Source organism: Nicotiana sylvestris, chromosome 7, assembly GCF_000393655.2.
Source record: "Nicotiana sylvestris chromosome 7, ASM39365v2, whole genome shotgun sequence".
In the NCBI taxonomy this organism is placed as follows: domain Eukaryota; kingdom Viridiplantae; phylum Streptophyta; class Magnoliopsida; order Solanales; family Solanaceae; genus Nicotiana; species Nicotiana sylvestris.
Window position 1 is genome coordinate 152,339,767 of NC_091063.1, and position 72,089 is coordinate 152,411,855.

The 72,089-nt window shown below is 38.1% G+C and overlaps 3 protein-coding genes and 1 non-coding gene across 5 annotated transcripts; all 4 read left to right on the forward strand.

Annotated features, from left to right (window-relative positions):
• The first annotated feature begins 28,127 nt into the window (after nt 1–28,127).
• On the forward strand, nt 28,128–28,589 carry LOC138873968 (serine/threonine-protein phosphatase 7 long form homolog). The gene has a single exon (XM_070152463.1). The coding sequence runs from the start codon at nt 28,128–28,130 to the stop codon at nt 28,587–28,589; it is 462 nt and encodes a 153-aa protein (XP_070008564.1).
• Nucleotides 28,590–35,980: 7,391 nt separating this feature from the next.
• LOC104235860 (5-oxoprolinase 1) lies at nt 35,981–44,885 on the forward strand. Its single transcript, XM_009789690.2, has 2 exons — nt 35,981–36,135; nt 40,820–44,885. The coding sequence occupies exon 2, from the start codon at nt 40,887–40,889 to the stop codon at nt 44,694–44,696; it is 3,810 nt and encodes a 1,269-aa protein (XP_009787992.1). The 5' UTR covers nt 35,981–36,135; nt 40,820–40,886; the 3' UTR covers nt 44,697–44,885.
• Nucleotides 44,886–46,742: 1,857 nt separating this feature from the next.
• LOC104235859 (uncharacterized) lies at nt 46,743–53,402 on the forward strand. Of its 2 annotated transcripts, none has more exons than XM_009789688.2 (10): nt 46,743–46,885; nt 46,972–47,057; nt 47,778–47,922; nt 50,072–50,207; nt 50,770–51,041; nt 51,451–51,526; nt 51,646–51,704; nt 52,178–52,235; nt 52,415–52,494; nt 53,110–53,402. In XM_009789688.2, exons 1-9 carry the CDS (start codon nt 46,766–46,768, stop codon nt 52,456–52,458), a joined length of 996 nt encoding a protein of 331 aa, XP_009787990.1. In that variant the 5' UTR covers nt 46,743–46,765; the 3' UTR covers nt 52,459–52,494; nt 53,110–53,402. The 2 variants fall into 2 exon arrangements, with proteins under 2 accessions (XP_009787990.1, XP_009787991.1); XM_009789689.2 differs by having other exon boundaries at nt 50,072–50,150.
• A 912-nt stretch (nt 53,403–54,314) lies between these two features.
• TRNAV-AAC (transfer RNA valine (anticodon AAC)) lies at nt 54,315–54,388 on the forward strand. The gene has a single exon. It is a non-coding gene; the product is annotated as a tRNA-Val (tRNA).
• The last annotated feature ends 17,701 nt before the right edge of the window (nt 54,389–72,089 follow it).

The window sequence follows — 72,089 nt, forward strand, 5'->3', positions numbered from 1 at the left end:
TTGATGCATCGGGTATTGTATCAGCCATTGGACAAATAAAGGATACTAGGTGGCCTAGATCCCAACAGACCGATCCAGCCCAAAGGAACCCTAATCAAATGTGCAAATACCATGGAACCCGTGGTCACAGAACTCAAGACTGCAGGTAGTCAAGGGAGGAGGTGGCACGTTTATTCAATGAAGTTCATCTTCGAGATTTCCTGAGTGATCGAGCTAAAAATCATTTTAGAGACAAGGATGCAAATAGGAAAAACGAACAGGAAGAACCGCAGCACGTGATCCATATGATCGTTGTGGGGTCGATATTCCTCAAGGCCCGATTGTGAATACCTAATTTTTGCATTATTTTAACACCTCCTAAATTTATTAGTGTTTTTTATTATTTAATAATTTTTTCAATTTTGTGTGTTTAATTGCGTATTTCCGATCATAAAAATACCAAAAATAATTTTTTCTTCATTTGCGCATTTTAGAAATTAACTAAATGTTCAATAGGTGAATTAATCTAGTTAATTGATCATTTGAATAAGTTATTTAATTATTTTATTTGTTTGTATAAAATTTAGTTTAGTAAGTTTGAATAAGGAAGAAATTGGGCTAAATTTGAAAGAAAAATTGTCCAAGAGTGCAAGATAAGGGGCTGCCATTGAAAGGGTCTGAAACTATGTAGTTTTGCCTCAAAACTACGTCGTTTCACTAAATGAAACAAGATCAAATCTTACCCATCCATTCCATCTTGATCCAATGGATCTCATTCACTCTTGGCCTAGGTATTTAAAGCCTCAAAAATCTGAAAAATGGCCCCCATTTCTCCCATAATTATTTTCTCCTCCCTCTCTCTTCTCTCTCTCTTTCTCCATAACCGCCGCCCCTCCACCGCCGCCGAAAATCGCCCACCGGTGGCGGACCACCTCCAAACCATCTTAAAATTTCACCATGTAATCTCCAACACCTCCTCTTTCCATATCTCAAAACCAAATTCTTCAAAAAACTCATCAAACTCCTTGAATCATAGATCTAGAAAACTTTTCCGTCACTTTTTTGCCCAAATTCTTGAAGCTCCAACCACTACCACCCTACAATACCTACATCAACGGATAGAGCTCCTCGAGACCTAGCTATTGATGCCAATTGCACCTTGAAAATCAGGCAATCAAAATCCGACCAAATTCGGCGGCCTCCCCGAACACCCTCTTTTGGCATACCACCATTTTTTCGGCCACTTGAATTGTAGAATGGTAAAAATCCTATTCTTTTCATGGGTGATTTTTTATTTTGTTTTATTTTTTAGATTTTATTTTTTCTATTATTAATTATTTTAGCATTAGTTTTTGAAGTTTAAAATGTTAAATTTTCTGTTTTTGCACTTGTTGAAGTAGTAAAGTAGCTTTGTATTGATTAAAGTGAGGTAGTGAGGAAATACTTGAGAGTATATGGTAAAATCGTAATCCTGCCCCGTTATTAATTTTCTGATTTTTTGGGTTAGAATTAGTTTCTGTCTTGTTTCTTTTTTTAATCTATTTCTGATTATGTTTGTCTAGTTGGTTTATTAAATTGCTACAGCGATAGCGTGTGTCCTATATGTTAAATGTTTCAGAACTAACAAGGTTGTTGGATGTGCATATTAGCCAGGTTTTGGTGGTTGGTTTTGTTGGTAGTCTAGCCTCCCCTCCTTCACAAGATCCAAAGGCACATATGGCCTCCGCAAGCAATTTACCAATCATCGGTCCTGATGATAGCCCGCCATCGGCTATTCTGCAGCTAGAATCAGCAGTTGCTGAAGACAATAAGATGTTGCGTCTCCGCATATTGGAAATGTGGGACGCCTGGTCTAATGGTAGGGAACCGCCAAGTGCAATGGGTTCCTTGAGTTGATCCTCAGGTCAGGTGAGGTTACCAACGCCCATGTGCCCAACCCGCTCATCCCATGCGGGCACCCTCCAATGCCCTCCAATGATCCTAGCATGCCTTCTGTGGTTCGCCCCCAGGCACCAGCTTCAAGGGCACTGCCTCCAACGTTCATCTTTCAGGGTCCACGGCTTCAACCAGAAATAACATATGTGACCCCATACTCTTTCGTTCAACCTCCGCAATATGATCTCTCGGGGGAGCAAGAAACGATTTTTAAAAATCCCGAGCAAGAGGAAATGGCTCGAAAAATGAAGAGCCTGGAACAAAGCCTGAAAAACATGCAAGGTCTGAGTGGTCAAAAAAGTGTCTCATACTCCGACCTCTGTATGTTTCCCCATATCCACTTGCCAGTTGGCTTCAAGATGCTAAAATTTGAAAAGTACAGCGGGCACGGAGACCCGGTTGCTCATCTAAAACGATACTGTAACCAATTGAGGGGTGCTGGTGGAAAAGAGGAGCTGCTAATGGCCTATTTTGGGGAAAGTCTCACCGGAATCGCTTCTGAGTGGTATACGGATCAAGAAATTACCCATTGTCACATGTGGGATGATATGGCCCGAGATTTTGTTCGCCAGTTCTAGTATAATGTGGACATCGCTCCCAACAAAAACTCTTTGTCTAATTTGAAAAAGAAAATCACGGAAAGCTTCCGCGAATATGCTGTCAAATGGCGTGACCAAGCTGTCAGGGTAAAGCCTCCAATGGACGAAATTGAAATGATCACGGTCTTTCTACAGGCCCAAGAGGCGGACTACTTCCAGAACATGATGTCCGCTATGGGAAAGCCGTTTACTGAGGCTATCAAAATTGGGGAGATGGTAGAAAGTGGGATAAAAATGGGTCGAATCTTGAGTCATACTGCTTTTAGAGCCACATCACCAGATGTCCAAAATGGTTCGGATGGTTTGATGAACAAAAATGGGAGTGAGGAGGGAGCCATGATGGTTTCAAGCTCGATAGGGGCCCGCATGTCATTCAGCCAGTCATGTGTGCCTCTTATGGTCCCACCACACTATTATCCCCTTCAAGATGATGCTTATGTTGTGGCACCGCCTCCCTATGCGGTGATGAGCGTGCAATCTTACACGCAACCACAACATCATACACAAAATCGAGCTCCACCTCCTAGAAATGTCCATCCTTACCAAGCTCCATATAATCCTCAACAAAATGATCCCCAAGACAATCCTCGCCCAAAGAGAGCCTTTCAGAAAGAATCAGTTCACCCCTATTGGTGAATCGTATTCAAGCTTGTTCCAAAAGCTAATCATGCTAGATCTATTGCAGCCAGTGGCCCCGAACCGGCTGAACCCCGAGTCCCTCTCGCACCGAGCTGACGCTAGATATGAATACCACTCTGGAGCAGTGGGACACAGTACGGAGGACTGTTGGACCCTCAAAAGGGCACAGTTAAAGATTTGATTGAAGCTGAAAGAATTGTTTTTCGGGATGAAGAAGCTACTGATGTGATGAACAATCTGTTGCCTGCCCACAATATCGGGCCAATGGTTGGAAAGATCTGTGAAGCTGAGGAATTTAATCGGGCACTAAAATCCATTGCATCCATTGCCGAGACAGAAGAAAAGCCAAAAAATAGTCTCCAAGCATGAAAGTTCCCCATCAGACGGGAGTCTTAGTGGCCAGTCTTGCTATCCTTTCTGCATCCGGATTATCTCAGGGTGTTATCTGGATATTTTACCTTATTATCTTACTTTCTAATGCAAACCCTTCTATCTTCAAAAAATTGAAAAAAAAATCAAAAATCAAAAATCAAAAATCAAATGAAATTAATATTTCATTTTCCAAGAATATCTCTTTTCTTAATCTTGTCATTTTTCTTTCTTATTCTCTTTTTAGTTCTGTTAAATGCAGATTTCAATAACGCGACATGCTTGCGGACTTCATGACCAGATTCTGAAACTGTCAGGCCTCAAAATAATGAATCAAGGATTAGATCGCAATGAAGATAAAGTTTAAGGAAATAAAATAAAGAGTTGGAACAACTGAAGGAAAATTGGTTCCCAGATTGGAAAGGTCCATACATTGCAACAAGAGTATTGCCAAAAGAGTGTGTTGCACTTGGGACACATCGAAGGAAATGTCCCTGAAATAACTGTCAATACAAATACAGTCAAAAGGTACTATGTTGGATCCTCCATATAGTACTAATATTCTCCAATTGGGATGACGAAGGCTTTCATTATCGCTACCCAAACACTATCAACCCTTTGCAAACCCTTTGAGTCGGATCCCATTCTTTGATCACCCTCTTTGGAACCTGAAAGTGTTATTGAAAAATGAAATGAAAAAAAAAATATACAAAAAAGAGAGGAAGAAAAGACAAATAAAAAGAAAAACAAAAGAGGAAAAGGAAAGGAAAAAGAAAGAGAAAACAAAACAAAACAGAAAAACGAAAGAAAAAAATAGTTCCCTGAACTACGTTCGACTTGATTCCGAAAGGATACGTAGGAAGCCTCTCTCTGGGGTTCAGTCACACCAAAATAAGAATCCAAATTCCCCAAAAGTAAAACTGGGGCAAATGTTGTAATGGTCTGGCGATGATCCCGCCAGAATGGTTCCAAAGTTGTAATTCGATCCAAATCATTTTTACCCAAATCCTTTCAAGTCCTTTCGATCAATTGGTGAGAATGTTCAAGGATCAGAGAATAAGGCTACTTGGATCCGATGCAATAAAAATGAGAAAAATAAAATGAGAGAGTCTTATTGGTGAAAACTCACACGGGCACCGTGAGGCGATAATAAGCAAAGAAATCAAAATGAGAGAGGCTTGTTAGTGAAAATTCGCAAAGAGCACTATAAGGCGATGGTGAATAGAGAAATAAGAGAGGTCAGCTCATGAAAACCCGCAAAGGGCGCCCCTAATCGAAAAGAGGATCCTCACAGCCATCGGCACCGACAGAGTCCTGGCAAGGTTTCTCGATTTTGAGGCAAAAAATTGTGATGAATTTCTGAGAGTCGGACGGTTTACACAGATCAGGCATCCAGTCCAAAAGGCATGTCATGTTCATTGAAGTCCGCATGTACTCCAGATAAGTCCTTCTTTCCTTTCCTCGAAAGGGACACTTCTTGTTTTAAATTCATTCTCCATTCTATTGTTTGTTTTCTTTTAATCCCTTTCAGCCTAACACTGTTCCGAAACTAAGACAAAGAAAGGATGGCAAGACTGATTTACAGGATTCTCATTTGGCGCGAGCTAATCTGTAGAAAGGCACCCAGCCTCGTCACGGGCATCAAGTCAATCCCAACTAGCCATGGCGGCCGATGCTTCAAAATCAAAACTCTTGGAAAGAGAAAATCAAATGGAGCGCCTATAAAGGCAAATGAAGTTGAAAAGGTTGAGTACCACGTGGCTAACCATCTCGGCAAAGAGTTGAAAAAGCCAAGGTACCCCAAATGCTCTGAATTTGAAGTTGGGAGAAAGAAGCCAGAAAAGAAAGGCCTACGAAGGCGAAATAAAGTTGAAAAAGGTTAAGTCCCATGCGACTAGCCATTGCAGCAAAGTCTAAGGAGCCAAAAGTTCCCCAATGCTCCAAAGAAAAGAAAAAAAATGATGAAAAAAAAGAATATAAAAAAAAGAAAAAAAAGAAGTTAGAAAGGAAAAGCCTACGAAGGCAAGATAAAGTCGAAAAGATTGAGTTCCACCGACCAATCATCATGACAAAGTCTGGAAAAGCCAGAGTTTTTCTAGAGTTAGAAAGGCAATTGGTATTCAGGAAGCAACCAGTTGCAATTGAAAGGGCCGAGATCAAGTGATCAAAACAACCAAGGCCACAAAACCAGCCACCGTTTCAAACTAACAATTATTCTTTGTTTAAAAACATGAAACAGGTACAATCCAAAGCAACCTTATGAGAAGCAGATGCAACCAAAGAGAAACTGCACAAGGGCTAGAAACAGCTTTGCAGCAATAGTCAATCGAATAGGGAAGTCCCCTCCAAATTCTTTCCCGCATTCCATGAAATAAAGAACCAAAAAAAAAGAACGTCACCAAACGTAAGATCCTTAAAATCTCCATTTTTCTGTTTCCAGCATGCATCACTATTGTTCACACCTCCCATTTTTGTAGCTTAACTCAGGTATAACCATTTCTCCTTGGGCGATCCAGCTCATAGTTCCGGGTAGAAGTACTCTTTGCTCAGGTTGTTTTTATGCAACTTAACCCAGGTAGAACCTTTTTGCCTAGGGGGATCCAGCTCATGTAGAAGTACTCTTCGCACAGGTTGTTTTTACACAGCTTAACCTAGGTAGAACCTTTTCGCCTAGGGGGATCCAACTCATATTCCAGGTAGAAGTACTCTTCGCTCAGGGTGTTTTACGTAGCTTAACTCAGGTAGAACCGTTTCACCTAGGGGGATCCAGCTCATATTCCGGGTAGAAGTACTCTTCGCTCAGGGTGTTTTACGCAGCTTAACTCAGGTAGAACTGTTTCACCTAGGGGGATCCAGCTTATAGTTCCGGGTAGAAGTACTCTTTCGCTTAGGTTGTTTTTACGCAGCTTAACCCAGTAGAACCTTTTCACCTAGGGGGATCCAGCTCATATTTCTGGGTAGAAGTACTCTTCGCCTAGGCTTAGTTTTACATAGCTTAACCCAGGTAGAACCTTTTCGCCTAGGGGGATTCAGCTCATAGTTCCGAGTAGAAGTACTCTTCGCTCAGGTTGTTTTTACGCAGCTTAACCCAGGTAGAACCTTTTCACCTAGGGGGATCCAGCTCATAGTTCTGGGTAGAAGTCCTCTTCGCTGAGATTGTTTTTACGTAGCTTAACTCGGGTGGAACCTTGTCGCCTAGAGGGATCCAGCTCATAGTTACGAGTAGAAGCACTCTTCGCTCAAGTTATTTTTACATAGTTTAACTCGGGTAGAACCTTTTCGCCTAGAGGGATTTCAACACTTTATCAATAATATAGGGCACCAACCCTTGGTTACATTTTCTTTAAGTATTATAGGGTACCAACCCCCGATTACATTCCCTATCAGTAATACATGGCATCAACCCCTGGTTACATCTTTTCAATAATACAGGGCACCAACCCTTGGTTACATTTCCTTTTTCGGTATATTGTTGTATTTTTCTTCCTGTCAATAAGTTAGAAAGGTGTATAACTTTCTATAATAAGTCATAAAAATTTTCTAGTGCAAACTGGGGCAGAAAAATTTTGTTCGTTTTGTTCGTCTTTGATATCTTTGCAGGCCCCGTCGTAAAGCACAAGTGACGATTAAAGCTTGAAGTTTCAGTTTTCTTACTAGAAGAAAGAAGTCTTTTGTTCACAAGATAGTTGGAGTTAGCTTTGATAAGGTGTCAGCAACCTAGCTTCTCAAGTTTTACTTTGCCAAATTCTGAGCAACAAATCAAGCAATCGAGAATGAGCCATAATCTTTTCTTCAAAGAGCATCAAGATCCAATCTAAGGTCAATACATGCAAGCAAGTCAAGAATCAAGATTTGACTCCAGAAGACACAAAGATAGGAATTTTGTAATTCTTAGTTTGCAGACATATGTAGTTTCTCTTCTCTTTTCCTTTTGATCTAAGCAACATGTAATAGTAACGACAACAACAACAACAATAACAGTTTTAAATCCAGTGTTCGGTAGTCCCAGCTACCAAAGTTTCCAGAACTACACTGACCTGATTCCTTCATAGCCAAGGATATGTAGGCAACCTCGGAAGTAAGGTTCGGTCACCCTTGTCAAAAACGCTTTCATTGGAGTGAAATGTGAGCAAATATTAGCCATGACATTCACTTTTCTTTGCACGAAAACTCTTCATGTTCTCGAGCAAAGAGGGGCAGCTGTGAATACCTAATTTTTGTGCTATTTTAACACCTCCTAAATTTATTGGTGTTTTTTAATTATTTTATAGTTTTTTTCATTTTTTGTGTTTAATTGCGTATTTCCGATCATAAAAATACCAAAAATAATTTTTTCTTCATTTGCACATTTTAGAAATTAACTAAATGTTCAATAGGTGAATTAATCTAGTTAATTGATCATTCGAATAAGTTATTTAATTATTTTATTTGTTTGTATAAAATTTAGTTTAGTAAGTTTGAATAAGGAAGAAATTGGGATAAATTTGAAAGAAAAAATGTCCAAGAGTGCAAGATAAGGGGCTGCCATTGAAAGGGTCCGAAACTATGTAGTTTTGCCTCAAAACTACATCGTTTCACTAAATAAAACAAGATCGAATCTTACACATCCATTCCATCTTGATCCAATGGATCTCATTCACTCTTGGCCTAGGTATTTAAAGCCTCAAAAATCTGAAAAATGGCCCCCATTTCTCCCATAATTATTTTCTCCTCCCTCTCTCTTCTCTCTCTCTTTCTCCATAACCGCCGCCCCTCCACCGCCGCCGAAAATCGCCCACCGGCGGCGGACCACCTCCAAACCATCTTAAAATTTCACCATGTAATCTCCAACACCTCCTCTTTCCATATCTCAAAACCAAATCCTTCAAAAAACTCATCAAACTCCTTCAATCTTAGATCTAGAAAACTTTTCCATCACTTTTTTGCCCAAATTCTTGAAGCTCCAACCACTACCACCCTACAATACCTACATCAACGGATAGAGCTCCTCGAGACCTAGCTATTGATGCCAATTTCACCTTGAAAATCCGGCAATCAAAATCCGACCAAATTCCGGCGGCCTCCCCGAACACCCTCTTTTGGCATACCACCATTTTTTCGGCCACTTGAATTGTAGAATGGTAAAAATCCTATTCTTTTCATGGGTGATTTTTTATTTTGTTTTATTTTTTAGATTTTATTTTTCTATTATTAATTATTTTAGCATTAGTTTTTGAAGTTTAAAATGTTAAATTTTCTGTTTTTGCACTTGTTGAAGTAGTAAAGTAGCTTTGTATTGATTAAAGTGAGGTAGTGAGGAAATACTTGAGAGTATATGGTAAAATCGTAATCCTGCCCCGTTATTAATTTTCTGATTTTTTGGGTTAGAATTAGTTTCTGTCTTGTTTCTTTTTTTAATCCATTTCTGATTATGTTTGTCTAGTTGGTTTGTTAAATCGCTTCAGCGATAGTGTGTGTTCTGTTTGGCTTTAATAGTTAATTTTTGTTTGCTCATGTTGGTTCATAGTACATGTGTTGAAGTTTAATTACATGTTTTAATACTTAGTTTAATTTGAATCAATAGGGTGATATTGGTGTTGTTAAAATCTGAAATTTAGATATTTTTATCACAAAATAGGGTGCTAGTAGTCTACTTTTACTAGTAGGGTGGCTGAAATGACATTTTTTCTCCTTGCTTCTGACATAGTAGATGTTGGACAGTGTTTAGCACACAATGTCAGTCCTTATTGGGTAGACTTTTGGTGAACCAAAATCTGTCCAAAAAGTTGGCTTTTCTTTGCCTATTTAAGGGGTTGCCCTTTCCTCATTATAGGGGGGACTCCATCACACTTCCATAGAGCTTTTATAATTGCTTTGAACACACAAAAAAAGTAAAAAAATAATTCAGCAGTTGAACACATGAAAAGTAAGTTGAAATGGTGAGCTTTGGGAGTGAATCTTAGTGTGCAAACTTTTAGAAAAGTATAAGTCCTCTTTAGAGTTCATTTCTGGGTTTCCTCTCTAAGTTTTCGGGCTGCTTTAACACAGATTTGCTACTGGATTTGTTGCTATTTTGCTGCTGTTTTTATGCTGCTTTAGTTGTTGAACTATTGTTTATTCTTTTTCCATTCAGGTAATCCTTTAAGACTCATAATGTACGTATTTTCAGCAATGGGAACAACTTGAACATGCTGCACCATTTAAATGTGTTTGATGTGATGAATAGTTTGACAACAAAAGAGCTTGTATGTTATTGTTATGTATCAAACATGTGATAATGTGAATATAGTCCTTCATAATACTTGAATATTGAGTTGTAAGTTTTTGAATGTGATATGTAAGTCGTTTATGGATTTCTAAGCATGTTTTCAAGCTATTGTATCTGAGTAACAATGCTAAGTATGCCATGAATGACTTTAGGTGTATAACACATAGCATGAGTTCGTTTTATTTGCTGAAATTTCACTGCCAACATATGCTTCTAGGAATGCTGTGATAATATCTTTGGGAATCTGGCCATTTTTTCGGATTTGCAAAAATGGCTATTTTTGTAAAGTGGGCGTTTATACAATTGTGACTATGAAGTTAATGGTCATGAATGCAAACTAAGTAAAGAGCTAAGATTGTATCAACATTGGACCTTATTGAATCAAAGATAAAAGCTGGCCGATTTACCTTTAAACAACAAAATTACTCCTTTTCTTCTATATAGCATTGGGCCAATTGAAATCCATTTCTTGGCCCATTTTAATAATAAATTCCAGCAACCAAAAGCTCTATACAAGCTAGCCCATTTTTTTCTTTTAACAAGAAGTTGGCTCATTTCTTTTAAAATAGATAAAAATGGTCCAATATTTATTTGCATAATGTTTCCCAACTATAAAGCTCGAAAATAATAATAATAATAATAATAATAATAATAATAATAATAATAATAATAATAATAATAATAATAATAATAATATCAGATTTTTCTACTACTTTAATTAACTCATTTCCTTTTAATTAATTTAAACGCTAGGCAAATAGTAGGTGCGCTTTAACTTCACGGACTCACTTGTGTAGCGTGACGCTTAACTTTTAATAAGTTAATTCATCAATTTCATGTCATATTCAATAGTTTTAATTAATTTATAAATCTTTTGTCATAATCACGGATTCGCTTGCGTAGCGTGGTAGTGACATTTAATAAATTTTCTGAAAAAAAGAGGGTTAATGTTTCCTCCAACACAATTGTAGCAATTTTTCAAAAGTAAATAGCGTGCTAACAATCGTCTGTCATGACTGCTGATTCGTTTGCGTAGCGCCGTTATGACTAAATAATAAATTTCGTCGATCACGCATTCGCTTGCGTAGTGTGGTTATGACATCTTATTATTCAAAATTATTCTTTAACTTTTCTAATAATCAAGAGATAAAAGAGGATAGGTAAAACATGAAAATAATATAAATCACAGTTTGTCCAAAATTAATTCAAGCCAAGTTTAAGTTAATAAAGTGACCGTGCTAGAACCACGGGACTTGGAGAATGCCTTATACCTTCTCCCCGGTCAACAGAATTCCTTACCCGAACTTTATTTTCGCGGACCGATTAAAATAGAGTCAAATCTTCCTTTGACTAGGGATCCAAATAAATGGTGACTTGGAACACCGAAAAAATCTATTCCAAGTGGCGACTCTGAACAATAAAATAATCCCTATTCAAATTTTGTCACTTTAATTGGAAAAACTCTTTGACCCATACACATATTATTATTCTTTGGAGGGGTAAAAAAAGGGTGTGACACCGATATTCCAATGCACCAAAGTGACGATCATAAGGGAGAAGCATACCAGGGACTACTTACTAGAGGATACCTTATCTTTCAACGATGAGGATGCAGAAAGGATTGAAGAACCTCACAACGACGCACTGGAAATATCTATACTTATGAATAAAATTCAAGTTAAATGTGTGTTGGTTGATACAGGTAGCTCCAAAAATATTATCCGATCGAGATTCGTAGAGCAACTCGGCCTCCGGGATCAAATTGTGCATGCAGCTCGGGTGCTCAATAGTTTCAACATGGCAAGTGAAACCACCAAAGGGGAAATCATGTTGCCAGTAAACGTGGCCGGAACTATCCAGGAAACAAAGTTCTATGTAATCGAAGGTGATATGAGATACAACGCTCTGCTCGAGAGACCTTGGATCCATTATATAAGGGCGGTACCTTCAACGCTTCATCAAGTCTTGAAATTCCCAACACTGGAAGGAATCAAAATGGTGTACGGTGAACAACCAGCATCCAAAGAGATGTTTGCAATTGATGAGGTAATACTAGTATCGGCACTAACATCAGCAAAGGGACCAGAATCAAAGGAAATGCAGGAAGTCAAATAGCAACCACAGTCGCCAGTCTCGGCCAGATCGGAACAGCAGGAAACCTTCAAGGATGATGATTATGTGATACCTCAAACCTTCATAATTCCCGATGATTCCGATGCCACGAAGTCAATGGTCGAAGAGCTGGAACAAGTCATACTGATCGAGCATCTACCCGGTCAAAAGGTATACGTGGGCACGGGGTTAACTCTTGAGCTCAGGAAAAAACTCATTAAATTCCTTATTAAAAATATGGATTATTTTGCTTGGTCTCACCTTAACATGACAGGGATCCCACCGGAGATTACTACCCATCGTTTGAGTTTGGACCCAAAGTTCAGACTGGTAAAGCAAAAGAGAAGGCCAAAGTCCAAGGTAAAACATGCATTCATCAAGGACGAGGTAACCAAACTTCTCAAAATAGGATCCATCCGGGAAGTAAATTATCCCGAATGGTTAGCAAACGTAGTCGTAGTCCCCAAGAAGGGGAATAAACTTAGAATGTGAATAGACTACAAAGACTTAAACAAAGCATGCCCTAAGGACTCTTTTCCTCTATCGAATATCGATCGCATTATTGATGATATGGCCGGCCACGAGATCCTTAGTTTTGTCGATGCCTACTCCGGGTACAACCAAATACAAATAAACCCGGAGGATCAGGAAATGACTTCGTTTATTACTACGTACCGTACTTATTACTATAATGTAATGCCATTTGGGCTAAAAAAAATGCTAGTGTTACTTATCAACACATAGTAAACCGAATGTTTGAAGAAAAAATAAGTAAATTAATGGAGGTTTATATTAATGACATGCTAGTTAAGTCCCTGCACGCAGAGGACCATTTGACACATTTACAGGGAACCTTCAACATATTGAGAAAGTACAACATAAAGCTCAACCCCGAGAAATGTACATTCGGAGTCGGTTCAGGCAAGTTCCTCGGCTTTATGGTGTCAAATCGGGGAATCGAGATCAACTCTGATAAAATCAAGGCAATCGAAGACATCACAGTCGTGGACAATGTTAAGGCCGTACAAAGATTAATAGGGCGAATAGCCGCTTTAGGCCGGTTTATCTCGAGGTCTTCGGATCGAAGTCACAGGTTCTTCTCACTGCTCAAAAAGAAGAACAATTTCACTTGGACCCCGGAATGCCAACAAGCATTGAAAGAACTAAAGCGGTATCTTTCGAGCCCGACATTGCTTCATAATCCAAAAGCAGACGAGCAGCTCTACTTATATTTGGCAGTCTCGAAAGTTGTGGTAAGTGGTGTCCTAGTTCGAGAAGAGTAAGGTACGTAGTTTTCTGTTTACTATATTAGCCGAACTTTAGGTGAAGCCGGGACCCGGTACCTACACTTAGAAAATTAGCGCTTGCTCTAATAAGCACCTCTAGAAAAATAAAATCACATTATAAGTTTAATTGTTATCCAAATTTTAGGGTATACACTTTTCAATGTCACCCAATTTGTGTCGTAACCACTTACCCCCTTCGTAACATTTTTCACAAGCCCGAACTCTATGGCCGATTGGCCAAATGGGCCGTAGAAATTAGTGGGTGCGATATCAAACATCAACCCCGAACGACCATTAAGTCTCAAATCTTTGTAGACTTCGTGGCCGACTTTACGCCAGCCTTCGTACCGAGGTCGAAAAGGAACTTTTGATTAAAGCGAGTACGTTTTCGGGGGTGTGGAACCTTTTCACAGATGGTGCTTCAAATGTGAAGGGGTCCGGTCTAGGCATTATTTTGAAGCCTCCCACAGGAAATACAATTAGACAATCTATCAAAACCCCTAAGTTGACTAACAATGAGGCCATGATTATAGGTCTCGATCTGGCCAAAAGCCTAGGAGCAGAGGTCATCGAGGCCAAGTGAGATTCCCTACTTGTGGTTAACCAAGCCAACAAGACCTTCGAGGTTCGAGAGGATCGAATGCATAGGTACTTGGACAAATTGCAGGTAAACCTACACCGGTTCAAAGTATGGACCCTACAGCATGTACCTCGAGAGAAGAACAATGAGTCCGATGCCCTTGCAAATTTGGGGTCATCAATCGAAGACGATGAAATTAGCTCAGGGATCATTGTACAACTTTCAAAGTCAGTAGTCACAGAAGGCCACACCAAAATTAACTCCACAAGTTAACTTGTGATTGGAGGAACAAATACATCGAGTATTTAAAGAACATGAAGCTTTCATCGGACCCTAAGAAATTATGGACTCTGCGAACGAAAGCTGCACGATTCACATTGCCGAGGATGGAACGTTGTACAAAAGAATGTTTGATGGGCCGTTGGTAGTATTTTTGGGTCCGGGAGAAACCGACTACGTCCTACGAGAAATTTAAGAGAGTACTTGCGGGAACCATTCCGGTACCGAATCATTGGTTCACAAGGTCATCCAAGCAGGGTACTATTGGGTAAATATGGAAAAAGATACTAAGGAGTTCGTTCGAAAATGCGACAAATGCTAAAGACATACATCGATGATCCACCAGTCAGGGGAATAACTTCATTCAATCCTATCCTCGTGGTTGTTCATAAAATAGGGAATGGACATCGACAACCCTTTTCCATCAGCCCCAGGTAAAGCTAAATTCATTTTATTTATGACTGACTATTTCTCTAAGTGGGTTGAAGCACATGCCTTTGAGAAAGTCAGAGAAAAAGAATTCATAGACTTTATTTGGGATCACATCATATGCCGATTCTGAATACCCGCCGAGATCGGATGCGACAATGGAAAACAATTTGTCGGCAGCAAAATAATAAAGTTCCTCGAAGATCACAAGATAAAAAGGATCTTGTCGACGCCATATCATCCTAGTAGGAACGAACATGCCGAATCAACAAACAAGACCATCATTCAAAACCTAAAGAAAAGGTTGAATGACGCTAAGGGGAAATGGGAGAAATGCCCGAAGTCCTTTGGGCATATCGGACAATGACAAAATCCAATACGAGGGCAACGCCGTTCTACTTAGTATATGGCGCCGAATCTCTGATCTCGGTCGAAGTCGAGGAACCAAGTGTCAGGTTTTGATACACAACGGAAGAATCAAATCACGAAGCTATGAACACAAGCCTCGAATTGTTAGATGAAAAATGAGAAGCGGCCTTCGTTCGAATGGCTGCCCATAAACAGCGAATCGAAAGATATTACAATCGAAGAGCAAATCTTCAACACTTCAAAATTGGGGACTTATTTCTAAGGAAGGTCACCATCAATGCTCGAGACCCAAACGAGGGAAAGCTAGGTCCAAACTGGGAGGGACCGTATCAGATCCTTGGCATCATTGGAAAAGGATCTTACAAACTTGGCACGATGAATGGTGAACAATTACCAAATAATTGGAACATATCACTCCTCAAACGATATTATTGCTAAGGTATGATTTTCTCCTTTTTCATTCGTGTTTTATACTAACTTATTGCAAGTGTTTGGTTGAAGATGTCGAAGTTCTCTCCAAAAACGAAGTCCTAGGGTCTAAAAGCACGCGTTGTATTCTTTTTCCCTTCGATCGTTTTTTATCCCAAATGGGTTTTCCGGTAAGGTTTTTAACGAGACAACCATTGTTTGTGCTAACTTAGAGCAATTCAATAGTATCCGAGGCTTCTTTACAATCAACCTCGAATACTAGGGGGCATCACCCTTCAATGTTATATTTTCAGGGAAAATGCTTCGTGTCAACGGGATCTCAATAGATAAATTTTGTAAAGGGACAAACGGTCAAATGAGTCGTGCCCATGTAGATTGCCTGAGCCCTAATGACAAAACATGTACACATGAATGATCTATTGAAAGAAGTATTTTTTCCTTATCGGATGTTCCATGCCTTAGTGAAATTTCTACTTTACAATTTCATACTTACGATCTATCGCGGAAACCGGCTCAAGAGCCAATCATAACTAAAGCTCGAGCAATTAACCCCGTACTCGGGGACCGCCGTTCGAAAATCGACATGCTCGAATTATTAAACTTCGAAATCATAAGACCTTAAAAGGGCAATCCTCGATTTTATAGGCCACGGCCACCCCATTCGGGGACTGACACTTCGAACAAGTTCGAAGTATAATCAAGAAACAAGCCCAAAGGGTAAATCTCAAGTTAAATGCCACGACCAAACTAACACGGTTCGGAGACGTCCGAATTCCGTAATCAAACAGGACTTCAAATATTTTCATAAAATCTGTTAGAAAAGGCTACCCTCGGCAAAGTTACAAAGGGTTTCGATAACATCAACCTTCAAAAACCTTAAGAGGTACCAAATTGTTCGAACTCTGGAACAAACTTATGCTAAGGCGTAACAAATTTTTTTGATAACACTGAATCCTAATGGGTACAAATTTATCTTATGCTAAGGCATAACAACTTTTAATATGATTAAAACTTTTTAAGTTGAAAAAGCGAAAACGACACTCTTTTAAGACCATCTCGGCTCGATTCAAGAGCCTAAGGGCCATAATATTGTTGAGTTTGAGAATCCACCCTCGCTCAACCGAAACCTAAGTTTTTTTTCTACTCCGAGTTCGAGCAAGTACTCACTCTTTTATAAAGACTATACCAATCTGATTTCGACAAAATTTTTGCAAGGCAACGAAGTGAGTCAAATTATCACAAGATCTAAAGTATATCAGAATTATGATAAGGTGAAAGAAAAGGGATCTTTCATATATGAAAAAATATTTACAAAGACCACTCAAGGTCTTACATAAAAAATCCATAAAAGAAGAAAAATATTCTAAGTGATTATTCTTCCCCGGGAGCCTCATCTTCATCTTCTCCGCTCTCGGATCCGCTCACACTCCTAGAGTCATCATCATCGGAAGAAAGCAGCGCTCTAGCATCAGCCTCAAGTATTTTTACGTTCTCGATATCGGCGACAAGGTCGAAACCACGAGCATGAATTTCCTCGAGAGTCTCTCTTCGAGATTGAAACTTGGCATGCTCAACGGCCCAGTTTTGGGCTGCGTCAGCCGCTGCCTATGCTCGAACTTGAGCAGCTTCAGCATCATCTCGATAGACGGCCACCATCGCCTCAGCTTCAACCTTTATTCTTCCTGCCTCAGATGTGGCCTTTGCAAGCTCAACGATCAACCGAGTCTTGAGCTCCTCAATTTTCTTAGCTCGGTCCAGTCGAAGATAGTTGGGCTCGAGCAGTATCTTTCTCCGAGGCGAGGTGGTCCATGTTCTTCTTACACTCCAAAGTCTGTGCCTCCTTCATCTTGACCTCCTTACGAAGCTGCTCGATCTTTTCGGCCTTTTATTGAACCTGCAGGATCAAAGTATTAGTCGTCATCACCGAATCAATACATCGAATTTCTAAGAAAACACTTCATTACTTGTTCGATCAGGTCGGTCTGCTCTTTGTGGGCTTTGGCCAGTTCAGCTCGGAGGTCCTTGATCTCCTTTTCTTTTTGCCCACTGAGGAGTCTGAGATCATCTCTCTCCTCTGTGAGACTTTTGAGATCAGCTTCACACGGATTCAGCTCGGACCGGGATTTGGAAAACGCTTCCCGATGAAGTGTCATGGCCTATGGAGAAAGAAAGGAAATCATGCAAAAGGAAATAAACGCAAATATAAAACTAATAACGGGAGCTAAAGTCTACCTGACTCAGGAGTCGCTAAGCCTCATAAAAAATGATCGATGCATCCAGATCAAAAATATCTTTGACCCCCATGAAACAGCCGCGGAATAAGTCCTCCCCTTCGTGGGCCATTCCTACATCGGGGGTCTCCATAGCCTGGGCCTCCTGAATTTGCCCCTCAGAAAAGGTGGGGAGGGGCGGCGAATCATCAATATTGATTTCCCCAAGCAAGGCGCTTGGGGTGTTCTCTCCTTTTCGGAGGACCTCAGAACCAGACCCTTTAAGCACACCCGCCGATTGTTCGTCACGGCGGGAGACATCTTCAGCCTCCGATGACTTGGGGAATTTTCTCGGACCATCTTCCGAGATCTCCTCAGTCCGAAGTTGAGCCTCCTCGACCATCACCGACTCAACTGCTTTTGAGGCTTTGGTGCTCCCCCACTTTCGAGCCACCAACTCATAGTCAACATCTTCTTTCTCCTTTTCTTCATCTCGTAGTTGCTAGGCTACGTCGCAGGCACAACGGCGGTGTCATTCTTCGACTTACGAGCCTTGCTCTTTTTAGGCTTCAAAGTCTTGGAGGGCGAGACCCTTTTTTCTTTTCTTCTCTTTCGATGGATTCGAGACCGGGGCGGAACCTCATTCTTCCCGGACGGGGGCCTCATGACTGAATCTTTCCCAAGGCTTATATGAAAAGAAACCAAGTAAGCATAAGAGGGAAAAACATTTTAAAGCCATCAGATACTTGAAGAAAAGGCTTACCATGATTTTTGGCCTCCCATCAACCCTTTTCTAAATCGTGCCATGAGCTCTCAGCATACGAAGAGGTCGAAGCTAGGGTCCGAACCCAGCTCGTGAGGTCCAAAATCGCACCAGGCATCCAAGCGACCACTACATCATAAAAAAGGAGGTCAGTAAAAAGAAGTAAAGGAAACAAAACAGTGAATAAAAGCCAAAGGAAGGATCGAACTTATGCTCCATATTCCACTTCTCAAGAAATGACATCTTCTCGGTCGGAATTAGGTTAGAAGTTTTCATTCGAACAAACCGACCCATCCACCCTCAATCATTGTCCTCGTCTATGCTCGAGAACAACACCTTGGTGGCCCGACGCTGAAGCTTTATCAACCCACCTCGAAAAAAAGGGACCTATATAACCTGATGAGGTGGTCGAGGGTGAAAGGCGTCCCTTCTTTTTTGCTCGCGAAAAATCGAAGCAAAATGACAATCTGCCAAAAGGAAGGGTGGATCTAGCCTAGGGTTATTTAGTATTGGCGGAAGAAGTCGATGATAACGGGATCGACAGGCCCAACGTGAAAGGATAAGTGTAAACACTCAGAAACCCTTCCACGTGGGTAGTAATGTCTTCCTCGGGAGACGGAATCACCACCTCTTTCTTCTCCCAATGGCAGTCTTCCTTGACCTGCTCGAGGTCGCTCTCAGTTATCGAGCACATGTACCTAGATACCAGCTCACACCGGCCAGGGACAGAAGAAGTTTTCTCGACTTTGAAGTCGAAAGAAAGATCGTACCCCATATCAAAACGCATTCCTCAGGGAGCGGCTCCACCGATGTTTTATTACCGGCCGACCGCAATGAAGAAGCCTTTTCCTTTTGAGGAACAGTTTTGGATGTTTTTGCCATTTTTATATGGATTCAGAAAAAGAAGAAGATGTGATTTATAGTTTTGAAGAAAGGTTGGTAACGAGGCCTAGAAACTATGCATGAATAGAGAGGCTTAATTGGATATGAAGAACTTTGAAGAATTGCAGAAAGACTTGAAAAACTCAGAGGGGTTTTGAAGATTGGGGCAAGAAAAATTCAAAGTAAAAGTTTAAAAAAGTGAGAGGGAGACCTATTTAAGGATTCACGACGATCTTGGGAACTGTACCGACCATCAACTGTCATTCATTAATGATCTTGGGAACTGTACCGACGGGACGTTTCGGTCGCTTACGTCACAAGGATGACGTCAGGATGGATCGAGGTACAAAATCGAAGACTCAATTCATTTCTTCTCATTACATTCTAAGAAATGAGGGGACTATCCGTATACGGTTAAAACCAGGCCTACCCCATTATGCTATTTGACCGAGACAAGGGAACTGCATCGAGGGATTGCCTCGTAATGAATAGGATTAGAGCACGAAGATGAGGCATCGAGTCCGAGGATCGAGGTGCCTACCAAGATCGAGGCCAATATCGACCAACACCAAACGTGATAGACTTCGAGCAAGGAATAGTAACGGAAAGGCGAGATATCCATGATTGGCCGGAGATCATGGCGTAAATCTCGGAACAGATCATATCAAGGACGGTTATCTAGTTAATCATGGGATTTACTTCCATAGTTAGAATTGTATCTTAAATAGGATTCCTCTACTATATAAAGGGGGTCTTAATCATCTTGTAAATACCTTACATTCACGAATATCAAAGCAATATAATATTTCTCAGCTTACTTTCTTGTTCATCAGCTTATTGTGCCTTTAACTGTTCTTGCTTAACTAGCTCGAGGGTGTTCGAGCTCGAGGCCCTGTCCAAATGCTGGTTTGCTTTATATTATTGTCAATTTGCATCACTTATATTTACGTTTATTAATTGGTATTAGGTGAAATCACATATCCTTAAAACCACATTATAAGTTTAATTGTTATCCAAATGTTAGGGTAAACACAAACTTTTTAGATACTCGATGTCACACCTCCCTTTTCACTACACCCGTAAGAGCGTAAAGGAGTTTTTCCATTTAAAGGACAATCGGAACGGGATTTAATTATTAATTATTCAGAGTCGCCACTTGGGAGATTAATGGTGTCCCAAGTCACCGGTTGAATCCCGAACCGAGGAAATTTATGACTCTGTTAACAGTCCGCGAACCAGAAATCCGAGTAAGGAATTCTGTTAACCTGGGAGAAGGTGTTAGGCATTCCCGGGCTCCGTGGTTCTAGCACGGTCGCTTAACTGTTGTATTTAATTGTATCTAATCTTAATACATGCTAGCTTATGTGCCTTTTACTTGTGAAACCGCTTATTATCATTATTTATTTTAAAAGAATTGCGACGTCGTGAAAATGCATTTCGATCCACGTCGCAATCAATGCACCCGTGGTTATCAACACATTTCGACTTCGTCGAGAGTTGGATTTAAGTCGCATCAATGCGCACCCGAGTTTAAGAAGGTCATTTAATTAAAATTGCGCCTAAAGATTCTAATGTAATATTATTTTGGGGAAAAGCCGTGAAGTTCGCTAAATGGCCCTCCCAAATTCTAATAAATTTTAATAACCATTTATTGAGGGCCCCGCATTTTGTGTTTTCTTGAGCGAGGCTCGTCTCATTTCATTTCAAAGGGTAAGCCTAAGAGCGACTATATTTTCTATTTTTGTTTTTATTTCTAAAAGAAAAAGGAAAGATCCTAATTGGTTAACATCAAAGTCCGGGTCTCGAGTTCAAGTCCGGGTCCAAACAAAAGGACACACATTTTAGCTTGAAACAACTACCTAACTCAAAACCCAGATTTTATCATTCGAACCTTGAATTGCTATTTTTGAAACGGGCTCAAATTGATAAACCCCATGGGCCAAAGGTTGGCCCAGACGGAAAACGGCCACTTAAGCAGAACCACGAGCCTGCTTTTAATCAAGGGCTTAGGTTCGAGTCCCCAGCCGGAGTAGATAGCCCATACCATTGTGATGCTCAGAATAGCATCGGATCCCAAACACCGTCTGCAGAGCGTCTCATTTGAATTTAACACAGACAGATTATCAAAGACATTTCCTTCAGGTTGCTCAACATGATTGCAATAGGGCATTGACCACTCAACCTCCAATTTGACACTAAATTATCTTACTAAATTCATTAAGTAATTGAAAGCACTGAATTTGTTATGTACAAATAAACAATTGAATTAAGTTTTCTATGACACTACGAATAACAAAAGGTGACAGTCACAAGTCTGAGTGTATTGAAAAAGTTTAAACTAATACCAATGACTCGAACATTCATACAGTCCAAACACTAGTTCACCTATAATTAACAGAACATGGATACAGTCCAACTAGGCATAACGAACACACCCAAAGCAAAATTAAATGATATTAAACAAGTACTGACTACTTTTGCTAAAATAATCGAGCATATAAACTTCTGATAGCAAATGGAAGGCCAATTCTATTTCAATATCTCAATTTCCAAGCTGGTCCAATACAATGATCGAGTGTGTACCTGAGAATGGAGTTTCAACAAAGGAAATGAAGGTCAGCAATGGCAGTTACAATACCAAACCAACAAATATGCAATGCACAACCCCAGAGATGTAAGTTTCACCCAGAGTAGTTTGAAATCAAACAAAAATGAAAGAGCAATACTCAAATCAATCTCAAAGCCAGACCAAAATCTCTAACAATTAACCAATAGATGTTTACTAATTTTCAAGCAACATTCGAAATCCAATCCAACTGGAGAAAACCATTCAGATCAGTAGGGGTAGCTAACAGACTTGGAACTTAAGAATTATTGGAAAATAGGCTAGTGGCAGGGAACTGTTTTTGAGTCCAAAAATGGCTGGCCAAAAGAAGACCCCCCCCCCTCAAGGCACTTGATGCCCTTTTTATAGGTGACACCAGAAGGGGAATCAGATTTTTTGGGTTTCTTTTTTAGTCCCTCCCTTATTTTCAGTTTGGTCCTCTTATTTCTAACTTGTTACTCAAGTAAGCATCTCTATTGTGCTGAAAGGTGCACTAAAATCCTACTCTAGAAGGCCCTAGGGTATTCTTCTACCCATGCAATACCTATACTACCCTTTCATTACTTTGAAATTACTATTCCTATCAGAATTACCCTTTTCCATGCCCAAACTACCCCTGAAAGCTTCTCAAAGTTACCGATTCTACCCATATCCTCAACAGCTATAACCAATCCCCTAAATTAATTCAAAACCAACTAGGACTGATTAATTAGCACTCAGAAGTTAACTAATCGAGCTAACCAATCCCAATTGTTCAATCACACAAACTCAAAAAAACTAGGGAAACCAGAGACCAGGATCAATCAAAGCGAAGCTTAAGCTAATAGTCAACATTAAAGGAAATTAAACTAACTCTTAACCAATAAGCTCACAATCGACCATTCGAATATCAAATTCAGAACTAAAAAGAAATTGACAGAACTATACTAATACACAAAAATAAATCGTAAAATTAACAGAACACTTAAGGAAATCAAGACTGTAACTAAAACTTCAAACATGCAAGTAAAAAGAAACAGGAAAACTCACTGACGCACGAGAAACTCCTGCCAGTCACTGACGTCCGAATCTTTTCAGATTTTTGACACGCAACATCCCTAACCATGTGTTCTTACAAGAGAACACATGGTTAAGGATATTATGGTTCGAAATCATAAAGATTTTGGTTTAGGGTTTTGGCCAGAAATTCTTGGATCTGAAATTCGAACCGCTTCACAGAGATTTGAAGGAAAAGAGTCATGGATTTGGGTTGAGGGAAGTCCGGGGATTGTGTGGTATGATTTTGGGCTGGTTTGGATGAACTTGCGACTTGGCCGGAAAACTTCAAACTGAGATTCGACGAACTCCGGCAATATTCGAAGGAAACCAATAACGGGAATGGAAAGAGGGATTCATGGGGGATATATGGTGTTAATTTGGGTTTGAACGGTGTAAGTGACGTTCACCGCCGGTGAGGGATTTAGGGGCGGCGCGGATTAGGGTTCATGAGGATGAAGGATAAGGTACGCATGGGGGTGGGGTGGGGTGGGGAGGGGGGGAATTCAGACACTTATATATCAAACATCCTAGTTAGATCCGGACCGTTGGATTGATGAGATCCAACGGTCGTGATTGAAGGCTAGGGAAACGACGTCGTTTGGACTTGTTAGGAACCAGACCGGGTTGGGGAGTTTGGGCTGGACTGCATAGTTGTTTGGACCAACGGATTAGGTGCAAAAGTGGTCCAAATTTGGCCTTTAATTAGCCACTCCCTTTGTAGTTTTACTTCCTTTTTTAATAAATTTTTTTCCATTTTTTCATTTTGCAATCTTGTGTTTTTGTATTTATTTTTTCTAATTTTTACAAAGATGCAAAATTAAACTAACAATTAAACTAAAACCAATTAATGCCTAAAATTTACTTAATAACTATTTGCGACCGTTTCACAATTAAAATAATAAAAATGCTAAAGTGAACTATTTTTGTCATTTTCTTCATATCCTATTCTAAAACAAATTAATCCCTAATTAATACTAAAGTATGAAATTAAATCCTAAATGCAAATGCATATTTTTATGTATTTGTGCACAAATAAAAATGCAATAATTATCAGAAAATGACACCAAAATGCACAAAAATGAAGAAAAATCATTTTGCTTGAATTTTTGGGAATAATTCATATATAGGGCAAAAATCACGTGCTCACACTCGATATGTCGCTAACAATTCTTATACCAAGCTAAATTAACCTCTTGAAATCAAAGTGTTTTAGTTCATGGTACGGCCGTACAATATCCAAATTTTTTTTATCAATATCTTCCAAAGATATTCATTTCTTATTTTCACATGTAATTTTAGAGGTTTCATTTGTCATATGAAGTTGGAAACAAGCAAATAAAAGAACATGATAGTAGGAAATTGCATCTATTGGTTTCAAATCAAAAGGCTAAATACATAAACAATCTATTTAATTGTCCTCAACGATCAACCAAACACCTCAACTAAGCCCTTTATCATTTTCGCACTTCTAGTGGCTATCAAATGTATCAAGTAAATACTCGGCCTAGTCAGCATACCTTGATGTGACACACGATCTGAAACCCACGTTACCCATCAAGATAATTAAGCTTTTATTTTTTTAGAATTAATTTGAAATGGGCCCCAAAATTCCAACATCTTGTTCCAAATCCAACCATTACAGAACCAATTATGCTAATATCAATGGCATTATCGCCGCCTTTGCCACCACTGTGGCTGTCAAAACTTTGTAAGATGCACGTTAGAAAAATAAATTTTTCCAACAAATTAAAGCAAATCATCAACCAAAAAATTGTTAAACTCATAACTCATGAAATCTCAACAGAAGTACTTCATCCATTCACTTTATAAACAATTGAAACCCAGTTGCTTGAGTCAAGTAATTAACTAGACACCACGAGAGAAAGAAGGTTGCCGGAAAAGGGTGAGAAGAGGTCCGGTTGTTACGGAGAAAGGATGGAAAAAAGAGAATTGAGGGTATTTATTTGGTTATTTGTAGAAGAAGGAAAAAATAGGGACGAAAGAAGGGGAATCAGAAAGGTAATGAACAATAATTATTGGGGGTGGGAGGGGGAAGGTACAAGGAAGAAGATGAATGGGAGGGGGGCAGTAGTCCCGAAACTTTTTTGATGCTTTTTTGGACAAAAAACACGTTTCTAATGCTAAAAAAAGTTACATAACTAGGTAAAATGCAGTATTATACTGCGTTTTACTTTAACGGAAAGTTAGTCGTTAAAGTAAAACGCAGTATAGTACTGCGTTTTACTTAAAAATTATTTTTTCAACTAATTCGCAGTACTATACTGCGTTTTACATAAAATCTTGGTTTTATTAAAGCAATTCGCAGTACTATATTGCGTTTTAACTAAAACGCAGTATAATACTGCGAATTGCTTTAATAAAATAAAGCCCCTTCTTCTTCCTTGGACCACAGAACCGACGAACCCCATTAAAAAATTTCGGATTATGCTGGTCCCCCATCTCCCCCCCCCCACTCTCGCGTCAAACTTTTAAAAAAAAATTTGGGCCCCACCCGTCACCTAAAGAGCAAGGAGTGTAGGTCTCACACACAAGACAGGCTTTGGATTCCTTCTTTCGGGTGCAAAAATTCGATTTCAATCAAATCCAAAAAACTTAAATCAAGGTATTTCGATTTTGTTTATGTCGAAACTCGTATAGTACATGCATATTTGTATTGTTTAATGTGTTTCCATGTTAATTTGTGTTATGTTTGTGTTTAAATTTGTATCTTATTTATACCCGGATTGATTTATTAGCTTTGGTACAAAAAATTGTTAAAATTTGATAAATTATTTGTATTGTTAAAAAATTAATATTATTTATTTTGTTTGTTGTTCATATTTGTATTTTATGTTAGTTGTTTTTATATGTAATAGTGACCTTTTAGTATAGTAAAATAAATAGCCTTTTAGCATAGTAAAATATAGAGCCTTTTAGTGTAGTAAAATATAGAGCCTTTTAGCATAGTAAAATATAGAGCCTTTTAGCGTAGTAAAATATAGAGCCTTTTAGCGTAGTAAAATGTATAACCTTTTAGCGTAGAGTCTATGTAGTTTAAGTATGTAGTAACTGCAAACTCTATCCAATTACACTTTACAAAATTAATTATTTAATTTATAACAATAAACTTACAAAAGTAACAAATTAATATATGTTGTAAAATTAACTCCAATATCGAGCCTGGAACCCATACATAATTATTCAGTCCAATTTTAAACATAATTAATTATTTAATTTTTTAAGCTAACAAAATTCTAAAAATATTGAAATTGACACGCATAATAATTAAGGATAACTTGGTGCTACCGGGCCTCAAATATCGAGTCTGGAACTCATACATAATTATTCAATCCAATATTAAACATAATTAATTATTTAATTTATTAAGCTAACAAAATTCTAAAAATATTGAAATTGACACGCATAATAATTAAAGATAACTTGGTGCTACCGGGCCTCAAATATCGAGCCTGGAACCCATACATAATTATTCAGTCCAATTCAATAATTTTTAATTTAATTCCTTAAACTAACAAAATTCTAAAAATGTTGAAATTGACACGCATAATAATTAAAGATAACTTGGTGCTACCGGGCCTCAAATATCGAGCCTGGAACCCATACATAATTATTCAGTCCAATTCAATAATTTTTAATTTAATTCCTTAAACTAACAAAATTCTAAAAATATTGAAATTGAGACGCATAAAAATTAAAGATAACTTGGTGCTACCGGGCCTCAAATATCGAGCCTGGAACCATACATAATTATTCAGTCCAATTCAATAATTTTTAATTTAATTCCTTAAACTAACAAAATTCTAAAAATGTTGAAATTAACACGCATAATAATTAAAGATAACTTGGTGCTACCGGGCCTCAAATATCGAGCCTGGAACCCATACATAATTATTCAGTCCAATTCAATAATTTTTAATTTAATTCCTTAAACTAACAAAATTCTAAAAATATTGAAATTGACACGCATAAAAATTAAAGATAACTTGGTGCTACCGGGCCTCAAATATCGAGCCTGGAACCATACATAATTATTCAGTCCAATTCAATAATTTTTAATTTAATTCCTTAAACTAACAAAATTCTAAAAATGTTGAAATTAACACGCATAATAATTAAAGATAACTTGGTGCTACCGGGCCTCAAATATCGAGCCTGGAACCCATACATAATTATTCAGTCCAATTCAATAATTTTTAATTTAATTCCTTAAACTAACAAAATTTTAAAAATGTTGAAATTGACAAGCATAATAATTAAAGATAACTTGGTGCTACCGGGCCTCAAATATCGAGCCTGGAACTCATACATAATTATTCAGTCCAATTCAATAATTTTTAATTTAATTCCTTAAACTAACAAAATTCTAAAAATGTTGAAATTGACACGCATAATAATTAAAGATAACTTGGTGCTACCGGGCCTCAAATATCGAGCCTGGAACCCATACATAATTATTCAGTCCAATTCAATAATTTTTAATTTAATTCCTTAAACTAACAAAATTCTAAAAATGTTGAAATTGACACGCATAATAATTAAAGATAACTTGGTGCTACCGGGCCTCAAATATCGAGCCTGGAACCCATACATAATTATTTAGTCCAATTCAATAATTTTTAATTAAATTCCTTAAACTAACAAAATTCTAAAAATGTTGAAATTAACACGCATAATAATTAAAGATAACTTGGTGCTACCGGGCCTCAAATATCGAGCCTGGAACCCATACATAATTATTCAGTCCAATTCAATAATTTTTAATTTAATTCCTTAAACTAACAAAATTCTAAAAATGTTGAAATTGACACGCATAATAATTAAAGATAACTTGGTGCTACCGGGCCTCAAATATCGAGCCTGGAACCCATACATAATTATTCAATCCAATTTTAAACATAATCAATTATTTAATTTATTAAGTTAACAAAATTCTAAAAATGTTGAAATTGGCACGCATAATAATTAAGGATAACTTAGTGCTACCGGGCCTCAAATATTGAGCCTGGAACCCATGCATAATTATTTAGTCCAATATTAAACATAATTAATTATTTAATTTATTAAGCTAACAAAATTCTAAAAATGTTGAAATTGACACGCATAATAATTAAGGATAACTTGGTGCTATCGGGCCTCAAATATCGAGCCTGGAATCCATACATAATTATTCAGTCCAATATTAAATATAATTAATTATTTAATTCCTTAAACTAATACACACAATTAATTTTGTTTAAATTATAGTAGACGACATGGAGACTTTCCTCTGCCTGTGCATCCTGGACCTGCCGAGGATCAGGTACTAGTGTTGCAGGGCGACCATAGGTCCTCCTTTGTATGGGAGGGACAACTATCGATGCAGGCTCTCCGCCCCAGGAGACCTGACGATTTGTGGGAGTTCATCGTGGAGCATCCTTTCCATGCCCGCGTAGTCGCGCGCCTACAGGCTACGGGTTTCTATACGATTTTTGAGCTTGGACGGATGCAGCTTGATTGGTCTCTCATCACGGCCTTGGTAGAGCGGTGGCGACCGGAGACGCACACCTTTCACTTGCCTACTGGAGAGGCCACCATCGCGCTGGAGGATGTTCAGGTTGTGTACGGGTTGCGCGTAGATGGATGGGTCATGGCATTGCCCCAGTACATTAGATCCATGATGCGTGCACAATTTTTGGATATGATGGGGCATTTTACTGGTTATAGACCTCAGGGTGACGCTGGGGGTAGTCGTGTTGCTTTGTCAGCCATCAGAGATCATATGGTTGTTTTGCACCCAGACATTACCGGTGAGACGGAGGATCTCCAAATTAAGAGGTAGGGCACGAGGGAGGGGTGCCCCACGAGGTAGGGGTGCCCCACGGGGTCGCGGGGGATGGCGAGGAGGTGGTCCCCAGCAAGGGGGCGTTGAGGCACCTATCGACCCACCTGTTGAGGGACATGATGATGACTTTGGAGTTGAGGCGCTTGGAGATGATCAACCCAGTTATATACCTCGGGTAGATGAGCCTTCTAGCAGCATGCCTTCGTACAACCTTCAGCTATCTCTGCCAGCATCGCAGGTCACCCCGTTAGGAGCATTGTCGATCACGGGTACATTCGATGGGGATGTAGACCAGTACTTTGCATGCCCATCTACCGCAGCTGAGGATCGGCCCACCTGGGACGTGGATGGCGGGCGCAGGTTGAGTTATGCCTCATACCCGGCGGTTGATGCGAATCTACCAGCAGGTATGTTTGTATTACTTTAAAATTTCAATTTGTTTTCTTTTCCTTAATGAGCTGACATTAATTAATTTTTAACTTTCTTATGTAGGTTTTGTCCCAGCCCATCTTTGAGGCCACTATATGCTTTGATGAGGACACCACGGATGCATATACTCAGGCGGCCGACGAGACCACAGTGAGAAAATATTTTTTGACTCAACACGTACAATACAAATATACTTTTTCACATGCTAATATTACTACTTGTTTTGTAGGTTGCTGACGGCCTGACGACATATTCTTTCGATCCTGCCAGCTGTGGTGTCGATGCTGCTGCGCATCCTCACATAAAGAGGCGGCTTGATGGCGATGATCCAGATAGTGTACCCGGGTGGCAGGGGATGCGACTTAGGCCGGCAGCAGCACTGAGCACACAGGCTGCAGGACTCACTGATTTACTTATGTTTTTACTTTGTGTAAATAGTGCATTATGTAAATAATGGTAACAATTATCTTTTAACTACATTTTTATTTTAATTGCGTGAACATCAATTTTACTTAAACAATACACAAGAAACACAAATATTGCAAACGTAACACAAAAACAAACAGTAGAACTAAAACCATCACTGCACAAAGGATAACTAAAACCATAAAACGCAGTACTATACTATGCTTTATATATTAAATTTTTCTGCAATAAAGCAGCTTTTTTCACATGGTTTTTATCTTTTTAAGAACGACAAGACAACTCCATAAAACGTAGTACTATACCTCGCTTTATATATTAAATTTTTCTGCAATAAAGTAGCTTTTTCAGATGGTTTTCATCTTTTTCAGAACGACAAGACAACTCCATAAAACGTTGTACTATACCACGCTTTATGTATTTTGTCTCGCCTATAAATAACGGCCTCATTGTAGTTATTTTGTGTGCTCATAAATTAGTAAAAGAAAATATTTCATTAAAAGTAAGGTTTTTTTTTTTTACTAAAAGCAAATATTTCATTAAATGGCTCAACCTCTTCGTCCGCCAAAGTGCAACCGTGGAAAAGAATGCTCGATGCAAAATTATTGGGACGGTGGTGAAGATGGACGTCGCTACTGGTGCTGTATGAACTAGTTATACAAGGTTCCCAGCGAACCTATTTGTGATTTTGAGGAATGGGTTGATGAACCATGTTATCAGGAATGCTACAGAGAACAACTACAGTTTCTTCATAATATATGTTTATGCCAACGGGAAACACAAACAGAAAATGATAGAAGTATTGTAAAAATGAGGGCGAAACTGAAGGAGGTGGGAGAAGAAAAATGGAAAGCACAATGGAATTGTGAAGCACAAAAGGAACGTAAAAAAAATATAAACGGGAACTTGCGGAGGTGAAGGCGAAACTGAAAGAGGTAGAAGAAGAAAAAGAACAAATAAAAGAACGATTTAAGTGGTTGGAGCGGAGAATAAATGGCAACCGGGACTAAACATTGGCATGTATATGTTTAGTGTATTTTTCATATTTCATGTATTTTTATTATGTTGGCCTGTTATGTTTGTGTTTGTGCTGTAGTAATATTTTATTTTAATCGAAGTGGCATGTATGGCATGTATTGAAGTGGCATGTATTAGCATGTATGGCATGTATGTGTACTAAATTTTATTTTAATTGAAGTGAAAGTTAAGTTTAAGTGCTTGTGTTGTTATATGAAACTATCAAACCACGCTTTACATATTACATTTTCCTATAATTAAACAGCTTTTTCTTCACTCATTCCAGATTGTGGAACATAATTTTATTTGATATATATTGCAACATACACAAGTACAAACACGTAATACAAAAAAAAAAATACCAAAACAAAAAGACTAGGGGTATCCTTGATAGTTGGGTACATTCGACGAACTTGCACCAAGAGCCGAATTACCACCGCCACGCACACCACCTGAATGACATTTATGACGGTCGTGTCCTATTTGCGAGCATATGTCACATTTACGCGCATAAACGGTGTCACCAACATCCATTTGGTTCCGTATACGCGTTCTCTTTTGCACTTGCAGCTTGCGCAAATAGTTCTTGTTACATACCATCTTAAAAGTTTCCGGCGGCCAATAATGCTCAGCACCTAATGGCTGCAACTTCCCACTATACGTGTCTACGTATGCAGCAACACTGTATTGCCTATCAATATAGTTTGTTGCCCCATATCCAACTTGTTGAAAACACTTCAACGCATGTGCACACAGCATGTGGTAGATGGTCCATTTCTCACATGAACATAACCTTGTCAACGCAAGTCATGCAAGGCCTTGTCAGGATATTTCTTCTGGAAATTGGCCTTCAGGTGACGCACACAGTAACGGTGGTATGCATATGGTTCCTGCCATTCAGGCAAGTGACGTACAGAACTTAAAATACCACCATGCCGATAAGATATTAGACAAATACCTGAACGCTGTTTGACAACGTGCTGCTTCAAGTGGTTCAAAAAAAGCGTCCACGTCTCTTCGCTTTCGTTGGCACATATGGCAAAAGCTAGTGGAAATATTTGCCCGTTAGCATCTACTGCAACTGCAATCAAAAGCTTAATATCATACTTTTCATAGACATGAGTACCGTCTATGGAAATAACAGGACGACAATGCACAAAATCATCAATTGCTGGTTTAAATGACCAGAACACATAGTTGAAAATATATTCGGGTCTATCCGAACTCCGCTCACGCCTCTATTCAACAATAGTCCCGGGGTTAAAATGTTGTAGTGCGACCATGTACCTAGGCAGATTTGAAAAAGACTTATCCCAGTCGCCATAAATAAGTTCAAAGGCACGTTTGCGACCGAGATATGCCTTTCTTTTGGTTATAGTACAACCATACTCCTGGTGGACGACTGTAATACACTCTTTAATCTTGAACCTAATAGACACTTCCAAATATGGAATCAAGACAAGAGAAATCACGTCCACATCCAAGTTGAAGTGATTCTTATTGTATGTGTCCATTTCACATCTGTTCTCGCTAATAAATTTACCCACTTTCCACAAACCTGATTTCTTCTTGGTGGCACGCAACATCCAATGACAACCCGTAAAGTCTCTACGGCATGCAGCCTTGTATTTCTCCGTAGTTGACTCACTTACCGTCATCTCACGACACTCTCTTATACTATAGATTTTTACAGCCCTAATTAAGCGAGCTTTATTGGGGAAATACATGCCATTTGTCAGAACAGCTGGTCTAGACTCATCCCACATCGCTGACCGATATTCATCATCATCCCTTGTGAGGGCATCCACGTTCGGCATGCTTGGCAAATTATCAAGGTAGGGAATATTCCGCTCATGAAATGGCACATGGGACCCGTACACTCTTGGTCTAGCAGGAGGTGGAGGAACATGCTCCCTCGTCAGCTCAGGTTCAACATTCACTTCCTCCTCATCATCACCCTCATCATGGAAGGGTGTGTCATCCCCAGACTCATCCGCATTGTTGTCATAATCACTATCATCTTCCTGACTCTGCGCATCTGCCAAATCACGAGTAAATACGTTGTCTATGGGCAACTGTGTGAGGTCAGGAGCTTCAAAAAGCTCGTTTTCACTGCACAAAAAGAACTCTTGTTGGTGATGACTCCCAGATGGACCATCGTGGTCCAATACTCCAGAACTACGCATATTCCAACTAGGGGCGGAGTCATAACTTGTGAAATTCATATTCGGACGGTACCCCCTATGAATAATATGAGTGTTAATACAAATCCAATTAAAACATAAAATAAATATCGCTAAAGCGTAGTAAAATTGAAGTTTACCAATCGTCTTGTTGATTATATAAAGTCGAAAAATTATTTTGTGGTTGCTCATTCGCCGATGGTGACAAGTTTAAATCAAGGCAAGCTCTTTCATCAGCAATCTGTCCGGCAAAAACTGCTCCAGAATAACCACCCGACGACTGGGGGTTATCCCTACTATGCACGCCCTCATCATTGGGAACGTCTTCCACCTTGACGTACATTTCCAATAATTTTATTACAATAAATTCCATGTATTCATCCGGAATCCGCAAAAAATCTCTAAGAGTTTCATCATCCTGGATGTTAAACTCAGAATAATAAGCAAACTCCTGCGGAGTCACTGAATACGGAAATCTACCGGTTACTTTAAGGTTAACCGAACGCCTCCTATCACTCATTTTTTTATGTAACAACGATACCAATTTATCGTACTCCATAGTAAGCGGCAATTTAACATGAAACTGTGGAGGTGAGCTATACCTCGCAGAGTTATTCTCCAGCACAACCTCACCCCCCCAATATAGTGAAACCCTTATTTTTGGCACTTTAGACATTTGTAAAAAAATGATTGATAAGAAGAAGAGAGAAGTATGAACGTAAGTTTGAAGTAAAGTATTGAATGGATTTTCATAAAATTGAAATGCCTTTAAATAAGGCAAGTCCGAGCTTGGGGTGTAGAATTTTTCTATGTAAAACGCAATACAATACTACGTTTTATGTATTTAATTTATTATTATGTCAGTTAATTGGTGGGGCCAAAAAATCAGAGTAAAACGCAGTATAATAATACGTTTCAGTGTAAAACGCAGTATTATACTGCGTTTTACAAAAAAAACAAATGTTGTGTATTGCGTTAAAGTAAAACACAGTATAGTACTGCGAATTAGTTAAAAATAATAATTTTTAAGTAAAACGCAGTACTATACTGCGTTTTACCTAGTTATGTAACTTTTTTTTTGCATTAGAAACGTGCTTTTTGTCCAAAAAAACATAAAAAAAGTTCGAACAAAACATGGGGAGGGGGGTGTGGAAGGGGGGGTAGACGGAAGAAGATGAATGGGAGGGGGCGGTGGTCTCAAGTTTTTTGGTTGGTGGGGGCAGGGGAGAGGGGGAGGTAAAAAGTTTTTTTTTTTGTTGCTTTAAATGTGTATGTGTGTTTTTAAATTACATTTGTTAAATTTTTATTACAGGTGTCATTTTTTTATTGGTTAATTTGACAAGTCATTGGCGAGTGTAACTCACGCATATGGTTTGTTAGACTCGGTGTTCACGTGACTTATTTTTTACGGATTATAAGTGTTAAAATGAGAAAAAGGTTAGTTGATGTGTTTGTCTGAATGTTGATGACAACTTAAAGGGGCCGTTTATGTATTTCGCCAAACCAAAACAGTAAAAAATTCTTTTGATTTCGAAACCAAAAAATAAGTTTTTTTGTTTCCTACAAAAAATTTCTTCTAGAAGAACAAAAAGTAAATGTTAAAGGACCGTTTTCCAAAATCAGAACAACCCTTTTTTTGCTAATAAAGATTTTTTATCGGTTTCAATCTTTAAAACTTTATTCCTTTTTGATTTGTTTTCTTAAACTAGTTCTTTTTTTAAAAATAAAAATAAAAATCCAAGCACACATTATTCTACATGTCCTAAGATTATTATTATTTTTAAAAAAAAAAAAACAAGTTGGATGTCAATTGCATTTTAAAATTAATATCAAAAAAATAGGGAAGTCTCGTCCTTTATATGCCTTTTCCTCATCATCGCGTACACTCAATTTTCCGCGAAGTTTCGTACAAAATACCAGCTTATTTTGAGGATTTAACCAATATCATCCTTATTGTTTCACCCTAACTTTCACTGCATCCTTATTTTATTTCACTTAACTCAGAACATCCCTTAAGTTACACAAAGTTAACCAAAACCATCCCTCTGTTAACTTTTCCGTTATATTCTAACGCCGCAACATATTTCTCACGTGACTTAGTCCGCCCCTCCTCTATCAAAGAACACAATGAGGAGCTTGACAGAAAAAGTTTCCGGAACTCAAAAACGAGAAGAAAAAAAGAATTAGTTGTAGAACACAACCGCCGCCTTCTTCGCCAAAGAATATGCATAGTTTCCTCACGCACTATTACGACACCAACACAAAAGGCATGGAAGGATGAGTATTTAAACTTTATAATAAGTTAATAACAAACAGTCTGTTCCTATATAATTTTGGAGAGAAAACAAAAATTTACCGATTCTTTTTGCTAAAAGGTATTAAAAGGATGCAAAAATTAAAGTAACGAATTCAAGAAAAATGGGATGGCAATGTTGATACCCAATTTTTCTCTAGGTATTTTTGTACCCAAAATACTTCCAAAATAGCATACATGTGCATATATCAGCACACCCAATTCTCGAAAGTGTCCTAATGCACTATAATCATCAGGTGACGACTCTTAACTTCTAAACCCAATTCTCGAAAGGGAATAGAGTTATACTCCCAATGTCGTATACCCAATTTAGACCCATAGAAAAAGGGAGCGTCGACAGGTAAAACAACAAAAAACTTTGTCAAAGAAAAATGAAGTAGATAAGCCAAACGAAATTAGAATGTACATTTCAAGTTCAAGATCAATATCATATCAGTCTTATATTTAGCCTCAGAAGTTGAAGTCAGTACTGGAGCTTTCCACTTGGGAATTTTTTAGAGATGCCTTCATAAGTAACTCAAAGACACATTAGCGAGAACGGACTAATTTAACCGGCAAGAAAATTTTGTCGTAGTTGATCAGCTTCTAACTAAGATTCTTGGTGGAGAAGCTCGTCCGAAACTAGTAAGGTCTGAACTGCAAAATTTTGGAGGAGAAAACAGCACTAGGAATGCGGCGGCTAGAGGAGGATGTTGAAGTGGAAGAAATTAGAAAATTTCAACAACGATCAAGGAAAGAGAAGTCGTGACTTTTGGATTTTGGTGAAGAAGGTGGGATCTGTTTCACAAGTTTCTCTATCAAAATTTTCTTTTGACTTTGGTTGAGGGAGAGAGAGACAAAGACACGTGACAAAAGGAAGCAACGTTAATACCAACATATAACTTAACGGAAGGATGTTTTTGGTTAACTTTGTGTAACTTAAGGGATGTTCTGAGTTAAGTGAAATAAAATAAGGATGCAGTGAAAGTTAGGATAAAACAATAAGGATGATATTGGTTAAATCCTCGCTTATTTTCATATTTCAATCCTAGTCATCAGCTGATCAGCAAACAGTTGAATCATTTTTCTAGCAATGGATTTGTAGATTGAGAGAAAATCAGCTTCTCTTTTAATTTGACGCCGCATTTTCAGCTCATCAATTTGATACCCTATTTGACTCGAGAGTTTCTGCTTCGAGGTAGTTTTTGCTTATATAGCTCGTTTTATATCTGGAAATATGATTGAGATCTGTGAATATATTGATGTATTGTATATCTCTTTTGCAATTAAAAGCTTAGTATTTCAGACCCATCTGTTAATTTTGTTTGCTCAAGTCTCTTGTTTTTAGGTTCTTGCTTTATTGATTCTCATATACAACTATATGACCACTCAAGCTCTTGAATAGATGCAAACCCATATGTTGATTTTGTTAGTTTGTTCTCTTGTTTTGGGTTTGCTTCCTTCATTTATTCTCAGATTCAAGATAATCAAAACTCAAGTACTTGAGTGCATATATCTTTTTCTTTCAGTTATAGTATTTGATGCCTTCGTTTGGCAATTTCTTGTTTTTTGGGTTGCTTGATTCGCAGAAGGAATAATATCAATACTCCAGCACCTTTTCTTTTTATGATGGTGGTGTCCAAGTCAGCTTCCGCACACCTCACACTTTTTACCCGTAAAAATGGTACAAATGAATTTGTAACGTGGTTTATAGACACGTGGATTAAATTGATCCGATAAAATAAAGTAATGAAGAACAAAGCAATTAAAATAAAGAGAATTGAGGAAAAGACAAGGCTGAGCTTCAGAATGTTCTCACTGGAATCAAGAATAATTAGAAAATCTCGACAATACTTGTATAAAGCTTGAGAGAAAGAATACTAGTCTTTTGCTATCATTCTTTCTTGATGTCTATCAATAAAATGAAAGTATGAGGTATATGGTTACAATTCATGCCCCCTTAACTACCACAATTAATGCTATAATAAAAGGTAATTAAAGGTCATAATACCTAATAAAGGCCGGTGGAATCTTGGGGCCTTCAGTAACGTTTCTATAACAGTCATATCTTGAATTGCTTCTTATCCGGTTACAAGTTTGCATCCGGTTTCACCATGGTTGACTGGTCATTATTGACATGTGTAGCTTCCTCATTTACCCAACTCTTGAGACCGGTTTTTACCGTATACAGATAATTCCCCAACTTTTCGGTTACTCACTATGATGTGACCGGGAAGTGGAAGATTTTCTCCTTTCTATCCTCGTCACTGCTTTATTAAAAACCTTGCCGAAAAACGAAAATCGGACGAAGTAAACAAGAGTGCAAAACTTAGGGATTCAAATGACAAATCCACCCTTATTATTCTTTCTCCAATGACCGGTTGGAGCTGAAGAAATGCCTCTATCACATAAAACTTGATCTCGGGTTTTCAGTGTCCACCCGGAACTTTTAATCTTTGAATTTCAACTTTTGGGTTTTTAGTTGTACCCGAGTTTTAACTCTTCGTTTTTTTTGTTGTACCTCTTTGTGTGTTGACTCTTGGGTTTTTAATTGTACCCGAAAACTTTTCTTTGAGTTTTGACTCTTTGGTTTTTAGTTGTTCCCGAAAACTTTTCTTTGAGTTTTGACTCTTCGACTTTTAGTTGTACCCGAAAACTTTTATAACCTCACATCCTTCGAGACCGGGGATGGTAATGACTATGAATTTTATACTTCTGGTTTTGATAAAGTTCGGGAATTTGATGCATTCGGTTAACTTTACGATCGGGAAACAAGGCATCTGACCTTTAGCCATTTAATTTGATAGCTTTATAAGAGAGGGCCCTTATGTTTGCGGTGTTTATGAAGAGGACGTCCATGTTCATCCGGACACAAATGTTCGGGTTTATAATCCTTTTTTGCTGCTAAGTATGAGCAAATGTTAAGAATGATTTTGTTCATTCAAACATATACAAGAATGTTTTTAGAAAGTGCAAGTTTTGCTTCATTCCATTAATTGAACGTACACAGGTGTTTATAACTTTGCATATACGATAGTTTACAAGAAATGAACAAAAATACCTTGCAAGAGAATTGTGACCGGGCTGACATTTATTAAGTCTAGCCAGTTCTTGATTATGATTCCTTCTATTTCTTTTTTTCTCGGGCTGTTCTCGCAGTCCCCAGTCCTATATCTGGCAGTCCTCATTCCTTTTCTTTATTACGGAGCAGTTCGGGCTATTTCCGACATCTTGTACAGGTTGTTTCGGAGCCATATTCAAATGCTTCCAGTACTTATTGTTGCAGTTTCTGCTGCTCTAATGCAACAATCCCCAACATTCGTATACATTATTGTCTTTAATCAAAGTTATTTTCTGGCGACTCGCTTCGGGTACGCCCCTGCCTCATGTCAGTCCGTGATCCTGATGGGTATGGTTCAAACTGGTGTCTGGAATACCTCCGATCAAAGTTCAATTGACCTTGATTCCGGGTCGTAGAAGATGTCGATTTACTTATCTGATCATCTTCTACACAAATCAAAGATTCTTATCTGTTATGAACATCTTCCCACGTTGTTGTTTGAAATTCCAACAAACTCTCCTTCAACTTCCTTGAGGCATCAGAACTTGTGGGATTAAGACCCTTGGTAATGCTTCCGCTGCCCATTCATCCGGTACTGTCGGCAACATCATTCTCTCTTTTTGGAATCGGATCACGAACTCTTGTAGCAACTCCGAGCTTTCTTGAGCGATTCTAAATATATCGGCTTTTCTAGCTTGCACTTTCCTTGCTCTAGTGTGAGCTTTGATGAAACAATCTGCAAGCATTTCAAAAGAATCAATTGAGTATTCAGGTAAGAGACTCCATGTTAAAACCCCTTTTGTTAGAGTTTCGCCAAATTTCTTCAGTAAAACTTATTCGATCTCTTGCGGAGCCAAATCATTTCCCTTCACAGCTGTGGTGTAAGTTGTGATGTATTCCTGTGGATCTGATGTTCCATCATATTTTGAATATCCAGCATTTTGAATCTCTTTGGAATCAATTCCGGAGCCACACTGGGTTTAAATGATAACTGTATATACTTTTTCGAATCCGGGCCCTTTAGGAGGTGCTCCCTGGATCTAATCTATTCGAGCATGAAACTCTTTAGCATTTTGATCCATTCGAGCATTTACTTCCCTCATAAACCTCATGACTTCGGCTTTGAAAGAATCGTCTGCGTTAATTTCATTTTCAGATCCACTACCGGCACCACCTTCTTGATTGTTTGTTTCTTCTGAACTTTACCCCGGTAATGGTGTCACCGGTTCTTGGTGTCGTTTGTTTATAGGGATGCCGGGAGGGACTCGAACTCCACCATTTGAATTATTTGAAGTCCCCGGTATTGCTTGTTGAAGCTCAATCATTATCCGGTCCTGTCTTGAGAGATGGTCCATAATTTTCCATTGTTGTGCTCTCAACATTTTCACGGTAACAGTCACCGGCTCACCATCCATATCATCATGGGTAGGACTCCTCTCATGTCGAATTTTTCTTTCTACCCGGTTTGGAGTTGACTCATTTCCATCGAGATGGCACTAGTTGAACCATCCTGTTGATTTCCATTATGGAGATTGTCCACGAGCTCATCGTTGTAGTTTGTTCCAACATTGAGCGAGTTGTTGATATCATTGTGTGCTATAACTGTAGTATGCTCAAAACAGAAAAAATCTTTAAAGCACGCTAGTATAAGATGAACAGACCCCACAGTGGGCTTCCGTAAAAATGACACAGTTGAATTTGTAACGCGGTTTATAGACGCGTGGATTAAATTGATATGATAAAATAAAGTAATGAAGAATAAAGCGATTAGAATAAAGAGAATTGAGGAAAAGACAAGTCTGAGCTTCAGAATGTTCCCACCGGAATCAAGAATAATTAGAAAATCTCGACAATACTTGCATAAAGCTTGAGAGAAAGAAATACTAATCTTTTGCTATCAGTGTTTCTTGATGTCTCTTAATAGAATAAAAACCTCTATTTATACTAGAGCTATGCGTTGTATGGTTACAATTCATGCCCCCTTAACTACCACAATTAATGCTAAATAAAAGGTAATTAAAGGTAATAAAGGCCGGTGGAATCTTGGGGTCTTCTGTAACGTTTCTATAACGGTCATATCTTGAATTGCTTCTTATCCGGCCACAGATTTGCATCCGGTTTCACCATGGTTGACTGGTCATTACTGTCATGTATCGCTTCCTCATTTACCCAATTCTTGAGGCCGGTTTTTACCGTATACACAAACCATTCTTTTGGGTACCTCCCACTAATACCGGGTAACTCTGCCTGTCAAGACTTAGGCAGTTGAGAAGAAATCACCTAGTGTTTTGTTTTGAACCTGGTACCTCATGGTTCTCTCACTTTATTGACCACTAGACCTCAATGCTCAAGCACTTGAGTACATATATCTTCTCAGTTCTCCCTTAGTTATATAGTGTTTAATGCTCGTCATGGTAAAAAGTTATCATTTTGATGCTCTTTTCTTGTTTCTTTTTTGTTATCGTTAGCACTTTCTTGTTTTTGGGTTGTTTGATTCTCAAGAGGTTAGAATATTGATGCTCAAGTATTTTAATACATCAGCTTATCCCTACATATATAGTGTTCGATTCTCTTTGTTTTTGTACATTTTCTTGTCATTGGTTGATGGCTTTATTGATTCTTAGATGCAAGTATATCAACATTCCAGCACATGAATATTTTTATCTTTTCCTTTCTAGTGTAGTGTTTGATGCTCTTCCTTTTTTCAATTTCTTGTGGTGCATAGCCTGCAGCGATGCTGTGCTTATCTTGCTCCTATTACTCTTTGGTTAATTGAGTTTGTCATTTGTGACCAAATCCTTTTTTTAACTTTCTTTTACAGGTAATATACCAGGTATTGCAATTTCTTCTGTGTTTAAGTCATTTCTTGCAATACCTGTAGCTGCGCAATGGGGAGTCAAAGTGAAGGAAAACTCAAATTTTGTATCGACAGAGGAGGCACTTTTACTGATGTCTATGCAGAGATTCCTGGAAAAACTGAAGGCCGTGTCATGAAGTTACTGTCAGTTGATCCTTCTAATTATGATGATGCTCCAGTTGAAGGAATAAGGAGGATTTTGGAGGAATTTACTGGAAAGAAAATTCCCCGTAGTTCGAAAATTCCTACTGATAAGATTGAATGGGTGAGGATGGGTACAACCGTGGCAACAAATGCATTGTTGGAGAGGAAAGGGGAGAGAATTGCACTGTGTGTCACTCGAGGCTTTAGGGATTTGCTCCAGATTGGTAATCAGGCTCGTCCGCATATATTTGACCTCACTGTATCAAAACCATCAAATCTTTATGAGGAGGTTGTAGAAGTTGATGAAAGAGTTGAGCTTGTTCTTGAAAAGGATGGGGGAGTAGATTTAGACTCTTCTGCATCACTTGTTCAAGGTGTTTCAGGCGAGCTTGTCAAGGTTGTAAAGCCACTTGATGAGGAAGCTCTGAAACCTTTGCTGAATTCTTTGCTGCAAAGGGGTATTAGTTGCTTAGCTGTGGTTTTGCTCCACTCTTATACTTATCCGCAACATGAAATACTTCTTGAAAAATTAGCTCTTAGTTTAGGCTTCAGGCATGTATCTATATCATCTGCTTTGACTCCTATGGTCCGAGCTGTTCCTCGAGGATTTACAGCAAGTGTTGATGCATATTTGACTCCTGTTATTAAAGAATACTTGTCAGGTTTCATGTCCAAATTTGATGAAGGACTAGGAAAGTTGAATGTTTTATTTATGCAGTCGGATGGAGGGCTTGCACCAGAACATAGATTTTCAGGCCACAAAGCAATTTTGTCAGGTCCTGCTGGCGGTGTAGTTGGTTACTCTCAGACACTCTTTGGGATTGAAACAGACAAGGCTCTAATCGGTTTTGACATGGGTGGTACCTCTACTGATGTCAGCCGATATGCTGGTACCTATGAACAAGTTATAGAAACCCAGGTTGCTGGTGCAATAATTCAAGCACCTCAGCTCGATGTAAACACAGTCGCTGCTGGCGGTGGATCAAAGTTAAAATTTCAGTTTGGTTCTTTCCGGGTGGGACCAGATTCAGTGGGTGCACACCCAGGACCAGTTTGTTACCGGAAAGGCGGGCAATTAGCAGTTACAGATGCAAATCTTATCTTAGGATATGTCATTCCTGATTTTTTCCCGTCCATTTTTGGTCCCAATGAGGACCAGCCATTAGACATTGATGCTACGAGGGAAGAGTTTGAAAAACTTGCGAGGCAAATCAATTCCTACAGAAAGAGCCAGGATTCATCTGCAAGGGACATGACGGTAGAGGAGATTGCACAAGGTTTTGTGAATGTTGCCAATGAGACCATGTGCCGCCCGATACGGCAGTTGACGGAAATGAAGGGTCATGAAACAAGCCACCATGCTCTTGCTTGCTTCGGAGGTGCAGGTCCTCAACATGCCTGTGCCATTGCTAGATCACTTGGAATGAAGGAAGTTCTTATTCACAGGTTATGTGGAATCTTAAGTGCGTATGGTATGGGGTTAGCTGATGTGGTAGAAGATGCGCAAGAGCCGTATTCAGCTGTTTATGGCCCTGATTCTGTGATTGAAGCTTCTCGCAGAGAAACTATCTTGCTGAAGCAGGTGAAGGATAAGCTGCAGGAGCAAGGGTTCAGAGAAGAAAGTATCACTAGCGAAACATACTTAAACTTAAGGTATGAGGGAACAGACACCGCAATCATGGTAAAGAGACCAATCAATGATGATGGGTTACCTCCTGATTATGCTGCCGAATTTGTCAAGTTGTTCCAGAGGGAGTATGGATTTAAACTTCAAAACAGGAATATAGTTATATGTGATGTTAGGGTTCGCGGTGTTGGAGTCACTAACATACTGAAGCCTCGAGCCCTAGATTCTTCCCCTTGTTCCCCTAAAATTGAAAGTCACTACAAGGTATACTTTGGGAATGGATGGAATGACACTCCTTTGTTCAAGCTTGATAATCTGGCATATGGGAATGTCGTTCCTGGCCCAGCAATTATCATGAATGGCAATAGCACTGTCATTGTTGAGCCCAACTGCAAGGCCATTATTACTAAATATGGCAACATTAAAATAGAGATCGAGTCATCTTCCAATACTGCAAAAGTAGATGAAAAAGTTGCAGATGTTGTGCAGCTCTCAATTTTCAACAACCGGTTTATGGGAATAGCTGAACAGATGGGGCGCACCTTGCAGAGGACTTCTATATCAACAAATATTAAAGAGCGGCTAGACTTTTCTTGTGCACTTTTTGGCCCTGATGGTGGGCTTGTGGCAAATGCACCCCATGTTCCTGTGCACTTGGGGGCTATGTCGAGCACTGTACGATGGCAGCTGAAGCACTGGGGTGACAATCTAAACGAGGGAGATGTTTTAGTCGCCAATCATCCTTCTGCTGGTGGTAGCCACCTGCCTGATATAACTGTTATTACGCCTGTTTTCAACAAAGGTAGATTGATATTCTTTGTCGCAAGTAGAGGGCATCATGCAGAGATTGGAGGTATTACTCCTGGAAGTATGCCGCCTTTCTCAAAGTTCATATGGGAGGAAGGAGCAGCAATAAAAGCATTCAAGCTTGTTGAGAAGGGAACTTTTCAAGAAGAAGGAATCACCAAACTTCTTCGTTACCCTTGTTCTGAAGAATCAACTCATAACATTCCAGGAACGCGCAGGCTTCAAGATAATTTATCTGACCTTCATGCACAAGTAGCTGCAAATCAGAGAGGAATTACCCTTATCAACGAGCTTATTGAGCAATATGGTCTGGAAACTGTCCAAGCGTACATGAACTATGTGCAGGCTAATGCTGAAGAAGCAGTGAGAGAAATGCTTAAATCTGTTGCCGTGAGAGTTTCTTCTGAAGCAAAAATGTCTGGAAAGGGAGGCGTAGTGACTATTGAAGAGGAAGATTACATGGATGATGGGTCTACCATACACTTAAAGCTTACTATAGACTCTCTGAAGGGAGAAGCATTTTTTGATTTCTCCGGAACCAGTCCAGAAGTTTATGGTAATTGGAATGCCCCAGAGGCAGTGACAGCTGCTGCAGTCATTTACTGTGTACGCTGTTTGGTGAACGTTGATATCCCTCTCAATCAAGGTTGCTTGGCTCCTGTAAAGATTTATATACCTCCTGGTTCATTTCTCTCTCCAAGTGACAAGGCTGCAGTGGTGGGTGGTAATGTTCTTACGTCACAGAGGATAACTGACGTCGTTCTTACTGCATTCCAAGCTTGTGCTTGTTCACAGGGTTGCATGAATAATTTAACCTTTGGGGATGACACTTTTGGTTACTACGAAACAATTGGCGGTGGAAGTGGAGCTGGTCCTACTTGGGATGGGACAAGTGCAGTCCAGTGCCATATGACCAACACCCGAATGACAGATCCAGAGATCTTTGAGCAAAGATACCCAGTTATATTGCATAAGTTTGGAATAAGAGAGAATAGTGGAGGTGCTGGACAACATAAAGGAGGTGATGGCATTATCAGGGAGATTGAATTCAGGCGGCCGGTCATTGTGAGCATCCTTTCAGAAAGGCGTGTGCATGCACCGAGGGGGCTGATGGGTGGAAAAGATGGGGCTCGGGGTGCTAATTTCCTCATCACGAAAGATAAAAGGAAGGTGTATGTTGGTGGTAAAAACACAATTGAGGTGCAGGCTGGGGAAATACTTCAGATTTTGACACCAGGAGGAGGTGGCTGGGGTGCAAAATGATTAGTACAAAGCAAAACTTCTACTGCAAATACCCTCCATGCCATCCAAACATCCACAAAGGAAAAATAATAAGGGAAATGAGGGCATAAACTTCCTTTTGTCTGTATGGTGCATATGAGAATGCTTGGTTCTTCCCCTATTTTAAAGATGTATGATTTCAATAATCTCAGGTTTTCGAATTGATAATAATTGCTGGTCACAGAATATGTTCTGCTTATAGTAGCTATTTGGTCCATCCATGGCCTCTATTAGTAACACGGGGAGAAAGTACCCCTCTTGCTTGCTTCCAAATTTTAATGCAGAAGCCAAAGAGCAGCCCGGTGCGCTAAGCTCCCGTTATGTGCGGGGTTCGGGGAAGGACTGGACCACAAGGGTCTATTGTACGCAGCCGTACCCTGCATTTCTGCAGGAGGCTGTTTGCACGGCTTGAATCCGTTACCTCTTGGTCATATGACAACAACTTTACCAGTTATACCAAGGTTCCCTTCTTAATGCAGTAGCCAACTTTCTAGGAAAATACATACTCGTAGTTGGTATTTGCATCAAATTATATCAACTTCTTAGGTTATGTGATAGAACAAGGTGGGAATGTATATTAATTAACAGGGATGAAACTTTATGCGTAATCTTGCATTTATTTGTTTGGTGAAGATACTAGGTGCGAGTCAGTTTTTTTTCACTGGCAACTGGACAAAGGCCCTTTCTTCTCCTTAAACATACTGAGAAATGTGTTCCATTATCAACTGAAACAATGAAACTGGCATGGCTTTGAAGCTTACTAGGAGTACTTGATAAGTGACAAATGATATAACCAGGGTGCAAGATTTGCGGTTAGTTTTCAAAATTCGAACAAGCAAATCATATGAATTTTATGTTAATCGTGTAGAAATCAAGAAAATGAAATTAGTCCTATTCTAGAACTTCAGAAATTTTAAAAGTAATTAAATATGTACAGTGCTATTTAGAAAAGAATTTAAAACAATAAATGTTATACACATTTGTTTGAAACACTAAAAGGGTAAAGAATCAAACTAATTCATATATTATTCGAAATTGAGTAATTTTGTAGTCTATTATACTTTGGGTTTAATTTTACCCTGCCATTACAAAGAAATCTACTTGATCCTTGACGGATCTCCAAGTTAAAGTATAACGGGAGTAACTTTAAACCATAACCAAAAGTAGATGCCTAAATTTAAACTTTTTTTTCTCGAAGTATTTTGACACGTAAAATTTAGGGATCACTTATTTCACACTAGAGATCCATTAACGACAAGAATAAATACTTGATAATTTGTTAACACAAAGGTAAAAATTAATCCAAATTAAAATGAATAGTACTACTCCCTCAATTCCAGTTTCTATGAACCTTTCGGAATTCGCAGATTATATTGATTAACTCTCTACGTGAATCACATAGAATTTTAAATTTTTTTAAAATAAAATTTATATATGTAGAAACTATCTAAAAGTACTACTATAAGACATAAAATAATAAAAAAAGGGAGACAGAAGGTAGAGGGAGAAAGCTTATAGCCTGTTTGGCCAAGTTTCTTTTTGGCCAAAGCGTTTTTTTTTTTGGCCAAAAGCACTTTTGGACAAGAATTGAGGTGTTTGGCCAAGTTTTTGGAAGGAAAAACAGTGCTTTTGAGGAAAAGCAGAAACAGTTTTAGAAAAGCAAAAAAAGTAGTTTCTCTCCAAAAACACTTTTTTGAGAAGCACTTTTGAGAAAAATACACTTAGAAACAGTTTTTAAAGCTTGGCCAAACACTAATTGCTGCTCAGAAGTGCTTTTCAAACTAATTAGCCAAATACAAACTACTTCTCACCAAAAGTACTTTTCGAAAAAGCTGATTTTTGCAGCTTGGTCAAACGAGCTATTAGTCAAAGAACTTTGTTTGAGTACCTAAATAATAAGTTCACATAAAATAGAACAAAGGGAGTATTGAGCAATTTGAAATAGTATTGGGGTAATTTTAGACATTTTCCGTAAAAAAGAAAAGAGGAACATAAAAAAAGGGAGACAGGAGGTAGAGGGACAAAGCTTATATACTACTACTAAAAATCCAATGGCATTCCCGCGCAAGAAGCAGCAGACGGAAAAGGAGAGTGCAATGAAATCTTCAATTTCAACTAAAAGGGTCGAATCTTCTGAACCCAAGACATCAAAATCTGGGTTTAAGCCAACAGTAAGTACTTCACACAATCCCTAAAAAGACTCTTGTTTTGGCTCCATAAATTTTGAATCTTTTTGTTTTCTTTGACTTACAAATAGGTTTGTCTGAAAGATTGGTGGCTTAAAAGGGCTGAAGCTGATTCTCAGGGAAGGACTCTCGCCGTTGCTGGGAACACTTCTCGAGAGTAAACTTATTTTTTTTTTCTGCTTTCAAAATTTTGTTGCAATTTATAGTTGTTTTATATATTTGGGTTTTTGGGATTTAGGATTTTACTGTGTGTTCATGCAGTTTTTCCTTTTTTTTTTTACTTGTCAAGATTCTATCTTTTTTAAATTTTGTTTTCCGACTTCTGTTGCAATTTATAGTTGTTTTAGATATTTAGGTTTTGGCGATTTAGGATTTTACTATGTGTTCATGCAATTTTTCCTTTTCAAGATTCTTTTTTTTTTCCAGAGTTCTGCTGCAATTTATAGCTGTTTTTAATATTTGGGTTGTTGGCATTTAGGATTTTACTATGACTTTTCCTTTCAACATTCTTTTTTTTTTTTTTTTTTTTTGGTTTTCAGAGCTCTGTTGCAATTTATAGTTGACCTCACTTTGTGGGATTACACTGGGTTTGTTGTTGTTGTTTATAGTTGTTTTATATATTTGGGTTTTTGGGATTTAGGATTTTACTATCTGAAGTAGAATACTTGCAGACTGATTAAAAGAAGGAGGTGGTTAAGTAATTTAGAATGAAGGACGTGGTTTACTTCGTTGGGGAAGCTAGAATTTTCTCAAACTTAAGGCCTTATTTATATTAATAGGGCCCTAGAAAACAGCTTTTCTGAAGTTTTATGTTACATCTGATTTAGTAAGTGGCATTTTAAACTCAGATCCTTTTGTTTTTAATACTTTTCTGTAGAGGTCAGGCGATGCGAGTATTCTCCTCTGCACCAATTCTCAAGGTATTTGATGTTTTTACTCTTGAGACCATCGATGGGATATGCGTTGTCCTCAAAGGCTTCATAAACAAAACTCATTCGGAGGAAAATGGTTTTCCGTCTGAGGTATGTTACGAGGGACTTGCCATATTTGTTTGCCTGCGAAATCTTTTTGTTGATTGCGAAGTTTATGAATTCAATGAAGGACAAAACAAAATGAGAATTTGATATAACCAGACACTTTTTGCTACAAAATAGATGATTTTGTTTCATGTTATCCAAGTAGTGGTATTGTTTGATTGGACTACCACTCACAAAGATGGATGCTCTCTCTTATTGGAGTAAGGATCTGTGGTTTGTCTCGACTGTAAAAGAAAAGGAATTAAATAATAGCAGAAAGAAGAATATAATCAGTTAGGGCACAATGGTAATAGAATATATAAGTAATTACAAAGATAGGATTAGAAAGTATAGAACAAGACAGAGAGAAAGACGAGCACAACTTCCGTTTGCTCAAAAGCTGTTTTTTCTAGTCGCAAAGGGTCACATCCTACCCGAACCCCCTTTAAGAAATATCCTCGTAAAAGTAAAAGAAAATCTTTAGATATCTCACTGTAGAGAAGGATCCGATAACCAGCTAACTTTTAGATATCTCCGCGATTGTCTTGTTAATATTTTAAAGAAGCCAAAGAGGACCACCCTTCTGTTCTGCATTTGAGCATTTGTATTTGTGTCAACCCCATAACTGAAGCCTTACTTAGACTCGGAGACTCGGATGGAGTACAAAAATAATAAGTGGAAACTGTATGTATAGCATATGTAGTTCAGAAGCAGATTTCTCTAGACATAATGTAGAGATTCATTTGATAAGTTGCTGAGATAATCTACCTAGGATTCTTGACTTTTTAGTTTCCAAGGTATTTGGCACTTAAATAACGTGGAACAATTTATTTGATTGCTAATAACCATTGCAGTGAGAACTAGCAAAAGCTATCATTTTGAGTAGCTAATTCAGTGTATGTATAACGGGTACTGTTCTAGAATATATATAACAAGGTTTCTCGATGCTAGCCTCCTCTACTATACAACGTTTTATTAAATTTTTATTTATCAAAAGGCCTTTATGGATTAGGTAGTAAATGAAAAATTAGGAGGGAGCAGGTGTGCTCTATCCAAAATACTTCTATTCTTCTGTAAATTGGTGTTGAGTTCTGTTTTTTCTTGAAGTTGAAAAGAGAATACTCTCATCAGACATGTTTAGAGAAGTAGCAAAGCTTATATAGGTAGTTCATTGTACTAATAATATTTGTTGTAATGGTTACATCAACTATTTTGGGTGTCTATAAGGTTAATTTTTTAGATATCAAATACTCCTAACATTATTTGAAAACAAAATTAGTTTCCTTTTCATCCCTTCCATCTTCTGCAAAAACCCGGAAAAAAGAAATACTTTTAAGGACTTGGTGCAGTTTCTTACACTTAGGGGTCGTTTGGTAGGATGCATTAGATAAAATAATGCTTGCATTAGCTTTGCGTATTAATAATACCTTGTTTGGTAGACATTTTGAACCTATGCATTAGTTATGCAAGCATTAGTTATACATCCTATTTGGTATTATCCTATGCATAACTAATGCATAGAAAACCATGGTATTAGCAATGCAATGGGTTTTAATGCATGTATTAGCTTAGGTTAAGACAAAATTGTCCTTCAAAATTTATGCTTGATTAAAATATGCTAGTTATTATATTAATGCAAGTTTAAAATAATTCAAATAGTGAGAAATAAAATTATATCTCTAGTAAATAAATAAATACTTAGCATATTTCCTTTTTTATAAATAAATATTTAGTTCTACTTTACAATATAGGTAGACAAATCAAATAATTTTTTAAAACTTTTTCATATAAAAATATTTCTCAACATATGTTTCTTTTAAAAAGTTTGAGTGATGGACTAGTTTTGAGGGTATTTTTGTAAACAAGCAATTCTTTTAGAAATTGTGCAATGCTTTAATACATCAAACCAAACAATTAATAAGAAATATGTCAGCATAGCTAATACCAGCATAACTAATGCAAGCATAACTAATACCAGCATTACTAATACACCATATTCAGCATTATTCTTATGCACCCTACCAAACGACCCCTTAGGGATAGAATTCAGGGATTTCTTTGTTTGATGTTGTTTTAGCACGCATAGTTTGTTGACCAAAGACATTCAATTAATTATGGATCCTTTAAATTCTTGACATTGGATCTTTCTATTCAGGTGTTCGAACAGTTTCTTTTTGGTTTTCCTCCTCAATGGGAGGTGTTCAACAAAAAATACTTAGGAAGAGAATCTAAAGGTAAGGCTGCTGCAAGCGATGCCCTTGGTTTCGAAAAACCATCTGCGTGCTCAGAAAGTATGTTCACTCTCTGAACCTATTTGGATGTCTGAAAGTTGCTTTACATCTAATGAAGGATGTGGTTCACTTTGTTTGGATGGTTGATACCTATTATATTGTATCGTATTGTTACTTTAAATACAATGTTTGTTTTGATTGTTACTTGAATTTTATTGTGCCATATCGTTAAATCCGTCGTTACGTAACGACGAAAAGTGCCACTTTATGGAACGGCCGATTTGATGTGATCGCATCATCACCTTATTTTTCTCTCATCTTGCCCTTCCTTATTGTTAAATAATCTTATTTTATCCTTTACCCTACCTTTTTATATAATAATTCTACCTCGTACCTTACATTTATCTTTATAATATTACAAGTTTGTTCCTCATATTGTTGGTGCATGACATCATGAAACGACGACAAATAATACAACCTTCCAAACATTGTATACATCAAAACGATACAGTACAATACAATACTATACTATATGATACAATATGAAACGATACATAACAACCATCGAAACAAGCTGTTAATTTTTGTCGTATTTTGCTAATGCGTTTTTTGCAACATGCAGAGGTTAAAGATCTAAAGAAGCATAATGCGAGAAAACGGTATGAAATAGAAGACGGTTTGAAGAGGGGCAATCAGAAGCAGAATGATGGAAAAATTGCAAGTGAAGTTATTGTACGAAAGAAGACAAAACAAGCAGCGAGGTCGTCCGGCAAGCTTAATTCGAGGAACACTTCTACAAGCATTGCAAAGGAGCAAACTGATGATTGTAGAACAACTTGCTTTAAAAGCACAAGCGCATCCGCCACAAAAAGCACAAAGAGAAAATTGACATATGTCAGTAGGCATTCATAGAAAAATTATCTTAATCACATTACTGGTTCTTTTAACATGAAATTGCACTTCCAGTTTACATGCTTAGCAGGTTCTAATGCTTAATGTGTCATTTTGTACTTTTATGGGTAGATCCAAAGAGTGTGAACTATACAAGTTTCCAATAACATCAATTAGTTGATTAAATATTAAAGCATAAAAAGCGTCTCCTTCCCTTCGCTATAAGCTGTGTTCCCAAGTTGGGGAGTACAGGTCCCAGATCTTTCCTTTCCTCTATGGCAGGAAGTCTCTCCAGCTTGTCTGGTTAACCGGTTCTGAACATCATTGCTAAATTCAAATTCCATCCTGAGAAGGTACTTTTGGTTTTATATTGACTACTTTTAAGTTGTTTATTTTTCCTTGATTTACTTAGGAAACTCCTCAGAAAGAGAAAGAGGCAGTTCCAGTTATCTCTCCTGAACCTTCGAGTTTTAAAAGATCCAGATCAGGTGCATTGGTCATCAGAGCTATTTGCTCTGCCTCTGCCTTTCAATTTTTAGGGTTCTCAGAGGATTTTTTTTTATATGTATATATAAGGTGATTCTTGCCTGCATTTGGATTTCTGTAGGGAGATTGCTACTTCCTCCAATGGAATTTTGGCGCAATCAAATGGCAATCTATGATGCGGTTTGTCATCAAATTTTTGCATATACCTTTATAACTCGGCCATGTATCTTGGGATATCTTTTGATTTTATGCGCTGTATTGGTGCCACAGATTCTTTTCACCACAGGCATCTCATGTTATATGCATCTTCCACCCTTAGCAACTCGATTCTGTGCCTATTTTGAAGCAGATTTTTCATCTTTTAGGCATTGAAATTTGCGAACCTCTGGTTTATGGAGGAATAACCTAGGGCACTTATTTGTTTTGTATGCTTTTTGTTCGGCACTTCTTATAGGTTTCTTATATGAGAAGTAATTGATTATCTACTCGAAAATATCATTTGAGGAAGTTCTTCTCATGAGATTTTGCTGTAATTTTGAGTTGAAAAACTTTTTTAATTGGTAGGATCTCCTTATTCTCATTTGTTCGTATTTAGGAGATATGCATCTGAAAGTTGGTTCATCTTCTTATAACTACCTTCAAATATGTTTCAGGATCGCAGGGTTACAGCAATTAAACAAAGCAACTTGGATCTGGATAATCTATCTATAGGTGCTACGCGATTCCTTTATTTTGCTTAATATGAGTGGTTTCATTTCAAGAAATTTCCTCTTCTAGCTTTTGAACCTATTATTTACATGTAAAATAGATCTCCCTTACTACTTTTGCAGTGGTAGTGTTTTTCGTGCCAGTTGCTTATGTAATCTAATGTATGTTTACGCCTTTTGTAGTGAGTAGATCCGAACCATCAAGAAAGAGACGCCAACTCAGATAAGAGTTGAAGCTCCTTTTGGCTAGTGGAAATGTAAAGGTATGTGAGTATTCACCATTAACACTTTGAATAAGGCGTTCTTCTAATGGTCAATGAAGTAGGTGAGAACCATGAAGTTTCAGGTTCAAATCCCAGTGCAGGCAAAAAACACTAGGTGATTTCTTCCTATCTATCCAAGCCTTGGTGGATAGAGTTATATGGTATCTGTTATTGGTGGGAGGTGGCAGGTATCCCGTGGAATTAGTCGTGGTGCGGTTATCAACAAAGAAAAAAGTCAGGCTTTCGTTTCAAAATAAGCTAAGAGACTATGATTATAATTGGTTTGGATTGGTGAGGGGAGAGGAAAGATTTTGGATAGTTCCAGAGAAACTCCATTATAGCTAAACAGAGTTGATTAACTTTGCTATATCTTCTATACATGTTTTCTAGTTATGCTTTCGATTCAGACCGAAAAAAAACCTTATCCTTTCGGTTAAAGTGGATTGTTATCTAGTTCATATGCTGATAAATCTTTTAAGAAGATCAAATTCTTAACTTAAACTGAAAGAGGAAAGAACGTTTCAAGTAGAAAGCATGCTGAAAATTTCTTGATTAGCACATCCAAAATGAAAGTTGTCGCGCTCTCACCTAACTCTCTTCTTAATCTTTGTTCAGGGACAAATGGTGGGAAGGCATAAGGAAATGTATCATATTTTTGTACAAATATGTAAAGGCTCTGCTAAATGCCATTTTGGATGCATATTTATAAGACAGTTGACAGACACCTCTTTTGCTTCTTAGAATACCTTCAGACTGTGATGTTGAACGTTAAAGAGAAGCTTCGTATCTGCTTTAGCTTAATGATTCAATACACTTTCTTTTGTAGCTCATTACTGCAACTAGTTATGATAATACAGGTTCACTTGTACTGTATCTTGAATCAGAGGAAAGATGTTATTACTGATTTATTCTAAATCTTCGTTAACTGCAGTTAGATACAAATTAGTGCACATCAAACATATCGTGACTCCGTAATGTCTCCGGTACACGAACTTGTGGACAGTGGCGGAGCTAGATTTTTTAACAAGGGGATTTGAAAAACACTACTCTAAATTATAAGGGGATTTTACAAGTTATACATATACAATAACCTTTTTTTTCCCCCTATACGCAATACAATTTTCTGACAAAAAAGATTCAATTAAACCCTCTGTTTGCAACAAATTTATGCAGAGAAAATAAAATTGCAATCACAAACAACTATAAAGAAAAAGGATTTTATTGATAAACATTGCAGGTTATAACTCTGTTTATCCCTTGATTCTTCCCTCTAATTTATTCTACGTGATTCGAGGGCCTTAGCGGCATATTTCTCGAACGTAGGATGATGCTGATCTTCCTCAGATGTATTTGATCTCCATGAAAAGGAAGAGCATCGGTTGATCACTTCAACGGCTTTGAGAAAGATAATATTTGATGTCTTTGTGAATATTCCATGATTTTTTATGGAATTTCGAGATCGTCTTTGAAAGATACATGTAGCCTTATTTATAGGCATAAATTAGGATTTGGTTGAAGTAGCCACCAAGTAACCCTAATAGACTCCTAATATTTCAATAGCTGTCTTAAAATTAGGACTTATCTTGATCTGTTAAAATTTGAGTGTCTACACCCTCTTCATGATATATAACTCTGCCACTCCATATAGAAACCACTCCACATTTAGAACCTCCAAACCAGAGCAATACAATAAAAGTTTTTCCTTTTTAGACTTTTTCTCTATTGCATAGGAATTAGGAATGTAGCTAAACGAGAGGTGTTAGGAAGAAAATTTGGTGAAGATTTGTCAATATGGAAAGGAGAGAAAACATTAACGAAGTGGTGTCGTGGTGTAGTTGGTTATCACGTCAGTCTAACACACTGAAGGTCTCCGGTTCGAGTCCGGGCGACGCCATTGGTTCTTTTTTTTTTCTTCCTTTCTTACTATACTTTCCACCACTGTGATTTGCGGAATAGCTTCCAAATTTACAGGGAAAAAGCAATTATTTCAGCTCCGAACCATCTCAACGGAAATCATTACATATTTGAGTTTCTTTTTCATTTTTAGCTATGTCAAGTTATGACGTAAGTTACAACAACAACAACAACCCAGTGTAATCCCACAAGTGGGGTCTGGGGAGGGTAATATGTACGCAGACCTTACCTCTACCCGAGGGGCAGAGAGGCTGTTTCCAGGAGACCCTCGTCTCAAAGCAATTATTTCAGCTCCGAACCAGCTCAACGGAAATCATTACATATTTGAGTTTCTTTTTCATTTTTAGTTATGTCAAGTTATGACGTAAGTTACAACAACAACAACAACCCAGTGTAATCCCATAAGTGGGGTCTGGGGAGGGTAATATGTACGCAGACCTTACCTCTACCCGAGGGGCAGAGAGGCTGTTTCCAGGAAACCCTCGTTAAATTTATTAAAGCATTTGTTAGAGGCGGATTCATAAATCGAACTTTATGAGTTCGAGAATCGAAATCCTAATATAATCCATTTGATTTATTGGATTCAAAATTTATTAGTTATGCTAATTTAATAAAAAATTTAACACATATACAAAATTTAAGCTAAAATTAATAAGTTCAGATGAACCCTTATAAGTTAGCCCCATTTAATAAAAAATTTAACACATATATAAAATTTAAGCTAAAATTAATAAGTTCAGATGAACCCTTATAAGTTAGCCCCTGACTATTATTAGGGAACCAAAAGATTATAAATTGGTTTCTTCTGGCAGATTTCGTCATCATCCACAACAAGAGATTCCCACTAATTTACTATTCAAGCCGAAAGAAGAGTATAGAAATCATGACCTCCATCATCTAATTTAATTGTAAGTTCTTGTGGGTGATAAAAAGTCTCAAACAAAAAGAATAAACTTATACAAATATATATATTTTTAATCACTCCCAAAAATAATAGCCGACAACATATATATTTTATGAATATATGTGTATCATATATAAAAAATATACATATTTTATATTTTTTTTTATTCGCAAATACAATTAATTTCGGCCGTCCAGCCAATTGTATATTTTTCCCTTAAACATATTTTCTCGTGTATGGATCAGTGGATTTGTCTTTTTTTTTTTTTCATATAGAAAACGATTTAAAACTATTCACAAAAAGAGTTAAATAGAAAACGACCACTCTGTGGCTCCTCTCAAGTTTTGCTAATTTATTGTGTGGAAGAAAATATAGGAAGTTGTGTTTCTCATGTTCTTGTGTTTAGTGTAACCACTATATCCACTATCTTATGTTCAAATACATACGAAAAATCGACGCCAAGTGTAAGGTTTCCTACGATTTTAATCATTATTGTAAAAGATGCACGATCCATTTGGTTCTCAAATAAATGCTGATACATAATAGTTTTTTTAGAAATTAACTTAAATACTTGTTCTTTCAAATAAATAAACGGCATTAATGCATAATATATGGGTACTGTCAATTTATTAAAAAGCCAAATTTTATTCTTACCACTAACAAAGTGGATCAAATAGTATAATTCAATAGATGCTATGCATTTTCCTTTGTCTTTATTAGTTCGATAATATTAGTGTTAATATGATACCTCTTTTATATTTAGTTTGCTATTATCGTATATCTTGTTCTGTTATTATTTGCCATCAGTACTCCCTTAGTTTGCTATCAGATCTCTTTTCATATTTGTATACGGGTAAAACCAAAGCTAATGAGCACTCTGATTTTCTGGTGAGGCAAACAAAGCAAGGACGTAATTGCAAGGGATCAGAGTCAAAGCCAAGAGCCTCTCGTATCAAGGCCCGAACAAAACACCTGCCCTCGGAGCCATCAAGACCACGCCCCCAGAACCGGTTCGAGTTCCAAGACCTCGGGAAGTATTATCAAATGGCCGCTCACGATTAACAAAGGGACGTGATATCCATGTCCAACCGGATATCACGGCGTGAATCTCGGACCGTATAGGCAGCAGATCAACGATTAGTAAAAAGGAAGATTTTTACCTTTCTTAGAATTGTACTTAGGTTAAAACTCCCTTACTATATAAAGGGGAAGCTGATTATTTAATAGGGACTCTATAACATGCATATCAAGGCAATATACATTTGTTTTCTCTGCTTCTAAGGGTTATTCAAAGTTCTCAATTTTGTTCATAGTTCTTCTTAAGCGTTTGGTTCCGAACTGAAGGCAGGCTAATTGTTAGGCTCACAACCAAGCCCGGACTCGATACTACTACTAGTTTGGCCATTTATTCTATCTTTAATTTGCTCATCTAACACTATTAATCACTTGTATTGAATTAGTCTACATATCCTTAAAACTGCATATAAATTCAATTGTTATCCGTTTTTAAAGGTAAACAGTTTGGCGTCCATCGGATAATAGTGATAATTTGATACAAATTTCCATAACACACTCCATTTTATGCTTGTTCTTTGAGATTTTAATTTTAGGTCAGCCAAAAAATGTCAAACTCTCAGTTTGCTCATTTGAACATTGACGCCGAATTTGGCCACCACGGCGAAAACAACAATATGGTGCCTAGCAACGAGGTGCCCCCTGCTGATCTCAACGGAGTCCTGGTTGCAGAACCATTTGACACCAACTCGCATGTGGCCATCGACGCTAACCTACCGATTGACCCTGAGAACAACGTTCACGGAGGAGCCGGACCTACGACTCAAGGTACGCCTGAAGATGAAGTCGACATGATCAACATGCGAGTGATCTTCGAAATGTTACAGGCCCAACAGGCAGCGATATCACAGCTACAGAATCAAAGTCACGCCCCCAGCAGAGTTGAGCCTGAACCATCCAGAGAAAGCACCCGAAGGAGTAAGCACGTCACAGAAAGGTCGGATGAAGTTGAGCCCGGACCAACCCCCGAAATAATAAAAATGCTTGAGGAACTAACAAATTGGGTGTAATCGGGGGGAAGAAAATTGAGGCCAACAAAAAAAAAATGGAGACCTATAACTACAGAGTTGATCAAATCCCAGGAGTGCCCCCGATATTGGAAGGCCTGGATTTCAAGAAATTTGTTCAAAAGCCTTTTCCTCCGAGTATGGCACCGAAGCCAATCCTGAAAAAGTTCCGCATGCCCAAAATTCTGAAGTATAATAGAACCACATATCCAAATGAGCACGTGACCTCCTACACGTGTTCCATCAAGGAAAACGACTTAGAAGATGACGAAATCGAGTTGGTTTTGCTAAATATATTTGGGGAAACCCTGTCCAAAGGAGCAATGATATGGTATCACAACTTACCCCCAAATTCTATTTATTCGTTTGCTATGCTTGTAGATGCCTTTATGAAAGCGCATGCCGGGTCCATCAAGGCCAAGACCAGAAAATCAGACCTTTTCAAGGTAAAACAAAGAGATAACAAAATGCTCAGGAAATTCATATTGAGGTTTCAAATGGAACGGATGGATCTTCCCCTGGTTGCAGATAATTAGGTCGTTCACTTATGGACTCAACCCCCGAAGCTCCTTGGCTTCACAACAGTTGAACATAATTTGATAGAGTATCCGGTGGTAACTTGGGCCGATGTTCATAATCGGTACCGCTCAAAAATCAGAGTTGAGGACGATCAGTTAGGGGCCCCCTCCGGGTCTAGTTATCCCATTAGAACTAATGACAGGTCTAAGAGGGTTGTCAATCACTAACTAAGATCGAGAAAAGATCGGTATCAACCGTATAGCAGTGATCTAATAGGTAACGGATCTGGGCGCAACCCCACGAGAAACGAAAAGGGAAACGATCGAGGCTATAGTAGCCGGGGGCTCATGAACAAAAATGGTTTCGACAGGCCACTCGGGGCCAGGGAGGCACCAAGGTTGTCGGAATACAACTTCAATGTCGATGCTTCTAGCATCGTATCTACCATCGGGTGCATCAAAGATACCAAGTGGCTTCGATCATTGCAGTCCGACCCTAACTAGAGAGACCCTAACTTAATGTATAAGTATCATGGAATTTATGGCTATAGAGCCGAGAACTGCCGACAATTAATAGAAGAGGTGGCCTAGCTATTCAATAACGGGCATCTCTAGAAATTTCTGAGTGATCGAGCCAAAAATCATTTCAGGAATAGAGACTCCAACAAACAGATTGAACAAGAGGTACCCGAGATTATATCCCGGAGGGAACCATTTCGTTTCCATCACAAGGGAAAAATGAACCCGAGATTATATCCTTGAGGGAACCATTTCGTTCAATGTTGAAGATACCGAAGGCATCGTGCAATCGCATAATGATGCACTAGTAATATCTGTACTTATAAATAAATCCCAAGTTAAGCATCTGCTGATTGATCCAGGTAGCTCGGCTAATATCATCAGATCGAGGGTCGTAGAGCAGTTGGGTCCTAAAAGACCAAATAGTGCCGGCAGTCCGGGTTTTATTATGGCATGCGAAACTACTAAAGGGGAGAACCCTACCGGTGAACATCGCCGGAACCATTCAGGAAATAAAATTCTATGTGATCGACGGGAATATGAGATATAATGCTCTATTTGGAAGACCATGAATTCACAACATGAGGGCAATACAACTCGACACTACACCAGGCACTGAAGTTCCCCACACCGGAAGGAACCAAGATGGTTTACGGAGAGTAGTCGGCCGCAAAAAATGTTCACGGTCAATGAGGTAATCCCGATATCCGCACTCTCGACATCAAAGAACACGGAGCTGGTTAGGAAGGAAGAAACTAAATAGCAATCACTGATACTGACCTAGACCGAATCGGAAAAGCAAGGAGCATGCGAGGATGAAAATTATGGAGTCCCTAGGTCGTTTATCGCCCCTGATGATTTTGATGCCACCAAGTCAACGGTCGAGGAGATGGAGTAATTCATATTAATCGAACACTTGCCCGATCGGAAGGTACACTTGGGCATAAGGTTAACTCCCGAGCTCAGGAAAAAAATCGTTAAATTCCTTATAACTAACATAGATTGTTTCGCTTGGTCTCATCTTAATATGACAGGGATCTCGCCGAAGATAACCACTCACAAGCTAAGTTTGTATCCGAAGTTCCATCCAGTCAACCAAAAGATGTAAAGCCCCAAAAATGTTTCTAACAAGATTAAGCCGAACTCGAGGTTAAGAGAATATTTTGCAAGACCTCGAAATGCTTGCGACACACGAGGGTGATAGGATCATTACAATACTTGGGCATGAAGGTAAGATGTATTTAAGGTCCTCAAGTTGTATGGTTAAATGAATAACTTGGAATGATTGAGTAAAGTGGGAGGAAAGGATTCCAGCAGACCTGCGTAGCCTACGCAGGCTGCGTAGGCAAAAACAAAATGAAAAATGAGGGGCAAGCTTTTTTCTACGTAGGCTACGCAAGTCTATGTAGCGAAGCTGCGCAGGTTATGCAGACAAGCTGCATAGGCTACGCAATTTGTCTACGCAGCTCAATTTTTATAAATAGTAGGAGGTCGTGGAGAGAGAAATAAAAGAAGATTTTGAAGGTTTTGGGGTTCTAGAGAGAGAGGCTCTCGGCCATGGGCATTCCATACACTCCAAGGTGAGTTTTTATCCATATTTTGTGCTAATTAATGTTGAGAAACACTAGTATTAACATTGCAACATCCTTGGGTTTATTATATTTTATCAAATCCACCAAGAACACCAAAAGAGAGATTTTCTAGGGTTTGCTTCTAAAGGTAATTCTCACTACTTGAAACCTATTTATGGAGTATAAATGAGTGTTTTAATATTACTTATGATTTGGAGAAGTAGTTGAAAGAGTGGAATAGAAGAACCCTACCTTTGACATTTAAAACCTTGTTGATAGGGAAGATGAATAGTGTTGGGTTTATTTGAACGATGTCGTTTTGAGTTTCTAATCGAACGACTAGATTTCATAATATATTTAATGGATGAATTGAAGTTGACATTAAATAATTGACCTTCAAATGGTGAAATAAGGATTTTTGTGAAAGTTGGAACTAAGTGCTAGGCGCTTAGTTTGTTTAATTGGTATTGTTGTGACGCGTTAATGATTTATGTGAACTAATAAATGTAGATATCGACTTGTGATAGTGGGGATTTTAAACAAATTGGAGCATCGTAGTAATAGTTAAAGCTTGGACTTGAGGTAAGTTGATTAATACTTACTCTTCTTGAGGGATTTTCTCTAAAATCATATTTGAGCTATTAAGTAAGTTTATTTGTATATGTGTATCCATACTTGTGGGGACAAGCGGGAAAGGATGTCATCATGAATTTTGAGTTGAATTGTATAAAGAAAGTTTTATTGTTTTACAATTGGAAAATCTTGTTTCTAAAGATTTGATGTCAAACGATACTTGAGGAAAATGTTATAAGTTTTATTCAAACTTGAGTATTGGAAAGAATATAAAATATTTGAATGCTAAAGATGTATTTTTATGAAAAGTATTTTCTTTTGAAACTTGATTAATGGATAGTACTCGTTGTATCTTTGAAAGATGGATGTTAATTTGCTAAAGGCTTTAACATGAAAAAATCATATGTTTGATTGTTTTATTCAAATGGTTTAGTTTGGTCATGAGCAATAATTTGATAAAAATAGATCCTTTGAGTCTAATATGGTATGAATCTATTTTTAAAATATCAAATATTTTGGGAGTTACTAGTGAAGACTACCGAGATTAGTTCGAATATTGAGTTCGTTACCATAGAACTACACGTGTTGGTGTAGGGACACATTCCAAGGCTAAGCCACGGTTTGTGGGATAAAGTCCCTTATTGAGAGGGAAAATGATCATTACTTAAAGTAATGAGGTTAAGTCGGCTCGTACGATACTACGCGAAGCCGCCTAGACAAGTAGGGTCAAATACTTGTTGCTAGGTCGATCACCTAGTAGTTGTTTATTATGTCGGTGTCGGTATAGTACTCCCGGTAAAAAGGAAAAAGATGATTTCGTTATGTTTAGACCTAAAGAGCCAAAAGTGACTTCAATAATTTAATGAAGTTGAAATATAGATTTTTATTAGAATCATGGGTTGATATAAATATTTTAAAAGTTTTTATCATGATTTAAATTTTTCTAGTCTTTTCATTTAAAATGATAAAGAATATGAATTGATATAATTGTTATCGTTTTATATCAATGTTGGTTGAATTATTTTTGTAAAGCCTTGTCCCAGGAACTCGAGTTAGAGAGAGTATATGACACTTATTGAGTATCACCGTGGTGTACTCAACCCTTAGGGTCCCCTCTTTAAGGTCCCACTTACTTTACATATTTTCAGAATAAGATGTGGTACATAATGAGCTGATGGGACAATATGATAACTCTCTTTCAGAAGTATATAGCAAGACACCACTTCTATTCTGTGGTAGTCTTTATGTTGATCTTACTTAATTTTGGTTGGGTTTGTCCCAAGTATTCACTTTATCATTGTGTCTTAGAAATTTTATAGACAATTGTTATTCTTTTAGAGTTATAATCGAGAGTTATTCGTAAATCATGCATGAAAGAAATATTGTTAGTCTTTTATATTTTTCAATTATTGAAAAATAATGGATTCATTGATCTTGTTTCATGTATAGTTTTAAATATTTAAAATGATTGTGTTTTTAAAAAGGCTTCCGCATGTATTTACTTTGAATATAGATGGATATTCTTGTATGATTTGGTTCGCCCGGGTTGGATAGTGTGCCGGGTGCCGGTCATGTAATTTTGGATTATGACAAACTTAGTATCAGAGCACTAGATTCTAATTCGAGTCCTAGGAAGTCTATGGAATTGTGTCTAGTAGAGTTCTCCTTGTTGGTGTGTTGTGCACCACATCCATAATGGGAAGGCTACATGGACATTGTAAGATTGTCTCATTCCTTTCTTCTCACTCTAGATCGTGCATTAAAGCTTGAAGTGCGGAGAAAATTATTTGTATGTATTGACATCGGGACGGGGTTTATGAAGGATACTGCTGAGCATAATAATTAAGATTTAAATAATGACACTAACTACTAGATGAGTTGCGAACAAAGTGTCAGAGCCTCTACATATGAATATGTGGAAAAAGATAAGAAATGAAATAAAATGGATTCAAATCGAATGATTCAATAATGAATCATATTTTTTTTTGCCAAGAGCTATGGCTGCTTGAAGAAAGATAACACGCAAATCTCGTTGACCATTGTCGTGATACATCGAGAATTGCAGGAAGTTTGTGCTACCAAAAAGAATAATCGCAGCTTGAGAGGGCATGGCCCTAGTGGCCTGGTATATGGTTGGGATTTATCGGGAAAAAGGCATGAATACAATATGTCAGCTACTAGTTGTGAAAGGCAAGTGGAACAAGAAGATGTAAAGTTCAGTCGAGTGAATGTGATAGTTTTGAGTCGACTAAAGGAGTTCGTATCCCGAGATTATTATAGATAGATACTGAAAGTGGATGTGGGACAGATGGACACTAGGTATGACAGGTTGTAGTCATTATCATGTCACATAAGCTAACAACGACACGTCTAGAGCATCAAGCGCGTTTCTAAATGATCTAGGCATTACGAAGGGCATTAATTGTTAATAATAATTACCGATATACATTGCAATGATGTAAGGATACTTGAATGGATAAGTAGAAGACATGCCAAGGTACGAAGTGTACAAAAGGCATAATCTCAGAGGTTAAATGGGTAACATATATTGTTTATAAGGAAAGTCATCATGAAAGGACGATATTAAACTTGTATAGACAGAGTATGTCTCATTTAGAGTTGATAAATTTGTGAAAGATGAAGTTTTGAGATTATACTCCAAAAAGCTTTATATGGACCAATAGAGAAACTGAGTGTGGATTGATTAAAACTTTTACATTGTAAAGAGATTGAATGTGTTGAATGAAGTACGAGGCTAGGTAATACTATTGAGGAGTTGTAAAATATTACATGAATGAATCAAGGCTAAAGAGTTGGAGAACAGTAATATTACATTTCAAAAATTAACGAATTAAAAGTGTTTCAAATATATGTATTGATGTCTCATGCATCCTAAAAATGTTGTATGGAAATGGGGCTAAGGATATCCTATTAGATATGGAGGTTCTCATTATGTAAACACATGTTAAAATGCATGGGTAGTAAGGGTATGATCGAAAAGGAAAAAAAGAAAGAAAAGAAATACGTACTGAAGCGTGGTTTGAAAATCTATATGACATGTAAAGATAGGTTGTGAGTTGCTTGAATTATTATTGCGAAAAAAGAGTTTATTATTAAAAGTTGCATAAAGTTATGATATAAGAATTCATGTGAAACATTCGTACTTGTTCAAAATGGTTGAACTTCGGCTAAGAGGACTAAAGGAGTCATACTTGCTAATGACATATTCGGACATGGACTTAGAGGCATAAGGAAGTTGTACTTGCAAAAAGATATATGTGAATATGAACTCATGAATAACACAACAGAGTTGTACTCCAAATGAATATCTTAGCTAAGATCAAAGAGCATGCACGTTAGTAAAGTTATGAGGTCTGTACAAATACAAAAAGAGAAATATATTAATCATGATATTGTAGTAAGGATGGAGAATGATTATACTTAGCAACATGAGGTGCGGGTTGAAAGTGTCGTGGTATTTAAGGAGGGAAAGAAACCAAGAGAGCTTTGATGAGTGTAGATATTCAATCATATCGTTATAATCTAAAGATAACACGAATATGATGATCATGAGATTTGAGTCAAACTCAGTCGGAAGTGGAGACTATGAGAAGAGATTCTTAATTGGGAAATAAATGACCCTTAACATTAGGGTAGACACGTAAATGTACCGAGCAAGTGTACTTATGGTTTAAAGAATTTGTAAAGTCTGTGGAAGAAGCATAGAAGCTTGTGAATGGACTCACTCTTAAGTGGGGGAGAGCCATACATGTAATTTTACCTTAAGGTGATGGGTGGAGGAAAGAGATCTTACCTGGCAGAAACGGAAAAGACAAGTTGAATTTATCAAATATCTTCCAAGAGTAGGCAAAGTATAAGAGCAATAAATGAGGTTGTACTGGAGCTACAAGTTTATTGTGAATAAAAGAGATACAATATTTTTGTTGTGGGAATTAAAGATCTAGATTGTTATTGTTCGAACAAGTTGCCAATTAACAAACAAATGGTTCAAATGAGTCTTAGAATTTCGGGTTAGGTATGAACCGACTTGAATACTTGAATACCAGTTCAAAAGAAAAGAGTGAATAAACATGAAAATGTTATTGCACAAAAGTAGTTGGAGAGAATTGAGAAATATCTTTCTGAGTATATTCCTAAACAGGAAGTAGGCTATGTAAGTTAAGACATGATTCCCAAGTGGATTCAGTATGTTGGAAGGGAGCGATAATCCTTAAAAGGTGGAAATACCATCAGGTCATACTGAAGGCCAAGTGTTGAAGGCCTACATGTAGTGGTGATATTATGATGATAAGAAATTTCTAGCGAATGGAACCACAAATGTTGACATTAAGAAATCGATGGCTGGTGTGTGTCACAAACTTAATAATAGTGAGGAATTAATATGTTCTACGAAGAGGGCATATTAGCTATGATGATTAGTAAGTGGGGGATTGAAGAAATTCCAGCTGTGATTGCTGTAAGGGCGAGGAGGTAAACTACATGTTCTTGGCGAACAAGGTAAGACAATGCCGTGCTTGACTTTTGAAGGGATGAAGTAATGTTCTAAATGGATGCAGATGAACTTAAGTCTCAAGAGTTTCAAATGGATGAATGACATTATGAATATGTAACGACCCGACTGGTCATTTTAAATAATTTCATCAACTTCGGCAGTTTGAGGTCACGAGCAACTTCATATTATGTGTATTGACTTGCGTGCATGGTTGGATCCCGTTTTCGAATGATTCAGAGTCAGATTGGAAGAAGGAAACTAGTTTTGGAAGCTTAAACAGTGAGAATTTGACAGGAATAGGACTTTTGAGTAAATATGCCCTGGAATGGGTTGGGGTATTTTGGAGTCGAGCGCGCGTCCGGATTCAAATTTGGAGGTCCGTAGGGTAATTTGAGGCGTTTCGATGAAAGTTGGAAAAGTTGAAGTTTGGAAAATGGAGAAGTTTGACCCATAGTTGACTTTTGTGATGTCGGGGTCGGAATACGATTCCGAGAGTTGAAACAGCTCCGTTATGTAATTTTGGACTTGTCTGCAAAATTTGGCGTCATTCCGAGTTGATTTGATAGGTTTCGGCGCGAGTTTTTGAAGTTGGAAGGTTTGAAAGTTCCTAAGTTCGATTCATGGTGTGATTCATTGTTTTGTCATTGTTTGATATGATTTGAGACCTCGAGCGAGTCCGTGTTAGGTTATATTACTTGTTTGTATATTTAGGCGGGGTCCCGGAGGGCCTCGGGTGTGTTCCGGGTAGGCTACGGGTCATTTTTCCCTATTCTTGGACTGCTGATATCTGTCAGCTGGTTTCATCCTTCGTGTTCGCGTCTGCTTCTCCCCGTTAGCGAAGAGTAATCTTGGAGGAGGAATTTATTGTTCTTCACGTTCGCGTTTAACCTCTTGTATTTGCAAAGGTTTGTCTTTCTCCTTCTTCGCCTTCGTAGCCACTCCCTCGCGTTCGCATAGTAGAATTAAGAGCTGGGGGGCTGGTGGCTATTTCTTCTTTGCGATCGCGCCACATTCTCCGCGTTCGCGTAAGCCTCTGTTCTTTACTCTCCGCGTTCGCGTACCTTAGCTCGCATTCGCGATGGATTTCTTGGCAGCTTCAGTTCCTTTCTTCGCGAACGCGATTGTTCTTCTGCGTTCATGATGCACAAAAATCTGGGCGGACAGAATATAATTCCAAATCGAGGGTTACACCATTTTCATCATATCTTGACTTGTGGAGCTCGGTTTTGAGCGATTCTTTGAGGGTTTTTCACACCAATCGATTGGGTAAATGTTCTTCACCTAGAATCTAACATATTTCATAATTTTGTCTTTATTTTCATCATTTAAATTGTGTTTGAGTTGAGGAAAATGTTGGTTTTGAAAGAAAATTTCTAAAATGAAAAATCGTGATTTGAGGGACCAAATGGTATCGGAATTTGATAAATTTTGTATGGTTAAACTCGTACCGGAATGGATATTTGGTTTTTGTAAAATTTGTCGGGTTCCAGGGTGCGGGGTCAGTGAGGAATGTATCTTGCCTAACCTTGTGTGGGGGTCTTCCCCTTAGGATTTGAGTATTCTATGCTAATTGTAGTCAGTGCATGCGAGGTGACGAGTGTGTGCTCAGACTTATTTGTGGGAAATTTGCCTTTAGGGTTCTTTGGTCCTTATGTTCATTATGTGGAAAGTATTCCGTTATGATTGGGTTTTCTAATTGCTTAAATTACCTCTATAAGCTCCATATGATGTTGTTAGCTTTCCTCTAATTCTTACTTGTTACTTGACCCTTTATTGCCTTAATTGAAGTGAATGCCTTTCTTATTGTTTTGATACTTTTTGATTGTGAGTTTCTCTATGACTTCGTGCAAATACGTTATATGTCCAATTGTTGTGGTTACCGGTGTAGTTATCACGTGCTTATTATTTCTTGTTATTTTGGTAAGGTTATTGTGCTTCTTGATTTTTCCGTGATCCTTATTATCTACTATTCATGCTTAAATTGATGATTATTCATGTTGAACAAGACTTATGATATTCTCTTGGTAATTGACCATTGTTGAGTATTGACTCAAGTTGAGATCTATATTGCGAAGCTAACTGTTGAAACAAGATTGATCAATGTTGATTCCCTTGCCGGGAGGTTATTATTTCTATTATTGATTCCCTTGCCAGGAGGTTATTGTTTCTATTATTGATTCCCTTGCCGGGATGTTACTGTTTCTATTGTTGATTCTCTTGCCGGGATGTTACTGTTTCTACTGTTGATTCCCTTGCGGGAAAGTTATTGTTTCTATTGTTGATTCCCTTGCCTGGATGTTATTGTTTCCATTGTTGATTCCTTTACTGAGATGTTATTATTTCTGTTGTTTGGGTGAGGGAGAGTGTAAAATACGAAGGGTGATGTTGTGCATGATATTGTGAGCGAGTGTTAATGCACGAAGGGTGATGCCGTGCCGATATTGTGAGTGTTAATGCATGAAGGGTGATGCTGTGCCGATATTGTGAGTATAAAAGCACGAAGGGTGATGTCGTGCCACATTATTGAGAGTAAAAGCACGAAGGGTGATGTCGTGCCACATTATTGAGAGTAAAAGCACGAAGGGTGATGTCGTGCCCTGATTATGAGAGAGTTAAAGCATGAAGGGTGATGCCGTGCACATTTCTATTTATGCATATGGTGAGGAAGAGTGATAAAGCACGAAGGGTGATGCCGTGCACTTTCTGTTTGTTGTGTTTATTTGTGGTTATCAATTCAAGTGTTTTAACTGTTCAGATTCCTTTACTTTTGTGATCCTTTGTGATGGAACCCCATATTGTTTTCAATACTTCGCCATGTATATATATATATATATATATATATTATATTTCAATACTTCAAATTTCAATAATTGTTTAATTTTTAATTTAATTAGTTACTCAATTAAATTTTCCTAAACCGTCTGAGGTTGCTTTTTTACTTAAAAAGTAATTTCTACTAATTTAATTTACTAAATCCCATGTTAAAGGTAATAATTCATTCGATGTTGTATTTTAATTGAAAACAGTACTTTTTTTATTCAAATGATTTCTGAAAAAAATGACTTCATCTTTTCTTGGTGAGTTCCTAATTGGCTTAGAAGTTGTACCCTACTTTATATTATGTAAATGAGACTCCTTGAACATCTTAATTGCATTGGTTATGGATCCTATGTATTGTGATATGAGAATGCTGTTGTGCAAAGAGAGATAGAAATATGTGGGCACAAGGTGCTGGGTGTGCTAAAGGTTTGGTAATTAAGGTTATGATATGAGACATCGAGTTTGAGATGGCTGGAATTGTGCATCAGAAATGATATGATTTATTGAGTTGACATCGCCTTCCTTGTTTGAGTACTTTTTTACTTGTCTGTGTTCCAACTATGTTGTTTAATTTATTTGGTTATCTTTCATTTTCATCCGTGTTTCCCTTTATTGTTTCTACTGATTGTAGTTTGTTCTTTCCCTACTGTTGATATTACTTTTTCATCTTTAGGTTGACAGTTTATTATCATATCCTATTCAATTTATTTGACTAGTAGGTGTCTGGATTGTTCCTCATCACTACCCCACCAAGGTTAGTGTTGATACTTACTAGGCACCGCTGTGGTGTGCTTATTTACACTTCTGTATATTTTTGTGTACAGGTCCAGGTATTTGATCGGTAGTAGCTGTGCGGGTCGTTGCGGTGGAGACTCAAGGTAAACCTGCTGCAGCATTCGCAGGCCTCAGAGTCACCTTCATTTGTACCTATTTCCATTTGTTCCTTTTGTTTCGGAACCATGATGAATTTATTTTGTATAACTACTCTTAGAAAGGCTTATGACTTGTACCATCAGTTTTGGGAGTTGTAATTTGTTAACAGTTATTTAAATTAAAGTTAGCAAATATAAATGTTATCTCAGTTACTGTTAGGCTTACCTAGTTTAGAGACTAGGTGCCATCACGACTCCTTTTGAGGGATTTTGGGTCATGACAAGTTGGTATCAGAGCTCTAAGTTCATAGGTGCTATGAGTCATAAGCAAGTTTAGTAGAGTCTTGCGGATCAGTACGGACACGTCTGTACTTATCTTCGAGAGGCTACTTAAGTGTTAGGAAATTCCACTTATTTCATTCCTTATCGTGCGATATTGATTCAGCTCAAAGTATATAACTTATGTTCCTTTACATCCACTCGTGTATAATATTACTCTCTTAGTGTCCGCTATTCGCCAGTGGTTCGTGATGCTACAGGACTATGAAGGAGTCAGGGATGATCAGACATTGTCTCAATGTGTCATCCAGACTGAAGATACATAGGTATTGAGAGACTATTCAGTTGTTCATATGGAGGCGTAGCGGTTCCCGATAGCTGATTGATGAGTGAGAGCTTGGGAAGGTTTAATTGGTCGGCTAGTCGTCGCAATTGTGGCAAGGTCACGAGGTGGGTGTTGAATGAGGATAGTTGGTGGTATTGGAGTACCTTGTGATTTGTGTTGTACGAGCTGAGAATGTTAGTTTTGCGGATCATCAGATGTTGTTTTCTATGGCTTTGCGCCAAGTGGAGGAGTCCAATAGCGATATTCAGATTGCAGAGTCAGATTTACACCAGTTTTGGCCTGAGGTATATGTGTATGTGGTATTGGTGGGTTCCCGGATTTTGTGTATGACCAAGGTTTGAGATCTTGCACGAGATGATGTTGGGGCTTACAGTATTTCTATGTCAATAATAGATCTACATTTCAGCATCAAGGGGAGTCAAAGGAACAACTTCAGATTCACAGGAGGTCTATTCAGAGTGGGTATCGTGGTTGCGGCAGAACGAGGTGCTTCAGAGGAAATGCAATGGTTTATAAGCTTATGGGCTACGTGGTTCATGTTAGGATCATCTGTATTTTGGGGCTATGATTGAGATTATTACATATCGACTATTTGAAGAAATGGGTCACTTCAGCAATGTTGGGTCAACATAGCAATGAAAGTAATTGGTCCTTTTGAATGGCAATTCTCTACTGGAATTCGTGGCAACACTCTTGGATTGGACGGTTTGTGTGACTCGGTTGAGTTGGGGAGGTGCAATCCTGATGGCTTAGTTGCGTGCGGGTGGATCTCGGAGGGTTTCTCGATGGTTTGACTACGGCTTGAGTTGGGTATCTACTATGGGCATAAAGAATATGTGGTACATTGCGGTTTTCTCCTGAATTGGTATCTGAAATTAATAGAGTGTTGACATTATTGGCTATCATATGTGAAGAGTGTGCCTTTTTGGAAAGGATCTTGAGTTTTGGTTTGCAGTGCGTGGCTGGTAGCATGGTGATTACTGGGTTTTGAGGCTTTCGAGGTTCATGTTTTGTTACATAGCCAGAAACTCTATATGAGTGCTTCAGCAGAGTGATAGGGTGTAAGTGATATATCAGCCATTTGAATTGCATAGTTGAGTTTGAGAATGGAAATTTTGGTATTCTTGAGGTTTTGGGGCTAGATGCCCTCATATGTGGACCATTTCCTGTTTGCGGATTGTGAAGAAACATTAAGGATGAGGTAATTAACAGCATGCATGATTGATGGGTCACTGTGGATTTTTGGAAAGGATATTTACCTATTTGGAAATAATCAGGATTTGGGTTAGGGGCTATTTGAAAGCTCAATGAGAATATGTATCTTGTATCAGGTCCAACTTGTGTGCTCCTGTGAGATCGTCATTATGGTTATGTTATCATGCAAAATGGATATTAGTTGTGCCCCTAGCCTATGATATATGCTACTCTTTTATGTTGTGTTAGGCGGTGAGGTTGTATGATTATTCCCTACGCATGTTGTAATTTTGTTCAGGCCTTATGGCGATATGGGAGAGATAACCCTCGTGACGTTGATTTGCTCATTGCACCTTAGTTGTGCTTGTTTCTTTCATGTTTTAGAACTTTCATTCATTTTCCCACATTAATATTTGTGCACTTTGTTGTACTTGATATTAATATTTATATGATCAGTGAGCCGGAGCATTTTGGCTCAATGAGCATTTGGGAGTGGGATACACGCCACATCGGATGTTATGTGGGATACCCTTTCCTTGGGTTTATTTAGTGTTGTGTTTTCCCTCTGTGGGATGATTTGATGAAAACTATACCTTTGTTGTTACACATGTTGTACTCGTTAGATAATTCTGATACTTTGCTTTTCTTTATTTGTGTTGCATAATTGAGTTATTGCTGGTTTGATGTACGAATTGTGTAGTGTGAGAATCCATGTGTTTCCGTGATGAGCTGTTAGTTGGGTTGCTTGTATTGGCTGAGATGAGGTTCTTAGACCTGAGATTAGTACTATGGTATTGGGGGTGAGGAATGTTCGAAAGTACGAGGGTGTTTCTGCTAAGATTTGGGTAATGGCCCTTGGCGGGCGAGAGAGCTTCTTGACTTGTTGTCTTCATGGGCAGCTATGAGTTCCCGCATGTTTCTTTATCATGAGCAGCGATGTGGAGGTCCGGAACAAGGTTATATTCAAGGTGAAGTGTATTGTCGGCATCCAGGATGTTATTTGAGTAGCTATGGTGGTCAGAGGTTATTGCTTTGGACATTTGCATTGTGTGAAGCGACATGTGATTGTATTCTAGATTGGGATTTTGGCTCGATTCAGCTTGTTAAGGTTCATGCAGTGTGATAAAATGGAATTCGGATCCTATGATGAATTTCAAATGTTGAGGTTTGGGTTCTGTTCTAAGGTTATGGGTTAAGGAGGAGATGAGACCTTCAGTTAAGTTGCATTGTCAGTTCTGCTTAGGTTGGGTGATGGGGAATCACCCCCAAGTGTATGTATGGTGAGCTCATTCAATGGTTCGATGGCTTTGGAATGACTCTGGACACGTTCGAGGACGAACATATGTTTAAGTGGAGGAGGATGTAATGACCCGACTGATCGTTTTGAGAAATTTCATCAAGTTCGGCAGTTTGAAGTCATGGGCAGCTTCATATTATGTGTATCGACTTGCGTGCATGGTTGGATCCTGTTTCTGGATGATTCAGAGTCAA

Excerpts from the sequence above, each read along its gene's own strand:
- LOC138873968 (XM_070152463.1), top strand. The coding sequence starts at position 28,128 with ATGCAGGCTCTCCGCCCCAGGAGACCTGACGATTTGTGGGAGTTCATC.
- LOC104235860 (XM_009789690.2), top strand. The coding sequence starts at position 40,887 with ATGGGGAGTCAAAGTGAAGGAAAACTCAAATTTTGTATCGACAGAGGA.
- LOC104235859 (XM_009789688.2), top strand. The coding sequence starts at position 46,766 with ATGGCATTCCCGCGCAAGAAGCAGCAGACGGAAAAGGAGAGTGCAATG. Across the intron at positions 50,208-50,769 it reads ACCATCTGCGTGCTCAGAAA|AGGTTAAAGATCTAAAGAAG; the intron begins GTATGTTCACTC and ends TGCAACATGCAG. Across the intron at positions 51,042-51,450 it reads CAAAGAGAAAATTGACATAT|GAAACTCCTCAGAAAGAGAA; the intron begins GTCAGTAGGCAT and ends TGATTTACTTAG.